General features: G+C 44.7%; 1 long non-coding RNA gene across 3 annotated transcripts; it reads right to left on the bottom strand.

Annotated features, from left to right (window-relative positions):
• Positions 1–4,860: 4,860 nt before the first annotated feature.
• On the bottom strand, positions 4,861–47,921 carry LOC125630825 (uncharacterized). 3 transcript variants are annotated; one of them, XR_007354798.2, is made up of 4 exons: positions 47,778–47,919; positions 16,179–16,321; positions 6,469–6,600; positions 4,861–5,533 (listed from the first exon to the last, which is right to left on the bottom strand). It is a non-coding gene; the product is annotated as an uncharacterized LOC125630825 (long non-coding RNA). The 3 variants fall into 3 exon arrangements; XR_012667292.1 differs by lacking the exon at positions 6,469–6,600 and having other exon boundaries at positions 47,778–47,909; XR_012667293.1 differs by lacking the exons at positions 6,469–6,600; positions 16,179–16,321 and having other exon boundaries at positions 47,778–47,921.
• Between the last annotated feature and the right edge of the window lie 24,168 nt (positions 47,922–72,089).

Below are 72,089 nucleotides of genomic sequence, written 5' to 3' on the forward strand. Positions count from 1 at the left end.
ATAACTCTCATTTCCTTTTCTTAGCTAATAAATCTTTAGTTAGTCTTTTGTTGGTTTCAGAGTAACTGCCGTGTTAGTCTGTATTTGCAAAAAGAAAAGGAGTACTTGTGGCACCTTAGAGACTAACCAATTTATTTGAGCATAAGCTTTTGTGAGCTACAGCTACTTCACATCACATGAAGTGATGCATCTGATGAAGTGAGCTGTAGCTCACGAAAGCTCATGCTCAAATAAATTGGTTAGTCTCTAAGGTGCCACAAGTACTCCTTTTCTTTTTGCGAATACAGACTAACACGGCTGTTCCTCTGAAACCTGAAATTTGTCTGGGTGGTCATTTGGCTGGAGTGCCGAAGAGGACTGCCTGTGGCTCCATGGTGAGACTAATACAGTAATCCAGAAGCGCACATTTATTACTGGCTTGGTGAAATCTAATTATAGAATATAAAAACAGTTGGGGTGTCTGCCCTGTTTTCTGACTGTCTGACCTGAGATTGGCCTCTCAGTGGTGAGCCACATACCAGGCAGGGTGACAAGGTTGTGACAAGTCACAACCATCCCAGCTTGACTAATAGCAAATCTAATCTTGGGAGGGGCTGTGTGCCACCTGCAAGGTACTGGGCTCCCTCAGCACATGCTGGAGTCACACAATAGCAGTACTCAGCTTTTCTATAGTCACCTACTTAAAAATAAATCCTATTTGTATGATCCAAACACTGCACTTCACCTAGGAAAGAGACAGAGGCGAGAGAGGTGGCCAAACAGACACAAACATCTTCAAAGCTGTTCCTCACACAGAATTAGCTACTAGATTTTCAGCTAGAAACATGGTGATAGCAGAATTCCTGATCTGCTTCAGCTAAATAGATTCTATAATATCTCAGTGGAATCCTCACTCCTACTGAAGTACAAAATAATGCAAATTTTCCGTTCTCTTGAGCTACGCAAGCAATTCCATTAGAAGCACATGAAGAGGTATAACTCAAGAGCATTAGCATTAGGGAAATAATGTACAGTATGCTATACACCATAACTCCACTTTTAAAACCTTCTTAGACATTCCCCATTTGCTACTCTTGCTAATCATCCCATCAAAACCAAACAACTATATAGGTTATTTTATGGCCCTGCAAAAATGTAGCAGCCTCACAAGACCTCTGAGTGGCAGAAAAGCTTCATTGGCCCCATTTTACAGATGAGGAAACTGAGGCATGAAGGGTAGTTTTTCAAAATCTCCTAAATGACAGAGAAGCCTTAGACCCATTTTAAATAGTGACTTATGTACTTGGTGGAAGTTAGCACCAAAATACCTTCGAAGATATGGGCCTCAGGTGCCTAATTCACTTAAGCACTTTTGAAAATTTGACTCCAAATGACTTGTCTGATGTCACACTCAAAGTCTGTGATAGAATCAGGAATAGAACACAGATCTGCATTGAAAATAGAACTGAATGATTGCAGAGAGACAGTGTGTCAGAGCAAATTGAGAAAAGGCTGCAAAAAATCCAATCCCCTCCCCTCGAAAAATAAATAGTAAAGCATAGATAAAAGAAACAAATACTTTGTCTTTCTCTTCACAGCAGAATTCCAGGGCGATGTATCGTACAATTAGACACAGTAAAGTAAAGCTGGGCAGAGAAAGGTAATTCCATTTCACAGACAATTTCAATATTCTGACATTTGGTTTTGTTCTGATTATGCATAACACCACAAATGAAGCCCCCACTCTGGGGCAGTCAGCCTGGCAGGCTGCCCAAAAGCTGCAGACCCTGGAAGCCTGGTTTCCCAGGAAGCTTGGCAGGTGATCTGGCAGGAAAGCAGGTGTGTTTCCAAGGTTTCCAGCCTGGGTTCCATCAGAACTTTGGCAAAATCAAACTGTCTCCAAAAAACATTTCCATTTTTATGAAATGCCAAATTCCAACGAAAAAAGTGTTTTGTTGGAATTTTTCCAACCAGTGCTACAGTAAAGTTAAAAGCATCCGCAACCAATATCCCATATCTTTCCCTCCTCTAGCCCCTGACAGTACCTATCTGGCCCTCATCACCATAGTAGCTGAGCACCTCACGTGGTGCTGTGAGGTAAGGAAGTCCTATTATCCCCATTTTACAGATGGGAAACTGAGAGACTTGCACAAGGTTCCATAGGAGGCCTGGGCCAGAGCAGGGAGTTGAACCAGATCTCCTGAGTCCCAGGCTAGCATTTAACCAGTGGGCCACCCTTCTGCTCAGTGGAGTAAGCCTCCACTTGGAGAAACCAGGGTCTAATGTACAGGTGCCAAAGGGACGTTATTCAGCCAACCAGCTGGAAATGCTCTCGCTCTTTCTGTGGCATACCTAGCCCAAGTAACTGGATCCGGCTGAGACTAACTCACCCCACTTTGCACTCTCTGTCCATGTGAGCACAAAAGTGACATGCACAGAAGGTGGGAGGATGGGTGCACACTACATGGGGATGTCTACAGGGCCCCTGTTTTCATCACCTCTCTGCTCCCTCTTCGCTTTTAAAATTACTCCCGCAATCAGCATTCATTTCACAACTTTTGCCTTAGCCTTGTCATTTTACATCTGCCTATTGGCGCGCTGATCAAGCTGCCATACGCTTTGACACACTCCTGTTTAGAGATGTGCTTCACACAAGCGCACTCCACAAAGGCCATTTTTAACTTAGTTACAGACCACTTTTCAATCCAACCGCTCTCCTTCCTTTGTTGTTCTTCTGAGTGGTGCTTTTAACAGTCTTCAATTAGAGCCCCTGCATGGCCCTCTGGAGTCATGTCTCTCCCTTGCCAGGAGACACTGTGCTACTTTAAGTTGTTCCCTATCACCACTTTGTGTCTAGAGGTCATTTGTGTTCACCTTCTGTTCATTTAACTCACCCATGGCATATTTCCATGTGGTTGAGCTGTGGTTGTTGGCCTCTGATATTGGTTTTGATCTGTGTGCTGCCATTTGGGAATAGAGCTCATCAGCACACTAGGACTTGGCACATGTATGCTGATGGTGTCCTGATGGTATCCTCTGAAACTGGCTGTTCCTGAGAGAGCCTCAGGGGTGTCTGACCAACTGTCAGATATTCACAGTTGGATGAGCAACAATTTTCCAGAGGTGAACATAGGACATTGAAGCTATGGGGGTTCCAGGCAGGTTTCAGCTACGTACATTGACTTTTCAACACTACACTGAATTTTGAAGTAAACTTCTTATTTCCAAAAAATCATCTCATTCCTACTTCCAGACTATTGGGTATTTTTCACGTGACTCTGGTCCTGAGGCTCAGCTGGTCAACACCACTGCATTCATAGAATATCAGGGTTGGAAGGGACCTCAGGAGGTCACCTAGTCCAACCCCCTCCTCAAAGCAGGACCAGTCCACAATTTTTGCCCCAGATGGCCCCCTCAAGGATTGAACTCATAACCCCAGGTTTAGCAGGCCAATGCTCAAACCACTGAGCTATCCCTCCCCTCAACAATTTTACTGCTAGCAAATGTGGCCACAACTGTATTGATGTGACATTGCAACTAATTTTTTCATTTTTGGCTCCACACAGTCACACGTTGTGTTTCCTATAAGCCATGGAGCAATGAGAAGAACAGCATTCCAGTGCTGGCAGGCATGCACAGACAAGGCAGAAATGGTCCTTGTGTGCAACACTATTAGGCATATTCACATCTGAGTCACCCAACATTTGTCCTCGTGCATCTGGGTTGTCCTCTATTCTTATGGGTTGATAGCAGAGCTGGTTGAATACTAGCTGCAATTATTTGTTGAATACTCAGCAAATAATCCATTCTTTGACAAGTTAGCTAATGGATATTATTTCATCAGCGATAGATCTGGTCAAATACAGAAATATTTGTCTAATAATTGATTCGACTAACAATAGCATTATTTGTCATATCTGTTATTGGCTCTAAGTATTTCTCTTGGGATTCAGGAGAGCATTTCTGTTGTTACCAGCTTTAATCACTGTTCCCTCATCTCCCACATTTGTAGTTTATTAAAAATATTTCACCACTAAACTTAGTACTTGGCTTACAGACAATCTGTTATGTTCTGGACCTCCAGAAACAGCAAAGGAACGTGATTTTGCAACATTTGGGTCATATTGCCTTTGTCTTGTGTATAATATCCACTCAAAAAGGAAGGAAGTGGTTAAGGCACTAGCATAGGACCTGGGAGAATTGGATTCAGGTCCCTATCTGCCAGACTTCCTGTGTCATCTGAGGCCAGCCATTAGTCTCTCTCTCCCTCAGCATTCCCAATGGGGATAATAACACTTCCCTATTTCCCAGGGGTGTTGTGAGGATAAATACAGTACAGGTTGTACAGTGTTCAGATACGATGGAAAAGGGGACCATGTAAGTACCTTAGATAGTCATTCTTGCTGTAACTGTGCCCACTGTTCATATCAACATGGAATTGATGGGATGAGCGTGTGCAGGTTATGATTCCCATTGTTGGCTCATCTCTTTCCCTTGGACGTATTTATAGTCATATTGGGCCCCTGATCCCTAACTAAAGGTAACATGGACCTCAGACATTACCAAGTGTCAAAGGTGACCTGAAAAGGGGAAGTAAGTCCTTCTTGTGCCCATTAGATACATAGAAGTGTCCTTTCATCAAAAAGTTTCCTTCCCCATAGAAATATCAGGAATATCAAGTTTTCAGTGGTTTTGGTTTTGCTGGAGGATACTTGGGAGGAGTGGAGACCTAGAGGGACATCACAGTAGGTTGAAACTCGAGTAGCAGATTTCCAAACTCTTAGCTGAAAGAAGAGGGAATATTGAAGCAGACCAGAGTTAAACCTGTGTTCTTGTTATATATTGTTTGACTCAACAACAATGAAAATTTTAAACAGAGACTGACTGAATATCCCTTTATTTTAGACAGGGAAAACTGCAACATGCTTTTGTTATTGTTATGGTCATTAGATGGTGCTGTTAGCCCTAGACTTACTCATTCTGAGCATTTTCTTAACATACAAGCAAGTATTTGGTCTTGGAAAAAAATGCTGTCCTGTTGTTGGTTTTCTGATGTAGTGTTTTTTAAGGGCTCCGTGCCAAGCAGAAGGAGAGTTTGCTGTCAATTACTGAGGCAGAGTTGCATCCTGGGATCCAGACATTGGTGTTTGGGCTGAGATCCCTTCAAGAAGACCTGTGGGCCATTTGTGGCCACCTCGGTTCCAGGACTTATGCATATACATGTAAAGAAAACAAACTGCACAGAGTATACCCAGACTCCTTGTCCGTGATTTCTCCTCCGACAGAAAGCTGACTACAAAGCCTGACATCTGCTACCACGCAGCAGAGGGGCAAATAAATAGTCTTATAACAATATTATAACAGAGGCAGATAAGAGGGAGAACAGAGACACACAGAAATGAAGTGACTTGCACAAAGTCATAGCAGTGACCAGAATAGAATGCACATCTCCTGATGCCCATTCCAGTGACCTAGCCACAGAACCAAGGTTTCTGGAGTGCTTCTGTCTATTGTGATGTCTTTGTCCAATTAGTTCTATTATCCTCCAGAGTACCTGCAAGCAAAAAAATGGGAAATCAAGGCTTGATATTTCTGTTAAAAAACAAGCAAAAGGATACACTGAGGCTGTCTTTGTGCATCATAGAGAAGCAATAAAGGGCATATTTGGGTTTCTTTTTTCAGCCTTGCAGTTCACCTTTCAAATGGAAAAGCTCCTGGTAGCATTGGTAGCATCTGACATTCATAATACTGAGATCAGCAGTGCAGTGGCAACTTCTCCAAACACTGTGGCTGCTAAAAAGAAGCCTCATAAAATTGAGAGTAATAATCAAATTCTAATGAGGTTACAAGAGGCTGCAAGAAAGATTGCAATCATCACTAGGGGCTGCACACTTAAAAAGAGTTGCACTGCAATGGTCTTAATACTCAAGGCTGTGTTCCTAAAAAAAGACCTCAGCAGGTAGGATATCTGCTTTATTGATCTACAACTCATCAAATATTTATCATCTGGCAGCTCAGTGAAATGCACTGGGAATTCTAATGTGTGCTTTATTTATGTTTCACAGATCTCAGAAACACCCCTATGTTCTGTTGACCAGCAGGGACTATGACTTCAGCTGTTAGCACTGAGAACGTGTCAGCTGGATAAATTATTAAGAATACACAGGCTGCTAAACAAGCACACACAAATCTGCATTCTGGTGTGTCATCAGACAGCTTCATGGCTTTCCATTCACCTGGTCACCAGCCAGTGTTGTGGCATTGCGCCATCATTCCTACACTGTATCCAAGGACTGGTATGAATACAGCACGCTGGATGGAATTTCTATGCTATGACGCCATATGCCCATCCTGCATCAGCCAAGAGTGGAATGAATGGTGTCATTGGGTCACTCTAACAGTGTAATACTACCCCAGAGCCAGGGGCTTAATGACATTTGGAGGGGCACCTAAGCAGAAATGTAATATGGGACCCATCCTCCTGCCTACCTCTGCACTGTCTCTTTCCCAGAGTTGGTTAACAGAATGGAGGGAAGACACATTTTCTCTCACTTTTTTCCATCAGAGAAAAGAAGGCAGGGAAGTGGAGTTCAGGAAGAAGAGTAGGTGGTTTTCCCCCCACTGAAACGAATGCAATTGTTCAGTTTGAAAATTATTGAAAAACAAAAAGTTCAACCAAAATTTTTTATTTCAAAACAAAAAATTTCATTTTAGTCAAAGGAGCATTTTCTGTTAAAAAATGTAATGGAAAATGTCAACTAGTTCTACTCAAATTATCGCTCCCAGCTCCCTGGCAGCTGCTCCTGTCCTTCCCCTTTCCTCCCAGACAACCATTTTGAGTAGCTCCTCTCCTCACTCTCCCTCATCATCCCACCATGCCTGCTCTACTATTCTTCACCCCAACCTGCTGGCCCCAACTTATTGACTTCCCCCCCGTCTTTGGGAGGCACCGCTCTCTCCACACTTTACGCAGGGCTGACCAGATACATGAGAGCTGCTCTGAGACAGCACCTTGGAGGTACTAATGTCTCCGGCAGGGGAGGAAACAGAGCCATGGTGTCATGCCCCTCTACCACACTGGCCAGAAGATCCAATGGCTGCCAACGGGGGGTTTCCCTCATAATGGGTGGCCACGGCACAGTGGCTGCTGTGAAGCACTGTGCTTCATGAGACACTATGCTTTCTTGAGCGCCCCTGGGGCAGTGCAGCTCCACCGTGCCCCCTAGTCAGTACTGTGCCTTCATGGCACCATCTGATCATAAAATTCCAGGTTATATCCATCCGTGCTGCAACTCCGCCAAAGTCACTGCATGACTTTGGCCCTCTTTGCCAGACCTTGTGCAGGTGTGCAATGGAGAGAGCATACAGAGCCTACCCCTCACCCCCGCCCCCCCCCATGTCCCTTTATACAGCCACTGTAAAGGCCAAAATACCAATCCCTGTGCCCAGAGTCTCCCTCCGTACTCCTCCCATGTGCAGCTGCAACCCAGGGGGCAGGTGTGGCCATGGCTCCCCACATGCAGCAGCCAGCAGAGCTGACCAACCACACGGTGAGGAGTAAGCTGCAGCTCACAAAGGGCTGTTGGAGCAGGTGTGCTACCTCTGTGCTGGAGCATCCCTCTTTACTACAAGCTGCACCTTGTGACCCAATCACTTCCGGAGTTCTTGATCAGTTATCACCTAGGCTGAGGACTGTCAGCTGTAACCCGATGTAATGTCCGAATAAATATTCCAGAGGTTCAGCAGGCACCAATCTCCATTCGCCTCAGCTGCATGTAAAGTCCTTGGCCAGTTTGCTAATAGGAGTTAACTTTAATAGTGCAGGGCAAGAAGCAACAGTGGGGTCACTGTGGTGTTTCAGGTTGTGCCCTTATGGATTCATGACCAGCTTGTCTATCAAAACACATGAATCTCGCAGCTCAGCCTCATCCTACTCCTACTGAAGATAAGAGCAAAACACCCAACACCTTCAGTGGACGCATGCAGGATTGGACCCATAAATCCCCCCCTTTTATTCATCCCAGATTGTCAGTCAGGTTAAGCGGGTTGGGTTTCTCGCTCTGCAGCATCCCCCTAGCATTACTAACCCTAGATAAGATGAAAAGAAGATGTAGTATTTGGACCGTACTGGATTGCTGGAAGAACTCACACCTAGAGTTGCACGAGAAGCTTGACACATGGAAGACCTGGTGCATTATAAAATCTGATGGCAGTCTGACGCTGCAATAAAACACCCATGGCTGGCCCAAGTTAGCTGACATGGGCTCGCGGGGCTATAAAATGGTGGTGTAGACACTGGGGCTTGAGCTGGAGCCCAGAGTCTGGGACCCAGCTGTGCCATGACTCTTTTATCGTAGTGTACATGTACCCAGTGTTGCGAGAGTTCTTACAACTGCTTTACGCAAGAGCTTGCACTGCTTCAGGCTTGCCACAAAACCGTCACAGGAAGAGACAAGCAATAGGTGTTTCATTCAGCTTTTCTTATAGCGCAACCCCAGACTGTACCTCCCTGAAAAGCTGGAAGTGATATATTTGCTGAGCAGCTCACCATCTTTCTACAATTGCTGATTTGCCAGTACTGTAAAGCTATTGCTGGAAATGCCAATTTCTGCAGGCTGTAGATCAAGGAGAGGCTAGGCACCAATGGGTTAATTAATATAGCCACACTATGTGCCACAGGGAGGATGGGATTTTAGACAGCGATCAGTGTTGGCCTAACTCTGTTCCCATTAGACTCAATGAGAGTTTTGTGGTAGCTTTTGAGCTTCACTGCACTGGGAGCTCCCAGGAGGCATTTTGGCTAAATCAGCCAGATTGCCTCCTGGGAGCTCTCAGAGTGCACACAGCAGTGGCAGCTCCATCACTCTTCAAACAGAGGCAGTGTGTGTTATCTCAGCAGGGAGAGGTGTTAGCCTGCTTTCCCTGCTTCTTTCTGGGTACGTGGCACCCAAGAGGATGCGAATGGGAACCGGTGCCTGGTTCCAGCACAGGGACACCGGGAGGAGTGCTCACAGGGCCGGCCGTATCCAGGCTCTTTGTGGGTATCACACATTAGTGGAAACATGCCCATTACTCATCACTCACAGAACAGAAGAAGAGAAAAGCAAAGGGCTCCAGTTTAGGTGTTTAGATATTCAGGACTTATACCTGTGTAACTTGGAGACAAAAATTGGACTAAATTCCTACCCTGAGTTATGTTTTGATGATTTCAATTCTTTGCTGATCAAGCTCTTCAGAGACATCTGCATGCTAAATGTGAAGCAATGACATAGCATAGTGCTACCTGAATTTATAGAAGTGAATAAGTAACCTCTCTGCTCTCATCTGCTGTGGTTTTCATGCTTCCTCCCAAAGGGGAACGTCAGCAGTTAAACAGTGAGTATTAGCAAGCTGATCATCAGAAACGCAAATCTCTCAGAGCACAAAAATGCCAGTTGATTGCAAGGAAACAAACAGTAGCAGCCATATGTGATAGGGGGCTCAGACGTCCGGGTGATTTAATGGTTAGAGCACCCAACATCCAACCCCCTTCTCTTTCTGTCAGGGTGGTAACGGTATCTGTTCCTGACCCTAAGATGGGGATTTTTGGATTCCCCCCTGCATCTGGGCCTCAGCCCTTAAGTTGGTGTGGTAGGGGGACCTGGGCCCTCCCTCTCCAACTGATGCCAGCCCAGGGCCCTATGTGAAGCAATGCTGGCAGGGTCCTCCCTGAAGTAAGTCCAAGTTTGCCTCCCTGGACTACTGCCTACCAATAGGTTCCTTCAGTTCAGGGCATGGCCCCTAGTCCAAACACACAGTCTCACACTCAAGACAGTCCAAAGGAACAGGGCCTTGCGGGACCTGCTGGTTCTCAAAGCGGGGGGGGGGGGGGGGGTGTTGGAGAAGGCACAACCTCTGGGTCTTACCCACTCTGTGGTCCCTTCTCAAGCACAACTTTCTGTCTGGCTTCCTGGAGCTTTCTCCAGCAGCCTGTCCACCACCCTTGCATGCTTGCCTGGGCAGGTGTACCTGGGCCTAGTATTGTCTTTTAACCCCTCCAGGCCCAGTGTGGGGTTTGTATACACTATCACATCATGGAGTAGCCTACTGTAGAAGGATCAGCTAACCACTGGTGCATCCCCTTGTGGCTGGGTGTGATGTAGCAGGCTCTCCTTCTCTAGCTTCCCAGTTGATGGTCATTCCAAGCCTATGGTGGTCTGCATCTTCTCACGACGGGGCCCTCCAGCCAGGTCACATTTTAGGCCCACCCCTTCCAAGTTAACATCAAGGCCATTGAACAAAAGTCCAACAAATAATTCTAAGATCTTGTGTCTGGTCTCAGGCCCCTAACTCTGAGCCCAGTGATCCTTACACCCTTCTCTCAGAGTTTAAAATCATCCTTATCCTCTGTCCTTCACACAGGAGCCTTCACACCTGCTTCCTTGTGCCTGGTAGGGGAACCCAGGCCCATACTCTATACTGGGTTCTAGTCCAGGGACCCTAGGATGAGCAGCCAAGATCTGCTCCATCAGATATCTTGCCACTGCCTCCCTGGACTCCATCCTACCATTAGCCTTGCTTCAGGATTTTCCCTCAGCCCCTTCCTTAGCTGTTTGTACCAAGCAGCACCTCCCAGGGCTTTTCCCCAGAGGTTCAGTTCCTGTCCTTGTGTCAGGGTCAGACTCAGGAGCTTGGTCCAACCCTGTGTCTTCCAGGTATTTTCCCTCCCCCAGCTTCCACCTCACCCTGGAGGAGCCTTTGTGTTCCCCACAGCCTTTCTTTCAAAAAAGAAGCTTACAAGAAGTGGAAGATTGGACAAATGACTGGGGAAGAGTATAAAAATATTACTCGGGCATGCAAGAGTGAAATCAGGAAGGCCAAATCACACCTGGAGTTGCAGCTAGCAAGAGATGTTAAGAGTAACAAGAAGGGTTTCTTCAGGTATGTTAGCAACAAGAAGAAAGTCAAGGAAAGTGTGGGCCCCTTACTGAATGAGGGAGGCAACCTAGTGACAGAGGATGTGGAAAAAGCTAAAGTACTCAATACTTTTTTTGCCTCTGTCTTCACGAACAAGGTCAGTTCCCAGACTATTGCACTGGGCAGCACAGCATGGGGAGGAGGTGACCAGCCCTCTGTGGAGAAAGAAGTGGTTCGGGACTATTTAGAAACGCTGGATGAGCACAAGTCCATGGGGCCGGATGCACTGCATCCGAGAGTGCTAAAGGAGTTGGCGGATGTGATTGCAGAGCCATTGGCCATTATCTTTGAAAACGTATGGCGATCCGGGGAAGTCCCGGTCGACTGGAAAAAGGCTAATGTAGTGCCCATCTTTAAAAAAGGGAAGAAGGAGGATCCTGGGAACTACAGGTGAATCAGCCTCATCTCAGTCCCTGGAAAAATCATGGAGCAGGTCCTCAAGGAATCAATTCTGAAGCACTTAGAGGAGAGGAAAGTGATCAGGAACAGTCAGCATGGATTCACCAAGGGCAAGTCATGCCTGACTAATCTAATTGCCTTCTATGAAGAGATAACTGGCTCTGTGGATGAGGGGAAAGTGGTGGACGTGTTGTTCCTTGACTTTTGACACGGTCTCCCACAGTATTCTTGCCAGCAAGTTAAAGAAGTATGGGCTGGATGAATGGACTATAAGGTGGATAGAAAGTTGGCTAGATTGTCAGGCTCAACGGGTAGTGATCAATGGCTCCATGTCTAGTTGGCAGCTGGTATCAAGTGGAGTGACCCAAGGGTCGGTTCTCAAGCCGGTTTTGTTCAATGTCTTTATTAATGATCTGGAGGATGGTGTGGATTGCACCCTCAGCAAGTTTGCAGATGACACTAAACTGGGAGGAGAGATAGATACACTGGAGGGTAGGGATAGGATACAGAGGGCCCTAGACAAATTGGAGGATTGGGCCAAAAGAAATCTGATGAGGTTCAACAAGGACAAGTGCAGAGTCCTGCACTTAGGACGGAAGAATCCCATGCACCGCTACAGACTAGGGACCGAATGGCTAGGCAGCAGTTCTGCAGAAAAGGACCTAGGGGTGACAGTGGACGAGAAGCTGGATATGAGTCAACAGTGTGCTCTTGTTGCCAAGAAGGCCAATGGCATTTTGGGATGTATAAGTAGGGGCATAGCGAGCAGATCGAGGGACGTGATCGTTCCCCTCTGTTTGACATTGGTGAGGCCTCATCTGGAGTACTGTGTCCAGTTTTGGGCCCCACACTATAAGAAGGATGTGGAAAAATTGGAAAGAGTCCAGCGGAGGGCAACAAAAATGATTAGGGGACTGGAACACATGACTTATGAGGAGAGGCTGAGGGAACTGGGATTGTTTAGTCTGCGGAAGAGAAGAATGAGGGGGGATTTGATAGCTGCTTTCAACTACCTGAAAGGGGGTTCCAAAGAGGATGGATCTAGACTGTTCTTAGTGGTAGCTGATGACAGAACAAGGAGTAATGGTCTCAAGTTGTAGTGGGGGAGGTTTAGGTTGGATATTAGGAAAAACTTTTTCACTAGGAGGGTGGTGAAACACTGGAATGCGTTACCTAGGGAGGTGGTGGAATCTCCTTCCTTAGATATTTTTAAGGTCAGGCTTGACAAAGCCCTGGCTGGGATGATTTAGCTGAGGATTGGTCCTGCTTTGAGCAGGGGGTTGGACTAGATGACCTCCTGAGGTCCCTTCCAAACCTGATATTCTATGATTTTTACTCTCCCTCTTTAGTGCCAAGAGAATGACTGCAGCGTTCTTACCTCTCTTCCTACAGCCCCCTTCTGCTCCAGGCTTCCTCTCTTTGTAACAGCAGAGAGCTCCTACCCAGCTGGTTTTCATCTTTAATTATCCCTGGCCCTCTCTCCAGGTGACACCAGGTGGATTATTTGGCCTTTCAGACCTACATTAACTCTTTCACCATCTGTGTGGGGGTAGACATCTGGCTACATCAATCAACTGTAATGTTCCCTGCTACTGTATTCGTATACAAAGCTGTTCACAGGCTATCAAATGTGCTACCTTTGAGAACAGTAAATCCTTGCGGTTCTGTTCCTTCCAACCTCACAGAAGCAAACACACCAACATCTGGTAACTCACTATTCAGTACTAGTACTAGTTCTCCGCGTGGCTTGTAATATCTGGGATAAAATTCCACCAACCGAGGGGTGGATGCGGCCAAGAGGCAGACCCCTTTTTACACAGGTTCATCAAGTCTGTTCTGATGTTGGAGTCTCAGGCTGTCAAGCCTTCGCGGTTGCACAGGAATGGACCAAATGGCGAACAATTGCTATGGCTAACTGTCTGGCTAAGCGTTGAAGAAGTACTAAAAACCAGAAATCTCTACAGCCTTTGCCTCTGCAGTATTGCTTATCCTCTTCACGACCATGCTTGTTGCCACTGGGCCACCACTTTCAATATGAAGAACAAGAATATACACCAAAAACATGAAGTTAGGCATCTAAAACCCACCTTTAGGTACCTAAACAAATAGTGCCTAACTCGAGGGGCTCTAGTTTGAAAATTTTAGTCATTATAATTTCGACCCTCCCTATACAGTCACAGAAGTGTTCAAAGTCTCCACAGAGTCCAGACATGTTGTGTTTGTACCGTTCCGATGATGACCATGCACCCTTCGATTAGATTAAGCTTTTCCACCAGAAATAAATATGATTTTCACAACTTCAGCCTCTGATCCCTCTACCCTCCTCCTTCCAAAAATACCCTACCCCATGCAGACCTTTCTGTACCCCAATAATAGAGAAGAGAGACTCCATGAAGTCCATTAGGGGCTTAGCTATTGCCAATCTATTTTACATGGAAAGTGCCCAGATACTACAATAGGTGCCAGTACAAAACCCTGAGATAGACAGATAGAGAGCCCATCTTTGAATTCAGCAGAAAGGTGGTAGCTCCAACAGATTATGCATTTGTATTTCAGGATTAATATATTTTATCCTCTTTTCATGTGTTGCTACTACACAGAACACCAACCCTTCTATTGCCATTGGGATTTTGGGTGCTTCTGGCTGGAGGACAAGCTCTCAGAAGAAGCACTTCCAATGTCATTTTCCAAAGGATGCAATGTAATCCGGGATGAAAATTACTTCCTCAGTTTTATTATGAAGGAAAAATAGATTTTGTTGACCGGTTTGCAAGCAGAATGGTGTCCTTGATTTTGCTGCCTGCTTAAAGAATTGCTGGTATCTATTTATTAAATCTAGCTTTGCTTGACCTACCTACACCATGGACAGAGATCTAGCAAACCCAAGAATTGAACACAGATCAAAGATAAGCATAAACAGAGCAGTCCTGATCCTAATCTTACCTATGTCTGTGTGTAGGAACTGGACAATACTGTGTAAATCTGAAACAATTCCACTGTAGTCAGTGGAGTTCCTCTAAATTCACTCTGATGAAACTGAGATCAGCCTCTGGCCCTATAGCTATCACCTTGGCAGGGAGGGCTAGCATTACAGATGAGTATCTGAGAAGAGCTTTTTCTTCTTGAAATTACTGATCCACCAAACTAGGGCCTGACCCTGCACGACATTTCCTGTCCTTCATAAACACTGCATTTCTGCAGTGCAAGTGGAATTTTAAGGCTCCCGGGTGGAGATCCTCTTCTGGTGAAAACTGTTGTAGCTCAATTGACTTCCACGGAACTAGGATAATTGCATCAGGTGAGAAGCTGTCCCCAGGATGCTGCTGCTGTATAATATCATTAGAGATAATCCAGAGCCTCCAAATTTGGACACACATCTCTGCATTTTGAACAACCCAAAGTTCACAGATTCTGGGATCTGGATTTCTATTTAACACAATACGAAGAAATGAACATTGTGTGAAATCTGAATTTGGGTTTGGATTTTTGAACACCCCCAAAGTACAGGTGTGTCCTAGGGTAGGGCTTCTGGTCAGAGCCATTTCTGCATTGCCAGAGTGAGACAGTGTGATCCAGGGGAAAGAAGCACTGATTTGGAGACAGGAGAGCTGGGTGCTATTTGCATCTCTGCCAATAACTTGGGCAAGCCAGTCTTTGGGCTTCAGTTCCCCCATCTATAATGGGGAAAATAATGATTCCCTGCCTTCATAAACAATAGTGTGATCTGTAGCTGAAAGATGCTATATAAAGTGCTAAGTATTATTATGAAATACTATGTAGTAGTATATGGCAAGTCTTTCTTTTCAACTAACAGCATTGTATAAAAAAATGGACACTAGCACTTCACTAAAACCCTTTCTGACATTTCTCCTCCTCGTGCATGCCAGACCTTTGAATGGTTATTTACTTTGAATCCAGGCTCCCTAACAATTGATCAATATTTAATCTTGTGCCCACATGTTTATTCATCTAAGCAGCAACTCCACTTCAGTGTAAATAAAAAGCCCCAGACAACAGTTCAAAACCCTCAAAAAGGGTGGAAAAGAAAAAAAGATGGATAATAAAGAAAAGAGCATCTTGTGGAGTAAAAATAAAGGTAATAGAGAAGAGTATATCACATATTTGTAAGGAAAGAGGACTGTAGCTAGTCAACTGTGCAACTCCATTGTCTTCAAATTATGCACTCAGTTACACCTGTTGAAATCCTATAGTCCTCCTGAAGGCGACTGGGATTGCTCAGTTATAGCTGATGGCATAGTTTGACCCGAAGAACTTTTATTACTGGAAATGATGCATGAAAAAAAAACTTTCCAGCTTGACTTTCAGAGTTAAGGTTGTTTATAGGGCTCACGTTTTTTACTTGCAAGCCAAACGAAGTTGATAAGAAAGCCTGTGAACATGGAACCAGACACCATTTTGTAGTCACTTTTCAAAGCACAACTACACTTTAAACAGTCTAGTCCAGGGGTTGGCAACCTGGAGGTCACAACCTCGAGGGGGTTCCAACCAGATCTCATGAGATCTCACCCACTCTTTCTTTCTCTATGGCTAGATGGGAGCAAGGTCTGGAAACATTTTGCTTTCATAACATGGAGTAATGGGATGGGTATTGACTCTTGTAGGGTCAGGTTTTGGCCTGTACATGCATGTAACCATGGGCAGAACTTATCTTTTGGTGGGTTTTTTAAATGGGATATAAACTGAGCCTGTTTTGTGAAGAGAGTTAAACATTTGTCCTTTTACAATCAAAGAATTGGTCCAAATTGATCTGGTAGGAAGCTGATCACTTCTAAAGGCCTTGGATTCCCAGGGGCAAAAATAATTAAATTTTCCAAAATACTTACCATAATTATATTTTGCTCAGAGATTAGTTGAGTTATCCTGGTGGGATCAATTATGACTCATCTTAAAGCCAGAAGCAACTGATTTTCAGTAAATCCTTTTGGAATGTATATCAGCTGCTCAACCCAATAAAGTCGCTTTTTCCCTGTAATGTAATGTGTTATGGAAGTTATTAAAATGTTGCTCTTGGTCATTTTTCAGCATTCTGCATAAATTGTTTCAAGGTCATTATGCCTGAAAAAGAGAGAGCAATATATGCAGGAACAGCTCTTGAGGTGCTGCTAACCAGGTGCAGAGCATTTTTAATAACATTGTATGGTTTGCCTCAGAGGAATTAACGGTTCTACACTTTTTGATTAAATGGTGGCAAGCAACAGGTTATGTGGTTAGTAGAGAACAGAAGCCAAATTCAAAGGGCCAAATTCTGACTTGCTCAGCACCTCCAACTTTCATTAACTTTATAGGAAACTGCAGGTTCTTACTAAGGTTCCAATCCTGCTCATATCAAAGTCAATGAGGAGTTTGCTATTGACTTCAACATAAACAGGACTGGAGCCTGATTCTTTATTATTGTGTGTAAAATAAGCTATTATCAGCAGGACAGTGGGGTGGGAGGAGGTATTGTTTCATGGTCTCTGTGTGTATATAATGTCTTCTGCAGGTTCCACGGTATGCATCCGATGAAGTGAGCTGTAGCTCATGAAAGCTCATGCTCAAATAAATTGGTTAGTCTCTAAGGTGCCACAAGTACTCCTTTTCTTTTTGTGTGTAAACTTGTATATCTGTGCAAAGCAAGTGCAGCATGGGAGTTAAACACTATCAAACCAGAACTGGAGCATTTCATATGCACTAACATTTAATGTAGTGCTTGTGATGGGTGCCAAACTGGCAGTAGTGCAAGTAGGGTAGTACTCTCCAGTGTGCAGTACCGGCAAGTGATTTTTAGCGGGTACGGGGTACCGGAAAGACTTGGGGCTAGCCCCCACCCCCTTCGGGAGTGTGTGTGTGTGTGGCCTGGCTAGGGAGGGCATTCATTCTTTGTATGGCTTTAACAGCACAATGCATATGCTAACAAACAAACAAAGGCTTTGTTTAAGTTTGTTAGCTTATGTATTGTGCTGTTAAATTGGTCAGGAGTCCTCAAGAGGAGAGGGGTGGGGGAAGGTGTTTAAACAGTGGTTTTTATTCTGTTTCTCCCCATTAGTCTAAATTATCCATGACATCCATACTGTATCACATCAAGTCCAAATCATTAGAGGAAAGCCTCTGCTGGCACTGACCAGAGGATGTTTGGATTCTGATGTCAGCCCAGTTCTGCAGCCTAACAGGTATCAGGTGTTGTCCCCAATGTACATAGAATTTTTCTTTGCAGCCAAACTAGTCTAACATGCATTTTGCTAACTGGAACTGGAACAGCAAAACAAAGAAAACAAATGCCTCATTTTTCGTCTCTGTGGGTGAGAGAACTATAAGTGAAGATTATAATGCCGGACACTGACAACCTTAAACCAGCTGCCTCAGGAATCTGCCAAGAACTTTGCTGAAAATATGTTCCTCATCCTAGCAACAGAGCTAAGACTTATCACACATCTGCCCACCTTTATTTGAATGACGCTCCTTCTGATCTGACAGCTCAGGCATTGTCAGTTTTATCTAGAACAATTTACAAACTTGGAACCTAATACTGTAAACCTTTAATCATTTGATCAATCCCATTGAAGACAATGGGACTATTTGCATGTCTATGAACCACTTTTGTGGTAAGAGTTTCAGGAGTCTGTTCTGTTCCTATAAAGGAAGTTGAATTTCCCATTGAAATGCAATGTTTGGTGTGATACAGCATGGCCAGAAGGCAGCCGGAGAGTGATATAGGAGAGATATGTAAATCCCAGGATGAGGAGAAGCCTTATTCCCTGTAGAGGGAAGAAAAGTTTCTATAGATTAATTAAAAGCACCTGAAGCCAATTAGAGCACCTGAAACTATCACCTGATAAAACCCCCCTGCTTCAATCAGCCAGGGGAAGGAGTTGGAGTAAAGAGCAGTTTAGAGGAGTTGAAATAGAGGAGAGTTTGGAAAAGTGCTGTGGCTGGCTAGAAGACCAAGACCCTAGGTAAAGAGACACCTGGCTTGTGCAGAGAGAGAGGTCAGGAAGCCCCACAAGCTGAAGAGCAGGAGAGGGATTTAGCCCAGGGGAAGGAAGCACTAGTTCAAGTGGTTTACCACTATCCCTAGGGCCCCTGGGCTGGGACCCAGAGTAGAGAGCGGGCCCGGATCCCTCCCTCTCCACTACCCTTCTCTGGGTTACCAGTGGGACAGTAAATACACTAGTTCAGGAGCAGGAAACTGTGCCCTGAACCCCCCCCTCCCCCTCCCCCCCAAGAAGAGGAACTGTGGGACTCATCATAATCATTCTGGCAATTTGCCACATTGGGTACAATAGCATAATGCAGTTTAGGATACAGTTCTACTTAAAATTTGTCTTTTAATAAGTCATACATATGCTGAAATGGCTCCTCACCCAACTCCCATATTCTGTATAAATAGACTGAAATACTACATATTTGGGGGAAAGTGTTGGGGGTTTAAGCATGTTGATGTTTGTATATATAAACACCCATTTAATCACTGTACTGGAAAATATAGCTGAACTTAATTTTCTATGGAATTTGAAGAAAGTTTAACAGCCCCAGTTGTTTTCTGTGTTAATCAGTGTGAACCTGAAAAAATTACTTGCTTTCTAAGAAAAAAGAATCAGTCCACACTTACTGGAAAAAAAAAATTCCTTCTAACTGGTATTCAGAAGAGTGCTCCAAGACACATACATAACCTCATGAGCAGGGGGCGGAGAGGATACCTTCCACATTCTGACCAGCAGAAATAATAATAATAATAATACTAACAATAAATCTCAAAGAGGCAGAGGTTCACAGAATTGCTAATCTAAAAAAAACTGTTATGCTTGAAACCACCTCAGCACATACCAGGTTTTTGGATATTAAAAAGTTAACTGCAAAGGAACACTGAATGTGTGTCAGCCAGTGTGCCCTCACTGGCTAAAGGAGCAGTCACACCTGGAAAGTTAAAAATTTACCTTGCCCTTTAAAGCTAAATGGAGTCATGTCACTGGCTCCATCTCTGTTGTTACATAGCAGATAACAAAACCCCAGTGGGGCATGGTGGTGGTACATAGGCTCTCAGATACGTGGTGTGATTTTTCAGAATCTCTTTCGGGAATAGTCATGTAGGTGAAATAGCTAGTACTTATAATTCTGCTATTTCTATGCATGTATATTCATCTTGGTATCTGAGTTATGAGCTTGATATCTGAGCTATATTTACTACGTTTGCTCCTGTGGTAACACCCACAAGGTATTTAGCCAGCACATGAAGGGACAAGTCAAGTTGAATGGCCCATTAAGGAACATTTAGCTCACAATGGACCCTGGAAAACACCTGTCTACACTTAATGGACTTTTTGTGAATGTTCTAACTAGAATATGGGTGGAGGTGATGGATGTGTAACTTGCCCATGTGACTCCAAACACCATCTTTCACAGTTAGAACAGATTTCCCTTTACTTGGCAGAAGCTAAAAGGCCCTGGCCTGGAAACATCTCCATTCTGCCTCTTTCCTACTCTGGCCTCTTTCCTGCTCCAGCCTCTGGACTATGAACATATACTAATGGGAGCATTCTAATCAAGGGACTGAGGACTTTAAGGTAATCTGGAACCTTCATATTTCCTTGATCCTTTGCAGATGGACTTATGACTTGGATATGGTACAGAGACTGTTCTAGCCTCACTGATTGCTGATTTTTCCCTTGCAATGGACAAAGATCAGATATCTGATGACTTTCTCACATGAGTCAGCAACCTTTGATTCCTGTGATATAAGCAACATAGCCCTTGCTTGAGTGGTTTTGTTCTTTCCTCTCCAAATGTCAAAGCCTGTTCCCATTGAACTCAATAGCAAAACTCCTTTTGATCTCAATAGGAACAGGATTTGGCCCCAAGAGATCAGAGAATGTGATTTTGATCAATTGCTTATCTGTCCAGGGACAATTCTGATGCATGTTCTGCCAGGCTGATTTTGATTGCCCCTCCTATATGTCACGCTGATGAAAATAATAAAACAACGTGGGCTGTAGTTCTATCAAGATGCACATGACACACACAGTCCTATGCCTCTTTTCCATCAAACCCAGATGGTGCAGCATCTTTGCTTTCCTAGTGCTTGGTGGAGAGCAATACTTAGATACAGGCAAGCTGGCAGAAGCTGAGTTTGGACATAAGGGAGGCACTGATAGTGTGTTAAGGGAAAGTGGGGTGATTGTCCTTCCTATCCTTCTTTCATTTAAGAAGTTTTCAATTTGGGATGCTGCTGGATCCTCAATGACACCTGGAAGTACAGATGGCACCAGGGGCCCAAAGCATCATTTTACAACTGCATCTGTTTGACAGATGCAGTTCTAAAATTTTAGACAGGTAAAGGGGATGTTGGGGGGGTGAGTGTGGGGGCCCCAGGCTGGGTGGGGAAAAGTCACATGGAGGGTCACGTGGGGAGGTCACGTACCCTCTCTTGTGTCCCTCCCATGAGTGCAGTCCTGGCAAGAAATGATTTCTACTTGCACCACTGCAAACTGGCAGCATTAGAGGGTGAAGTCCTGTGCTTATCCATGGAACTGTATGACAGTGGCAGTATATGTATTACTCAGTCTCTTGCTGGCTGAACCCCTCTAGTGGGGCTGGGCCACGTAGAGTGGTCATGAGCTTACTATAGCCTCAGCTAACAGAAGTAAGCTTTTTTTTTAGTTCAGGCAGTAGATGCTCATGCTTTAAAATCCAGAGGTCCCAGGTTCAGTTCCTCACTGCTAACAACACACCTAGGGGCATACGGTTACACAAGCTTACCTGCACTACCCTACAATCCTTTCCTGGTGAAGCCTTTGCTAGAGGCAAGAAGGTATTTAAATCTCCTTCACCTTCAGTGCTTGGTCTTTCTGCTGAGACTGCCAGCAATAACATCATTTACAGCCAATTGTGATCTCGATGCAATTAGTGACTGGACTGAGACCATCAACTAATTTCACACACAAGTGAAAAAACGTCACCACCTTTACTAACCCTTGGACCATCACTCATTGACCATAAGTGGTATTATGAATGTAACAATTCCAGAAGGCTGTTTTTATTTACAATAGAAAGATTGATATTAGGACACTGATTCCTTATCTCTTGAAAAGGAGTACTTGTGGCACCTTAGAGACTAACCAATTTATTTGAGCATGAGCTTTCATGAGCTACAGCTCACTTCATCGGATGCATACCGTGGAAACTGCAGCAGACTTTATATACACACAGAGAATATGAAACAATACCTCCTCCCACCCCACTGTCCTGCTGGTAATAGCTTATCTAAAGTGATCATCAGGTTGGGCCATTTCCAGCACAAATCCAGGTTTTCTCACCCTCCACCCCCCCACACAAATTCACTCTCCTGCTGGTGATAGCCCATCCAAAGTGACAACTCTTTACACAATGTGCATGATAATCAAGTTGGGCCATTTCCTGCACAAATCCAGGTTCTCTCACCCCCTCACCCCCCTCCCAAAAACCACACACACAAACTCACTATCCTGCTGGTAATAGCTCATCCAAAGTGACCATTCTCCCTACAATGTGCATGATAATCAAGGTGGGCCATTTCCAGCACAAATCCAGGTTTTCTCATACACACACAAACTCACTCTCCTGCTGGTAATAGCTCATCCAAACTGACCACTCTCCAAGTTTAAATCCAAGTTAAACCAGAACATCTGGGGGGGGGAGGGGGTAGGAAAAAACAAGAGGAAATAGGCTAGCTTGCATAATGAGTTAGCCACTCCCAGTCTCTATTTAAGCCTAAATTAATAGTATCCAATTTGCAAATGAATTCCAATTCAGCAGTTTCTCGCTGGAGTCTGGATTTGAAGTTTTTTTGTTGTAAGATAGCGACCTTCATGTCTGTGATTGCGTGACCAGAGAGATTGAAGTGTTCTCCGACTGGTTTATGAATGTTATAATTCTTGACATCTGATTTGTGTCCATTTATTCTTTTACGTAGAGACTGTCCAGTTTGACCAATGTACATGGCAGAGGGGCATTGCTGGCACATGATGGCATATATCACATTGGTGGATGTGCAGGTGAACGAGCCTCTGATAGTGTGGCTGATGTTATTAGGCCCTGTGATGGTGTCCCCTGAATAGATATGTGGGCACAATTGGCAACGGGCTTTGTTGCAAGGATAAGTTCCTGGGTTAGTGGTTCTGTTGTGTGGTATGTGGTTGTTGGTGAGTATTTGCTTCAGGTTGCGGGGCTGTCTGTAGGCAAGGACTGGCCTGTCTCCCAAGATTTGTGAGAGTGTTGGGTCATCCTTTAGGATAGGTTGTAGATCCTTAATAATGCGTTGGAGGGGTTTTAGTTGGGGGCTGAAGGTGACGGCTAGTGGCGGTCTGTTATTTTCTTTGTTAGGCCTGTCCTGTAGTAGGTAGCTTCTGGGAACTCTTCTGGCTCTATCAATCTGTTTCTTTACTTCTGCAGGTGGGTATTGTAGTTGTAAGAAAGCTTGACAGAGATCTTGTAGGTGTTTGTCTCTGGTGTGTAATCTGTAAGAGTGTTTCAGGACTATGGGTTTTATCTGTAGGAAACATTTTTTTCTTGAACAAAAGAAACCAAGGAGCTTTGTAATTCTCAAGAGTTAGTTTTGACTGTTGCAAAACATGCTTCCGAACTTAAGTTACCATGGCTTTTTATTCATTGTGCCAAGCTTATTTATTCATAGCAATAGAAACCCTTTAGCAATGGAAAAGATTTTGGTGGTCAATTTTTTGTTGTTGACCTTTTGGACTGACAAAGGGTTTGTCTATCAACTCTATTTGAAAATACCATTAGTCAATCAGCAATAAAGGTAAATCATTGGCATGAACCAAACAGATCAATAATAGATGGGACAATTAATTTAGCTCAAAAGATTTTGCAGGATATTATTTGCCTAATAAGCAGCAAACAAGCATGAGTGACATCAATAACTCTTCAGGGTTAAGATGACCTATTATGAGAGCTAATTGGAAGTAATTATAAATATTAGATTTTGGAGTTACAAAGATTGAAGCAGAAAAGAGATTGATTACTCCTGTGAAAAGTCATTTCTCAACCAACCAAGGAGTACTATAAGCATGAATGAGAAATATCTTATTTCAATTACTCTGGATTCAAGCATGAATGTTTAGGGAGATGGTGTTTAGCATATATATGTTATCAGTTTTCCAACAACAAAGGAGTGTCACATAATCATAACATTCAAATACTTAATTTAAGTATTTATCTATCTAGCTAAAGTTTCTTTTGAGCAGCCGGCATCATAGTATCTCAGGCCCTAGCCCCACAACTGGCTCTGGGTGGGCAGATTCCCAGACCTCCCTGGGAACCCGTTTAATTTCAGTGGGGCTCCACATGGGTGAAAGGGTTTGCTCACCCAAAATCAGTTGCTGTATCAGGGTCTATGTGGCAATGGGTGTTGTCTTTACAGCCAATGATGTGCCTGACTGAAATATTAACCCCCAAATCCCCATACTTATATATTTACAATTGCTGTACAATAAAGCACTCGTATAAACACATCAACATTTATTGTTCAAGAGAAAGGGCATCTTGTGAAACTGTCTGCCCACCTCAATAGACAGGTATCAGTTGATCTATCTGCCTACCTACCTGCCTACATCAGCATTTCTAAAGGGCCTGTCCTATCACAATTGGTGTAGGGCACCAATCCTACAGCTTACTCCACACAGGGAGGCCTGTGTGCTCCAGTGACTTTATGCCCCATTGTGCATATATTAAAGCACACTGTACGCTAGTTAAGATGGATATGTCAAGTTAAATGAACGTTGGAAGTAACCCCAGCAGCCCTTAACTATTCAGGACACTCCTACCCCAGCAGGACATCCCTCATCTAAATTTCCCCCCTTTCCCCACCACACACGCACCTTTAAGATGACATCACAGCTGGCATCAATCCTTTCCTAAACACTATGACTAGCTGCTTAATTCCAAGCATAAATGCTGAGTTCATGTTGTTACTGTGGGCTGGTCTACACTAACTCTGGAAGTCAATCTAAATTAGCTAGTTCAGTTACGTAAATTACATAACTAAAGTCGACATAATTTAGGCCGACTTACAGCAATGTTTACAGTGCGCTATGTCGACGGAAGACACTCTCCTGTCAACACAGCTTCCATCTCTAGGAACACAGATGTCAACAGAAAGGGCTCTCCCATTGACTTAGCGTGTCTTCACCAGATCTGCTAAATTGACACTGCTGTATCGATCGCAGCAGTGCCATTTTTGCCAGTAGTGTAGACGTGGCCTGAGATAATAACGTAACAATGCACTGCCCAAAATTAGTTTAGAGCTTCTGAGAAAGAAACTATAATATCTCCCCAGAAACAACAACCGCAGAGCATTCCAAATCCCTCTTGTCCTACATGGAAGGCTTTTTACAAGGGGCCTGATTTTGATCGTGCTTATACTGGTTTTACACTGGTGTAATTCTATTGGTGACTGTGGAGTTTCTCCTGATCTACATTGGGGCAGGCTAGAGAAGGAGCAGGACAGTAGGAATTTCCAGGCTCTGGGACTGTACCCGTGCTGACAAAAAGGATGTCTCTGTAGGAAGTTCAGGAACAATGTAGTGGAACAGAAAGGGGATAATAAGGAATAGTAGGGGGCTATCATATCTAGTGGAGCATTCACACTAAGCTAAAAAAGACTGATGTCCCTCCTTGTATATGTCACTGAGTTAGTTAAGAAATGGCTCCACAAACAGGCAAAGAGAAGGACTGTCATGAGGCTGTCTGGGGCAGAATGCAGATCACTGACAATGAGAAACCAAAAGAAAATACAAAGAAGGAAAGCTTATTAAAGCATCACAGGAAGTTGAAAAGAGAAATTAGCCAGGCCTCTGATAACATCCCATTAGAGAGAAATTTGGTTTTAACAACCAATACTTACAGTCATCATATGGCCTTAATGAACATTTTATCTTTGCCAAAGCCTGCTCCATAATACAAGCCACCATGTTTGATGTCCTTTTAATGGTCCATGGATTTCATTTGTAACAATCCAATTAACAGTTGGGCTATGGTAGCTCTAATCATCATCTCCTGTTAATATTGTTTCTGTAGCACTGAGTATTTCACAGTTTGTTAAACTGCATTTTGAACAAGAGAGATTTTGAAATCAAAGAATTGCTCAGCTTGTTAAGCTTGTGTGGGGGAATGAGCTGGAGAGAAGGGGAAGGAGAATACAGATTCAGAACTGGCAAGGTCAATGAGCTACCGCAGCGATGATCACTCCTTTTAAACCCAATTGTTTCTTGCAAAGGGCATGTTATGTTTACAGTCCATATGCGACAGAGCACGCCTAGGGTTTTAAGATTCGTTTTTAGTGCCACAATGAAAAGGAGAGGCACTGAAATCCTGGAGATGATCTATGCTGAAAGGTGGAATGACAACACAGCAGGCCTGACTTCTGTTTTCATGCTGGTGTAAATCAGGAGTAAATTAATGGGATTGTACCAGCATGAGAGGAGAATCAGGCCCGCTATGCACTGTAATTATTGACAGGTTTCAGAGCGGTAGCCGTGTTAGTGTCTGTGTCAGCAAAAAGAACGAGGAGGACTTGTGGCACCTTAGAGACTAGCAAATTTATTTGAGCATAAGCTTTCGGGGGCTAAAAACCACTTCACTGGATGCATGCAGTGGAAAATACAATAGGAAGATATATACCCAGAGAACATGAAAAAATGGGTGTTGCCATACCAACTGTAAGGAGAGTAATCAGTTAAGGTGAGCTATTATCAGCCAGAGAAAACAAAAACCCTTTTGTAGTTATAATCAGAATGGCCAATTTCCAACAGTTGACAAGGAGGTATGAGTAACAGTAGGGGGAAAATAATCATGGGGAAATAGTTTAGTTTGTGTAATGACCCATCCACTTCCAGTCTTTATTCAAGCCTAATTTAATGGTGTCCAGTTTGCAAATTAATTCCAATTCAGCAGTTTCTCATTGGAGTCCGTTTTTGAAGTTTTTTTGTTGTAGTATTGCACCTTTTAGATCTGTAATCAAGTGACCCGCGAGATTGAAGTGTTCTCTGACTGGTTTTTGAATGTTATAATTCTTGACGTCTGATTTGTGTCCATTTATTCTTTTACCTAGAGACTGTCCAGCAATGCCCCTCTGCCATGTACATTGGCCAAACCGGACATTCTCTATGTAAAGTCTCCACACCGCTCCCGGAAGCAGCCAGCACCACATCCCTGCAGCCCCTGGCAGGGGGGAGGGGAGGGAGGGCAGAGGGCTCTGTGCTCAGCTGCAGGCATTGCCCCCCACAGTTCCCATTGGCTTGCTCCACCCTACCCCCAGGAGCCACTGCTGGACATGCTGGCCACTTCAAGTGGCGCGGGGCCAAGGCAGGCAGGGAGCCTGCCTTAGCCCCGCTGTGTGCCACTGCCACTCAGGAGCCGCTCGAGGTAAGCGGTGCTGGGCTGGAGCCCACAGCCCGAACCCCTCCTACATTCTGCACCCCAACCCCTTGCCCTGAGCCCCCTAACTCCCTGCCTTGATCCCCTTGCTGCACCCCTCCTGCACCCTGACCCCCTGCTCTGAGCACCCTCCCACACTCCATAACCCCTGCCCTGAGCCCCCAACCCCCTGCCCTGAGCCCCCTCCTGCACCCTGCACCCCTCCTGCACCCCATCTCCCTGCCCTGAGTCCCCTCCTGCACCCCTCCTACACCTCAACGCCTTGCCCTGAGCCCCTTCCTGTACACCTCATCCCTCCCACACCCCGCACTCCCTCCTGCACCCCAACCCCCTGCACCAGCCCTACATTCATGGCCCTGCATACAATTTCCCCACCCAGATGTGGCCCTCAGGCCAAAAAGTTTCCCACCCCTGCCCTAAAGACTCCAGCTGATATCAGGGCTTGTGAAGAGGATCACTCACCACAGGTGCTACCCAATGGTCACGCAGGGCAGGGCAGGTCTTCTTCTTTCCTGATACCCTGTTGAGAGCCACTGTGATCCTGCATTGATCTGACCCTTCCATGACTCAGCCCTTGAGCTAGGTCCCACATTCCAGTACACCTCTTTCAGGGTACACAAAAGAAAATCCAAGAAGTATGGGCTGGATGAATGGATGATAAGGTGGATAGAAAGCTGGCTAGACTGTCGGGCTCAACGGGTAGTGATCAATGGCTCCATGTCTAGTTGGCAGCTGGTATCAAGTGGAGTGACCCAAGGGTCGGTTCTCAAGCCGGTTTTGTTCAATGTCTTTATTAATGATCTGGAGGATGGTGTGGATTGCACCCTCAGCAAGTTTGCAGATGACACTAAACTGGGAGGAGAGGTAGATATGCTGGGGGGTAGGGATAGGATACAAAGGGCCCTAAACAAATTAGAGGATTGGGCCAAAAGAAATCTGATGAGGTTCAACAAGGACAAGTGCAGAGTCCTGCACTTAGGACGGAAGATCCCATGCACCACTACAGACTAGGGACCGAATGGCTCAGCAGCAGTTCTGCAGAAAAGGACCTAGGGGTTACAGTGGATGAGAAGCTGGATATGAATCAACAGTGTGCCCTTGTTGCCAAGAAGGCTAAGGGCATTTTGGGATGTATAAGTAGGGGCATTGCCAGCAGATCGAGGGACGTGATCGTTCCCCTCTATTCGACACTGGTGAGGCCTCATCTGGAGTAGTGTGTCCAGTTTTGAGCCCCACACTACAAGAAGGATGTGGAAAAATTGGAAAAAGTCCAGAGGAGGGCAACAAAAATGATTAGGGGACTGGAACACATGACTTATGAGGAGAGGCTGAGGGAACTGGGATTGTTTAGTCTGCGGAAGAGAAGAATGAGGCGGGATTTGATAGCTGCTTTCAACTACCTGAAAGGGGGTTCCAAAGAGGACGGATCTAGACTGTTCTCAGTGGTAGCAGATGACAGAACGAGGAGTAATGGTCTCAAGTTGCAGTGTGGGAGGTTTAGGTTGGATATTAGGAAAAACTTTTTTACTAGGAGGGTGGTGAAACGCTGGAATGCGTTACCTAGGGAGGTGGTGGAATCTCCTTCCTTAGAAGTTTTTAAGGTCAGGCTTAACAAAGTCCTGGCTGGGATGATTTAGTTGGGGATTGGTCCTGCTTTGAGCAGGGGGTTGGACTAGATGACCTCCTGAGGTCCCTTCCACCCCTGATATTCTATGAATGGGGAAGTCTTCAGATTTCTGCTGTGGACTTGGACTCTGCACCCTTGTGCATTCAGGCCTTTCCCAACTAGGTTTCTCACCAAGGGATAGGCTCCTATCTCTTCCCCCTCTTTAGAGACTTGAAGGAAGCCCAAGCCGACTCTCTCCACTGGGAGCTAGTCTAGGGACCAGGGATGGGCCCCTAAGTCCTGCACCTTGGGATGATATGCAGCTGCCCCCAGGATCACTTCCTACAGACTCCATTTTTTCCCCAGAGGGTAGATTAAAGAATTGAGCACTAAGCCACGTTTCTGACCTTCAAGGACAATCACGAGTCCCTCCAGTGTAGGCTTGGTTAGGTCAGTATTGCCAGGCCTCAGGCAACAAGCGCTCCTGTGGGGCTCCTTCCCAAGAGCTCAGAGCACATGTTGGCCCCCTTCCACTGTTTGCCTAAAGGAACCTAGCCTGCTCTCTTGTTGAGGTCCTCCTCCAAGCTATGCATGCTTTGCAGGTGTGGTGGGGTGAGGGTCCCTGGGCCCAGAGCAATTGCTTAACCCCTTCCTTACTGGTGTGGTGTTTGTATACCTCACCACAGGGCTCGATAGTGTTAAGTGCAATACAGACTCATAGAAAGAGAGAGTTTCTTCTACAAGACCTTGCACTATAACTAGAGAAGACAAAGAGTGGGAGGGAACACAGGCATAGAGAAAATAAATGATTTGCTGAACATCAGAGTATTATTCTGTCCCCTTTGGCTTCATGGGCAGTCTATTTGAAAATGATTAACATGGCTCTAATGTGGTCTATAATGTCATATTTGACATTTAGATTATGAAAGTTCATTATTTCATCATGCTTTAACATGCTTCCCCCGTGAACTGTAAAATAGCAAATACACATGTACAAATATAATTTCAGCATATGGCTTAGCTCAAGGTAGAGTTTGGGAGATTTTTAAATGCAGGTGTAGGGAGGCTTGTAGGTTTTGCGTTTTTGTTAGATGCATTTTATAGCACTTGGTATTTATTTTTTTCCAGATGCTGAAAGTTGAATCTATTGCACTGAAAAATGAAAACCATAAAAACCCTTTAAATTGTGGCCATAATGTGTGATGTTCGCATCACGTGACTGAGGCAAATGACACACCTATGTCTGGAAGGCAACTCGGGATACCTAGCTATATGTTGAGGAGCTACGGACTCGATCCTGGGAGGTGCTGAGGGCTCTAAACTCAGTGGGGGTTGAGTGGTATTTTAGGGCCTCAACACCTGGCAGAAAGTGCTCAGAACATTCTAGAAACAAGCCCTGCACAAGGGAATCTGTAAGCAATGGAATCTGGATCTGACCTCTTAATCCTTTGGTAATTTTTGGAAACTGCAGCTTTCTTCGTCAATGCACATGCGTCAATTGCTTTTATTACATAATCTGCTCTCATTTTCCTCAGATCAAATGGTCTAGCTTTGTCAGATCTCTGTGGCGCTGTAAAGAGGAACTAGTGGCAATCTGTAATGTCTGATTATAGATACTAAAGCAAGAATGAGTCTGCAAAATTGTCCTTTTTTTCACTACATTATCCCTATTGAACCATTGCATTATTGGTTTTAGTTTTCTGCCTATATTGGCATTATGTATTGCTGTATTATGCAGTGCTAGGTTAGTTTATTGGCTGAAAACCAATAAAATATATTCTATTTTCCTAAACACAAAGAACAAATATTGTGTTTTTCCATCCCAGGTTACTTTTATTTTCAGAGAAAGGAAAAGAGCAAAGAAAGAAGGAACAAATGTAAGGTCTCCAAGACAAACAAAGAAAGGGAGAGAACAGTGACTCACTCAGCAACATTCTGCATGTGAACTGAAATACAAAATGGAAGCTATCTCACAGCTGCCCCCTGTATCTGCACAGGAAACTCATCTATGTTTAAAAGCACAACACACAAAAACACGACATCACATTTTATATACATAGCTACATCAGCAAAGTAGCAAACCCTCTGAACAATCTTACAGCTTATTCCACGTCTGGAGCTAGAGAGTGGTGAATCTCAGATCACTTACAAAGAGACTGCTCAAACCCAGCCAAAACAACCTGATCCACTATTGAAGATTTCTGTGGTTCAAATTGTGAGCCTGCCCCATTCATCTATGCTGCTGGGATATAGGTAGCATTTTCCTCTTATTCAACTAATAATACACAAGGTGGCTCCTCAAAAGTGACATCATTTGGCCCTAACTATGCCATATATTTGCTGAGAGAGACTAAGTGCAGCATTTAGACAATATTAAACAATCCACTAAAACTAAATATCTTTGCAAGATCAAATCTCCCGCCTCCCCCCGCCAAAAAAACCCAAACCTGTACTTGATACAGGCAATAAAATTATTTTAGCCAATACAATTTTACTTAGATACATAATTCTCAAAGCAGATAAAAACTAATTCTGCACATGGTAGTTAAAAATTACTGAGGTAGCCTTTTTTAATAAAATAAAAGCAGTTAAATTCAACTCATTATAAATTACAGTATGTTCATCTAATTAACAGGTTCTATAATGGATTCCATCAGAATGGCACATAGAGAGGGGCCCACTGTTGCCAGGTGCTGAGCAGCCCCTGCTCTCATTGATTAGACAATAGATACTACACTGATGAGGGTGATAGATAAATTATAACTCAGGAACTAAGGCTCCGTTGTTAGTAGCACTACACACACGGGATCAGGATGGTCTCTGCCCCAAGATCTCACTCTTTTTCTTTTTTTTCTTCGGGTCAGTCAATCAGCCTTGGTCTACACTGCGGGGAGAGGAGAATCGATCTAAGTTACGCAACTTCGGCTACGTGAATAATGTAGCTGAAGTCGACATACTTAGATCTACTTACCGTGGTGTCTTCACTGTGGTAAGTCGACAGCTGACACTCCCCCATCGACTCCACCTGTGCCTCTCGCTCTGATGGGGTACCGGAGTTGACGGGAGAGCATTTGGCGGTCGATTTATAGCGTCTAGACTAGATGTGATAAATCAACCTCTGCTGGATCGATCGCTGCCCATCGATCCAGTGGGTAATGTAGACAAACCCTCAGTCACAAGCTTTTAGTATGTTCCCTGATCAGGTCCATAGTCTTTAATACACCAAAATGTAGTTAATGTGATAATTATGATGTATTCCATATATGCCATTTACATTTCCTTTCTTTTGTCTTCATTTCCGATCTGCAACGGTTATTTAGGGGGTGACGCACACCGTAGTATGTTTGGTTAGTCAAATTCAAACAAAACAGAAGCATCTGTTTGAGTGGCTCTCTGTAGAGTGGAGCATTTCACTGCAGGACATTCATACAACCACAACATATGTCTCCCAGTATTGTGTGGGTCACAGTTAGGCTGAACCATTCGGCAAGCAGGACGCTAACGTTAAAATTGCGCACACTGGAGATATTTTGGAGAAGGACCTAATCTTGTAGCCCTTGCTTCCATGAGTAGTTCCCACTGAGACAACAAAGTGCCCAATGGGATCACTCACATGAGTAAAGGCTGCAGCATTGGGCCCAAAGTTTTGATGGGAACATTTTGGTCACTGTGATGAGTCAGGAGGAAGCAGTGCCAGGGGACTGGACTTTCTCTGCCTGGGTTGACTGGCTGCTTGTTCCAACTCTCCCCTCCCTTTCATTCACAGTCCCTTCACTTCAGCTTCATTCCATATCTGCCCCTCCTACCCTCTCCTCCCTTGCCCCCCTTCCCTTCCCTTTCTTTCCATTTTAGCTGATCTCCTCCTAACCAAATCCCACAAAAAATATCATGGACTCTACCTTCTCTTTAATATCTGTCCTAGCTATTTAGAGTATAACCTCTTTGGGGCAGGAACAGCCTTTTGTTCAGTTTGTAAAGCACAATGGTATCTTGGCCCATGACTGGGGCTCCTGGACATGTACTGTAATACAAATAAATAATCACAATAAATTCCCTTTCCAACCCTGCAGGGAACTTGAAGTGAAAGACAATGCTGACCACAATATCCAACATTGACTCCCCACTGGCACACAAGTATTCCTCAGAGAAGGAGGTAACTTTGGGGCAGCAGCTACCACTGCGGCCACAGAAGCGTGTCTTCTGACGGACCCTTGCTATCATGGGTGTAGAAGAAGGGATCATGGAGTCGTACATGGGTACTAGTCTGCTGTAGAAATACCCCAGCTCTCTGCAGATGGCCCGTGATACATGTGACTTGTGAGATCTATGGGAAAATAACAAGTTAGGTAGGCCACTACTTTCCCATTCTGTGTGTGGGGTTTGGGGAGGACTCTCCAACTGCATCCAATGGGACAGTTTGGAGGAAGTTGCATGTGTTGAAGATTGCAGTATTCCTGGCCCACACATGAGCTCTTCCTGCACGAGGAGTGATATTGTAAGACCCTGTGAGGTTCTGGGCCACAGACACAACAGCATCACCCCCGGAAGCGTAGGCTGGGTTTCCGCTGGAGGCCTCTGTGAAGCTAGGCTCTGCAGGAAGTATTGGCCAGCAGGTCTGAGTGGTGGCCCCTCACAACCCATTGATTGGCTGGCTGACGCTAGCATTTAAACCAGGAAGCCGTCGTAGGGAGCTACCTGAGCAACAATGGAGACTGCCTGACAGCTTCTGCTCCAGACCCTGCTTGGTGGAGATCCTGGACTCTGGCTTCTGACCCTGGTTTGTCCTTGACTTTTCTATTTGCTTGCTGTCCATAGCCTGTCGCCTGACCCTGACTTCCTCATATTCTGACCCGGATGGATTCTGACTCTGCTATTCACCACCTGCCTGCAACTTGATGCCTGACTCTGACTTCCTGGCATTCTGACCCAGCTCGCTCCTGACTACACAACTCATCACCTGACACTGACTTAGCAGCTGACCGATGCACACAGGCTGCCCACGGCCCGGCCCTGACTGTTGTAGTCTTTTGTCTCTTGCAGGATTTCCCAATTAAATTAATTACAATCTGAGTTTTAAACCCCAATAGGGTGCCTGGGGATTGCTCATTTGCTGTAATTCATACTGGTGTCAGGCATTCGGGTGGAGCCGGAAACAAGCTATTTGGGGCCTGATTCCAAGGCTCCCTGAAGTCATTGGGTGGCTTTCCACTAACTTTAAAGGGCTCTGGATCATCTTGAAAAGCTGAAACTTGCCCACACCATGTCATTGATATTAGGAGACTTGTTCTCCTGTAAAGGAAAATACCTGATTTATTATAGTTTCCCCTTATGTACTGAGCTGACATTGGAATAGCGGCCTGATGATTCTCCTATGGAGAACAACAAACTATCATGGAGCTTAGGGGTGTCAGTATTGTTGTGTATTTACCTTAAAATAGAGTTTGCTCCCAGCCTTATGGAAGACAGAGCTGTCCATGGTGTACTGCTCTGTCTATGGGAGATACTTAGCTTCCTGGTATGTTTTACTGCCTCTTGTGCCTCTGTCATATGTTAATAGCCACCTCTGTAAATAGTGGTTTGTTGAAATAAAGAGTCTACTGAGCACGTTTACTGATTTAGACCTTGTTTATACTGGAGAGTTGTCCTGATTTAATCCATCTACTGCTGTAGCTGCTCTAATAGAAAGCCCTACAGCTAGGATCAAATGCTATAAATCACAATTTCCAGCAGGGGTCATTTCCACTGGTTGCACTAGGAGTTTGCAATGGTACAGCTATGTCAATGGCTGGATTTGCGGTAATCCGCAGCATAGGAGCATGTGTATTTAATGTAGAGTTTAATTTAGTTGTTAATGGAGAATTAGCCACAGGGAGGCAAGCAATTAGTCCCTTGCACTATAAAATTAACCTCAAAAGGCTGCAGCCTTGTTCATTCAAGCATGTGGCCACCAGCCCTGGTCATGAGGTAATTAAACCAGGCCTCAGAATACAAAGCGTGTTTTGCTCTGTCCAATATCTGAGTGGTGGGTGTGTTATCAGTAATATTTGCCTGTTCTCACAGGCCCTGATCCTTGAAGTCCAAGGGAATCTTTCCATTGTCTTTGCTTTTATTGGGCCGATTAACTAACTTGACAGCAATCACATTATCTACTGTATTTATTTAAGCCATTTATGTTGAAATTCAGCTTGGTGTGGCAGGTGCAATGCTGTCGATCATGTGTGGTAGCTGTGCAGAGAGGTGCTCAGCACTGGATTCTAAAAGGCCAGGGCAAGAGATGGATGGGAGCTGCCAGGTACAGGAGGACCATGGGATCCATGACTGTGCAAATCCACTGACCTAAAATCCTGCCTGGAAGGGGGTATAATGCATCATGGCTGCTATTCCAGCTCCTAGGCCTGCCTGCATGTTGAGCAGTCAAAATCAAGACCGGGTGTGGCTAAATTTCACATGTACTTATTATGCTGTATGTTCTCTCCATTACTATAACAAGATCACTGACTGAAACAGCTTAGGAAATAACTAGGGCAAAGGAGAAGACAGCCCCTGAGGAAACATAGAAAAGTAAAGAGCTAAAGACAAACCTAAAACAAATAAGTGCTGATTATTGCAAGAGAAAGTGCTGCAATACAAAGTGTTCACCAGAAATATGGCAGCAAAGCTATCAAAAGCACAGCAGAAGGAATAACCTACATAGAAGCAGGGATGACTTTAGGATTTTGGCTCCTTTCTTTGAGATTGTTCTTAGGAACACCGATCTCCCTCCTTCACTCCACCAATCACCTCAGTCTCTCCATCCCCAATTAACCTGCCACAGAATACATTCAAGTTGATCCCACAAAATGGTGTATCTACCCCCACCCCGTTACCAGTTTTAGAGGTCTCAAAAACCAGCTGGTACACAGGATATGTGTACTTAAGGATCTCCTCTCCATATACATGCACAGTTCTCATTAGCAAAACATGCATATAGAGCATGATCCAAAACCCATTAAAGTCAATGGAAAGACTCACATTGACTTCAGTAAGCATTGGATCAGATTTACTGAGAGAATAAGAGCACTTTAATCAGAGGAGGAAGTGAAAGTGTAATAATACATTGGCTTAGTGTGTAAACATATCTTCCTCCAACAGCTAAGCACGGTGACTATAAAAGTCTGCTACTTTCTCACAGATAAAGAAGCTATTCTTTTAGCTCATATAATAAGGGTTTGTGCTTTCGGTATTGAAGGTCATGAATTCAATTCCTGATAATAGCCATGGTGTCCGGATGTAAGCAGCCATGTTTTGTTACAAAATGGCACCCCAGATATGATCTGAATTCCTCACATGGAGCTTAGATGTGCTTGTCTAAAAAGAGGGGTATGTAATACACTGACAGTCTATGTGATCATGTCTCCTAATGGTGGCCTCAACAACCAACAGATGCTTGTCTCTTATTTACAGAGACTAGAGCTGCTCCGTCAGCTCTGCAGGTAGACATTTTGTTTTAGATGCTGACATTTGTGGTGTATAAATATATGATACAGCTTTGCTTTGTTACACAAGGTCCAAGCTATCTCCCAACATCCTTGTCCAACAAAGGTTCCAGGGGAAGATAGACTCCTTGTGTGTTGTAGCTGCTTTGTAAGTCTGCTGTAAGTGAGAAGGGTGCATTTTGAATTGTCAGAAATCTACAGGTTCTGAACTGGCGTGAAGAGTATTGTAACTATATGTCTGAATTGTCTGCATTATTAGAACTAGCCTGCTGATTGTTAAGACCAAAGGATTGACTGCAGGCAACAATGCTGTGCGAGAAACCAGAAAATGAAACCTTATTGAGTAATCTGCCATTAAGAGTTACTCTTCCTGACCTAATAGTGCAGGAACCTTTGCATCAGAATAGTGACCAGCTAGACTGTGACAGGTAAAGACCAATTTGTTACTGATTCAGCCCTTTGTGACATTTTCTTGGTGTGACAGAACACTGTTTCCATGGGTAACTGTAACTGACTTTCATCTAGATGGAATATTATTAGGTTCAGAAAGATAGATACAGAGAAAAAGAAGACAGATGGAAAAGGTAATGGTCATCTTGCAGTTCTGATCATTCCCTTTGCCTTTCTGATTTAACAGAGTGTCACCAGTAGGGTGAGAGACCAGCAATAATATTATCGAGACTTAAAGTCAGACAAGGAAAATGTCGATCTTGGTGCAGGTTAAGTGGACAGATCTAGCTCCAGCTAACCAAAATTGACAGTCCTATATCACATATTGCATACAACTTGTGCTCTTTTGAAAAGTCATTTATGTGAAAAATAAGCAGGCGTGATGGGAGTTTAAGAAAATAAATGTTCTCCAGTGCACTTATATTTTGCAGATTACATAACATATAGGTTTGAATTGTTGGCATGAAAGGTGGGAGCAAATTCCTAATCCATCATCACTTTCACCCTCTCCTCTTTGAAGTCTCACCTCAAAACACAGTTCCAGGCCTACAAAACCTAACCCTCCACTCCCTTCCCGGGACCTAGGCTAATGCACAGATCTACCTGAAAGTAGAAGTAATGAAAGTCTAATAATAAACCAACCCCCAAGATGTGTGCCACCAATACTGTCAACAACCACACTCTTATCACCATAGTCCTCATCCTCCTGCTCCTTCATCACTCTATTGATCATTAATGTGTCTAGTTTCTGCTTGTATTGTAAGTTTCTAAGGGCAGGGTCACCATCCTTTCTTGTTTTTAGAGTGCCTGTGATGGGACAAGCATTTGTGCACGTTCCCCCCCTTCATGGGTGTAGGGAAAACAACCAACAAAGTCTTCTGTCCACTGATGTTCTGCAGTGGGGGATGTCTCTAGGCCTTCTTTCGTTGGGCAGGAGGACTCTTTTTCTAAACTAGTATTTCCCACTTGGCAATGCAATGTATGGGTTTCCAGTTTCATAGCAAACACTTTTACAGCTATAGAGCAAACAAATATTACTGTATAACACAGGATACAGATATTATAAGTGAGATTAATGCATGCAGCAATTCACAAGCGTTTCATAAAGTCCAAACGTTAAACATATCTCTATAAATCTAACACACAGGTGAGCCAGACTGGTTTCCAGCTATGCATTTGTCAGTGTTCAGGGAGGCCTAGGGACCTTCACATGAGCTGGCACCTGGTCTCGCAGGGTCACAACCATATTATCTTTTTATAATTAGAATAGGAAATAGTTGAGCTACCTTAGATAGAACTAAGGGGAAACAGCATGTCCATGCTCATTTTTAATGATGAATGCAGTGATTAAAGGTGGTCAATATGGAAAGTACAGCCTTCTTTTTAATAGTTGGCAAATAAGCCATAATGTCAGATCAGGTCTATAGTAAGAACTCTTCTACATTTTCTGGCCTAAGACATATATTGGAATCTCCTCATTCAGTAGAGACATGAGAAATACAGGATCACAATTATGTTGGTTTATCTCTTACAGTTTTGAGCAGTATCACACCATGCACCTGATTCAGGATTGTGTTACTTTGGTTTTACACCATTTTAATGCCATTGAAACCATGTTTATACCAGACCTGAACAAAGTCCTCTCAATAGTCTCACAAAGTGTGTCTCAAAAACTGAGCTGTTGAAAAGAAGCTTTCCTTTCATTCGAGACACTAGACCACATCTGAAACATGGTTCAAGAGACTCAAAATGTCGAAGAGACCTAACAAAAATCCCATCCATCACACAAGGCTGCTTTCACCTCTTGAGTGGCTGTTCTCTGGTGCAAAAAACCTTTAAGTACAAGATGTTGAGGATGATCTGGTTAATAGTACCAATATTGTGTGTGTGGTGGGGGGGTTTCCTCAAAGTAAACCAGACTGCACAGAATTAGCAAATCCTACTGGTTTAATTTCTGAAGAAAAATATACAAAAAACTGATTAATATAAAGAATTAAATTTTTATAATGTTTCTGGCAACTGAAAATACTGGTTTCTCTTTGAAAATGTTGCCCCAGAATAGAGGAGTTTGTTATCCCAGAATTTGATCAAGCTAATTGCAACCATATTGTGTGCATTCAGCCACCATGAATTAATAAAATATAACACAACCTAGTGACAGGTTAATTTAGACAACAGGGTTTCTGGAGGCAAGGTCAAATGCTAGCTGCAGGCTTGCAGTTTCTGCTAATCAGAATGGGAGGAGGGGAGAAAAGCGTCAACAACCTGAGACTGAAAGAAAATAAGTGGATGGAGAACTTGATTTTCGGTGCCTTTGATATAGAAGCTTATTATGATTAAGAGTGTTAGGAATGTTTTCTTGATAAGTAGTTTACTGAAGTTAGGAGAGGTGATAACCCAGTAGGGCTCACTATGAGCTGTGTGTTTTATAAAAGTTAGTTATAAAAAGACAAGATAATAGAGTGTAATTTGGAGCAGTTCTCTGAAGCTATCCTGGGAGACTTCTTCCTGATACCATATTCCCCGGTGGGGAAGCAACAGGCCATTGCTGCCCTGCTGCTAATTACTCAATACCATCTCCAATTCTAGGTAATTATTTGGGATGTTCTAAACCTATTGCTTATGTCTGTGTGTGCTTAAATCTAATAAATTGTAGTTTTAGATAAGAGCACGCTTACTTGCAATCAATTGTTCATCAGCCTGAAGCGCTGTGTTCCCACGGATTTATTCCTGACACCACCAGGAGTGAAACGGTTATATTATGACTGCTTTGGGTTCTAAAAACCCTGGGTAACAGAGAAATGGAATTGTTTAAATCACAGTTTACAGAAATAACTCACCTCGTTAAGGTAGACAATAAAACACAAACAAGGCCATCAGTGAATAACTGTTTGGTACATTTAATCAAACAAGTTTCTGTCATTCATGTAAGTACTGCAGACAATGGAACACCATTCAACCTTCCCCTGTTCCCTGCTCAACAAAGAGGTATTTCAATATCCAGTCAATGCTTCCAAAATCAGGGCCCAAATCTGTGGGAGACTGAATGTTGACTGCCCTTTATACCTGTGGAGGTCAATCATAGCTGGGGTTACTTTGTCCATCACGGGACTGGGACTTTATTTTAGTTGTATTTTAATCTAAGTACTTCCGAAATTTAACTCAGAACATTTTTTTCTTTTTGCTGTAAAGAGCAAGATACATTGGTACACTCCTACTGATTTATGCTGATCCTATGATGCAAAGCAGAAATATGCTTGACTGAATTGAAGTGATACCAATGGATCTGCCCCCACCCTCACCTGTGACAGGTGCCTTTGGCAAAGGTTTGCTGTTCTGTAATGGTAACTCTTAGCAGGCCTAACAAACTCACTGCACCCAACACTTTGCTTTCAGAGTCTTTATCTGAAGAGAGTAAAATGAGTTGTCCAATAAAAGCTTGTGTCAGACTGACCCTCATAATCATTGTGCTATATATGTACAGATGACATTTAAGGAGCTGTGTATATATACTAGAAAATATGTTTGACAATCTGAATCAAAGCAGGGATAACAAGCAGGTTTTGATGTGGCAAAAAGTGTGTATTCACCTGTCTGCCTTGGTTCACACAGAAAATAAGCATTGCAAGCCAATATAATGGCAGTTTGTTTGTATATAACATCAACATGAGGATGTGAAGGCAACTTGGAGCCAGCACATCAGGGAATAAACCACAAGGGTCATCCTGGCTCTGGGGACAAAACAATGAATTTGGGGAATATTAAGAGAAGGCAAAAAGACATCTTTTCATCCTTCCCTGAGGAACCAAACAGGACCATGCTTTTTCTGTTCATGAAAGGGGAATCTACGTCATCTTGATGGAGACATTGGGAGATTTCCTTAGGTGAGATAAACTATCATAGAATCATAGAATCATAGAATATCAGGGTTGGAAGGGACCCCTGAAGGTCATCTAGTCCAACCCCCTGCTCGAAGCAGGACCAATTCCCAGTTAAATCATCCCAGCCAGGGCTTTGTCAAGCCTGACCTTAAAACCCTCTAAGGAAGGAGATTCTACCACCTCCCTAGGTAACGCATTCCAGTGTTTCACCACCCTCTTAGTGAAAAAGTTTTTCCTAATATCCAATCTAAACCTCCCCCACTGCAACTTGAGACCATTACTCCTCGTTCTGTCATCTGCTACCATTGAGAACAGTCTAGAGCCATCCTCTTTGGAACCCCCTTTCAGGTAGTTGAAAGCAGCTATCAAATCCCCCCTCATTCTTCTCTTCTGCAGGCTAAACAATCCCAGCTCCCTCAGCCTCTCCTCATAAGTCATGTGTTCTAGACCCCTAATCATTTTTGTTGCCCTTCGCTGGACTCTCTCCAATTTATCCACATCCTTCTTGTAGTGTGGGGCCCAAAACTGGACACAGTACTTCAGATGAGGCCTCACCAATGTCGAATAGAGGGGAACGATCACGTCCCTCGATCTGCTCGCTATGCCCCTACTTATACATCCCAAAATGCCATTGGCCTTCTTGGCAACAAGGGCACACTGCTGACTCATATCCAGCTTCTCGTCCACTGTCACCCCTAGGTCCTTTTCCGCAGAACTGCTGCCTAGCCATTCGGTCCCTAGTCTGTAGCGGTGCATTGGGTTCTTCCGTCCTAAGTGCAGGACCCTGCACTTATCCTTATTGAACCTCATCAGATTTCTTTTGGCCCAATCCTCCAATTTGTCTAGGTCCTTCTGTATCCTATCCCTCCCCTCCAGCGTATCTACCACTCCTCCCAGTTTAGTATCATCCGCAAATTTGCTGAGAGTGCAATCCACACCATCCTCCAGATCATTTATGAAGATATTGAACAAAACCGGCCCCAGGGCCGACCCTTGGGGCACTCCACTTGATACCGGCTGCCAACTAGACATGGAGCCATTGACAAAGGTCTAAAGACATTAGACAAAGGTCTTTTAGCCTGTTAAAGTTAAGTTTAGACTCTAGGAATCATGTTATACTTTTGGTTTATATGTAAACATTTCTGTTTCCACCATTATCATTGAGACTAACCAATTTATTTGAGCATGAGCTTTCGTGAGCTACAGCTCACTTCATCGGATGCATACCGTGGAAACTGCAGAAGACATTATATACACACAGAGACCATGAAACAATACCTCCTCCCGCCCCACTGTCCTGCTGGTAATAGCTTATCTAAAGTGATCATCAAGTTGGGCCATTTCCAGCACAAATCCAGGTTTTCTCACTCCCTCACCCCCCTCCAAAAAACACACACACAAACTCACTCTCCTGCTGGTAATAGCTTATCCAAAGTGACCACTCTCCCTACAATGTGCATGATAATCAAGGTGGGCCATTTCCAGCACAAATCCAGGTTTTCTCACCCCCATACACACACAAACTCACTCTCCTGCTGGTAATAGCTCATCCAAAGTGACCACTCTCCCTACAATGTGCATGGTAATCAAGGTGGGCCATTTCCAGCACAAATCCAGGCTTTCTAACCCCAACCCCCCCCTCCCCCCCGGGAACACACACACACACACACACACAAACTCACTCTCCTGCTGGCAAAAGCTCATCCAAACTGACCACTCTCCAAGTTTAAATCCAAGTTTAACCAGAACGTCTGGGGGGGGGGGGGGGGTTAGGGAAAAACCAGGGGAAATAGGCTACCTTGCATAATGACTTAGCCACTCCCAGTCTCTGTTTAAGCCTAAATTAATAGTATCCAATTTGCAAATGAATTCCAATTCAGCAGTTTCTCGCTGGAGTCTGGATTTGAAGTTTTTTTGTTGTAAGATAGCGACCTTCATGTCTGTAACTGCGTGACCAGAGAGATTGACGTGTTCTCCGAGTGGTTCATGAATGCTATAATTCTTGACATCTGATTTGTGTCCATTTATTCTTTTACGTAGAGACTGTCCAGTTTGACCAATGTACATGGCAGAGGGGCATTGCTGGCACATGATGGCATATATCACATTGGTGGATGTGCAGGTGAACGAGCCTCTGATAGTGTGGCTGATGTTATTAGGCCCTGTGATGGTGTCCCCTGAATAGATATGTGGGCACAGTTGGCAACGGGCTTTGTTGCAAGGATAAGTTCCTGGGTTAGTGGTTCTGTTGTGTGGTATGTGGTTGTTGGTGAGTATTTGCTTCAGGTTGCGGGGCTGTCTGTAGGCAAGGACTGGCCTGTCTCCCAAGATTTGTGAGAGTGTTGGGTCATCCTTCAGGATAGGTTGTAAATCCTTAATAATGCGTTGGAGGGGTTTTAGTTGGGGGCTGAAGGTGACGGCTAGTGGCGTTCTGTTATTTTCTTTGTTAGGCCTGTCCTGTAGTAGGTGACTTCTGGGAACTCTTCTGGCTCTATCAATCTGTTTCTTCACTTCCGCAGGTGGGTATTGTAGTTGTAAGAAAGCTTGACAGAGATCTTGTAGGTGTTTGTCTCTGTCTGAGGGGTTGGAGCAAATGCGGTTGTATCGCAGAGCTTGGCTGTAGACGATGGATCGTGTGGTGGACACTACAGTGCTAATAAACAATGGTCACATAAACACCACCCTATACCGGAAACCGACTGACCGCTATTCCTACCTACATGCCTCCCAGCTTTCACCCTGACCACACCACACGATCCATCGTCTACAGCCAAGGGAGAGTGGTCACTTTGGATGAGCTATTACCAGCAGGAGAGTGAGTTTGTGTGTGTATGGGGGTGGAGGGGTGAGAAAACCTGGATTTGTGCAGGAAATGGCCCACCTTAATTATCATGCACATTGTAGGGAGAGTGGTCACTTTGGATAAGCTATTACCAGCAGGAGAGTGAGTTTGTGTGTGTGGTTTTTGGAGGGGGGTGAGGGAGTGTGAGAACCTGGATTTGTGCAGGAAATGGCCCACCTTGATTATCATACACATTGTGAAGAGAGTGGTCACTTTGGATGGGCTATTACCAGCAGGAGAGTGAGTTTGTGTGTGTGTGGGGGGGGCAGAGGGTGAGAAAACCTGGATTTGTGCTGGAAATGGCCCAACTTGATGATCATTTTAGATAAGCTATTACCAGCAGGACAGTGGGGCGGGAGGAGGTATTGTTTCATGGTCTCTGTGTGTATATAATGTCTTCTGCAGTTTCCACGGTATGCATCTGATGAAGTGAGCTGTAGCTCACGAAAGCTCATTCTCAAATAAATTGGTTAGTCTCTAAGGTGCCACAAGTACTCCTTTTCTTTTTGCGAATACAGACTAACACGGCTGTTACTCTGAAACCTACCATTATCATTATTCACTATCTCTTGAATCTTAGTCTTTCATAATATATGTATGATTGTTTTCACTATCAATATATCTCAGAGTTGTGATGTTACATTGCAGCTGGTCCTCGATTGAACCAAACAAGCTAGTGGGTGCACTGTTCAGTTGGGGACAACTTCTCCGGTAATTTCTGAGTGTCCAGCAGCTAAAGGCTGGACACTGCAGGGGAACATGTCAAGGGTGCTTGGGGTGCACCTATAGTTAACCTGCAAGGCAAACTAAGGGCTGGCAGAGGCAAACCCAAAGGAGGTTGTTTGTTTGGGTAGCTAAGGGTATGTTTACACTGCAATGAAATACCCTTGGCTGACCCATGTCAGCTGACTTGGGCTCTGGCTATGGGGCTATAAAACTGCAGTGTACATATTTGGGATTGGGCTGGAGCCTAAGCCCTGGGATCCTGTGATGGGGACCCAGCTTAAACCCAAACATTTACACTGCAATTTTATAGTACCTCAGCCGGAGCCCCATGAACCTCAGTCAGCTGACACGGACCAGCCACAGGTGTTTTATTGCAGTGTAGACATGCCCTTTCAGAGTAGTCATATCAGGAAGCTGCCACCCAGTTATATATGAGTACATCTTCTTCTCACTGGATTCAGAGGGGCTCACAGTACTGGGCATCCCGAGAAAGTGTCACAGCCCCAAGTATTTTTGTTCTAAGATGATGGATCTTACAGTGCATTGAGCAAGAAATACTTTGAACATTTGTCTTTTTGCACTGTAAATCAGATTGGGTTCCCCGCACCCTATCATTGCTTAAGTACCATGGACAGCTCAAAGTTGAGGAAATGGGACGAAAGCATGATAAACCTTAAAAATGAACATCGCAAGAATATCTTTTGATTTATTGAATGAATTGAATGTACAGCTGCTACAAGATCCCTTTTGAATACATTAAGTATGTTTTTCTAATATTAACTTATTTGATACTATTGTAATAAAATGAAAATTTTGCGATCTACTAAACAAAAGATATGAAACCCACTGGATGTTAAACAAGAATGTTAATTAACTCTGACTGAGTTAATTATGACAAGGGAAGCTTTTTTATGACCAAAGGGCCACATGGATTTAGCTATAACATTTTAAAAAGAACTTCTCTAGTGTCATAAGCAAAAGGTCAAACAAGTGAATCCCATAATCAATGCACAATAACAAGGCAAGTAGAAGAGGAGGATGAATGCTTTTGAAACACAAAGAAATTAATGTTTAATTATTTAGTAAAATGACTTTAAATACACAAATGCAATGCCACCATCATTAATGTTTACATTAACCAGAAACATTTCTTTGTCTGGATTATGTTAATTAGTACTAAGGGGTTTTTATTGTCTGAATGTTACTCCACAGACTAGACAGTATTTACAAGCACAAGGTCAGATCAGACTCTGGGAGAAAAATCGGTGGGAGGAAAACTTAGTTTTCTGTGAATCATCCCAGTGAGTCAGGGCGTGAGCTTTGCTCCGGCAGAGCTGGTAGGGGACACAGACATCTGAATGCACAGTTATCCCAAGATCCACAGGGCATCCTAGCAACTTCCTGCTTCCTTGTGCAGTCATTCACAGGTATCAAATGTGGATCTGGCAGTGTGTTACACCCACTTTGCCCAGGTGTGAACGGCTGCACAAGTGCATGGCAATGGAGAATTTGGTCCTGAATTTTTGTAAGCATTCTGGCTGGATTCTGAGCTTCACCTCTGGGAGGCACAGCAAAGAAAGATGCAGCCCCGGGTGGGAGGGTGGCTTTAAGCATCCCCAGGACTCTGGGTTTTTGAGAAGGCCAGTCTGTCCCCCACCATAGCAGCCTCCTGAGAGCTACCTAGGGACTACTCATAGCAACTCAGAATCACCATAGTAACCTACAGTATAGGGATTCCTGGCCCTGACACATCCCTTCTTGATCTCAGTCATGGCATGCCCCCCTAACACCTAATTCTCTGCTCCAAGGGGATTCTCCTCCAAATGGCTGTAATCTCCTGCAGCAGCATGGAGCAGCTGTTGAAGAGTGGAGAATTCCACATTCTAAACTTATTTTCCCCCTTGATTATACTAATGGTATAGCATGGGATTTATTTGATGTAATTTGAAGAAGGGGTGGGATGGAGTTTAGAGCTTGCTGAAGGCTCTGACAGAACCTGCAATCTAGTTCACCTCAGAGGGAAAATGTTTGCTCTTCAGAAAGATTTTTCTGAGCCCCATGGATAAGTCATGTAATGGACCCTCAGCTTGGTTTAGTAGGAAAAGGGCTGTGAATCATTTTATGGACCACAAGATGGATAAGGATTCTGTTAAATGCAGATGGAGCTTCTCATTCAAGAACCAGATTTCCCTGCTTATAGTATTTGACTATCCATTCTCTACATGTACTGCAGAAACCAACAGAATTATTCTCCCTCTTCTCTCATGTGTTTAAGTAGCTTGCTTGGATTTGATCTAGACTCACTTTTAAAAGGATACTAATCACAAAGTGAGGGTCCTTTCTGCAAACGTGCGATGCATACACCTACACCAAGCTCCAGAAAAAAAGGAAATCATCGGTGTTCTTCAAAGCAGTTTGAACAAGCAGGTGAAAACTACCCTTCCCACAGTCTTAATCAGTTAAGACATTGTGTCTGAATCATGAAATGCCAACCACAGAAAAATCTTTGGGATAAAGCTGATAAAAAAAAAATATTTCTCCAAGCAAACCATATCTCTGTGGATTCTGATAACATTCAGTGTCAATTTATTATGTACTCAAGGCATGAATCAATTGTCACAAGTAGGAGTACAAACTACTTTACATTGTTATTTGATAGGAAAGATTTTTTTCTTAAGAAAGTAGATGAGCGTACAGCAGTGACTGTCTTCTTTATGCTTGTTTACCTGTCATTTGTAATCTATATTTGATTTTGTAGTTTTTAATCTGTCATCTTTGTAGCTCATCTGCCACCTTGTGGTCCTTTTGCAAATGTTTTAGGGCATAAAAAAAACAAAGTATTTGATAGGTTTCAGAGTAGCAGCCGTGTTAGTCTGTATTCGCAAAAAGAAAAGGAGTACTTGTGGCACCTTAGAGACTAACAAATTTATTTGAGCATAAGCTTTCATGAGCTACAGCTCACTTCATCGAAGCTTATGCTCAAATAAATGTGTTAGTCTCTAAGGTGCCACAAGTACATTTATTTGAGCATAAGCTTCGATAAAGTGAGCTGTAGCTCATGAAAGCTTATGCTCAAATAAATTTGTTAGTCTCTAAGGTGCCACAAATACTCCTTTTCTTTTTAAAGTATTTGATGTTTAGCAAGATATTTGAGGCTGCACTACGTTCATGCTAACTAGGCATTCCATATTATCATGGACATTCAAGGCACAATAGCACTTCATTTTTCTTCAATTAACCACTGCTGATATGGACAAATAATTGATAGTTATGGTAAAAATATCTGGGTCAAAATTTCCGTAAGTGACTAATGATTTCGGGTACCCAGTTGAAAACTCCTTTAATGAGGCTTGAGCTTCTGAATGCTGACCACCCACTTGTTTCCAAGATCCACTCTTTGTAAAATATCTCAAGCTGGGCACTGAAAACTGAGGCACCCAAAATGACTAGTCACTTTTGAAAATGTAGCCTCTGATATTTATTGATAAACTAAACTGATATTTTCATCTCTCCCTGATAACACCTTTAATTAAAGCCTATGTTATTCCATCTGTTATTTGAACCTAGCTACCCAGTACCTTCCAGATTTTCACAGTTACTGCCAAAACAAATTATCACTCGTTTTTAGCTACTTCAGCGAAGTTGGTATTTTAGCACAGTCTGAAAACCAACCTGCCATTCCAGCAGCTGCGGCAGGATGTGTTTATAAGATGGAAGTACACCTGCTACACGCTAAAACACCAACTGTACTGCAGTGTGAGATTAGTGCTTAGAGAAAGACTGTCACACATCAACGAGATGTGATACGCCTGTTACCCGGGGTTCTTTCAACCAAAAACTCTTGGTTACTTTTACTCTGTGCGAGGTGGTGTCAGGAAATAAATCAGAGGAGACACAGCCGTCCAACCGATAGATGGCTGGTACAACCAGGACAACAGAAGAGGGCTTTCACTTAAAGCTAAACTTTACTTAGTCTCAAGCACCTATACACACATCTGCAACAGGTTAGTAAAACACCCCCAACCCTTGATAATTACCAAAGCTGAGTGTGGCTCTCGAGTGGCACAGCGTCAGCTTGTCTGCCGGTGGGAAACACAAGATGCATCCAGAGAGAGAGTCCAGTCCTGAAGAATCCCACTACCTCAAACTTTTTCCCCTTATTTATACATTAGTAACAGAATGACATGTCCCTTAAAGTAAACTTGTTAAGTAAGCAGTTTCAATGGTCAAGCGAGAGGTTCCTTCTGATTATCAATTAACCAGGTGTGGGTTCTTCCAGAGTTTGCAGCCTTGAGGCCCCAATAGACATTCCTGGGGCACATCCTGCTCTTCTAAGATGCATGTATCAGCAACTTCAACACAATTCTTATCAGGAAGGACGCGGGGTCAAGCTGCCCTCTCTGTGGCACCCAAAAACCCCCCTCCCCTCTTGCCTTGGTTAAACTGAGACTGCTGAATGGCCAATTTACAGCCTGCTGACTTGGCTGCTTTTAGCAATAAGCCATAGTGGTTTTAGGCACTTTACTGGTTTGCCAAAGTCTCCCCGTACACGCCCACCCTAGATGTTTACAGAATGCTAAGCACTGTAGTATCTTGGGCCCTAATTTGGCCAGGTGGCTAACGTTAAGCCATGGCTTAAACACATGGCTAACGTTAAGCATGTAAGTAGTCCCATTGCTGTGCTATCCTGCTCTCTACCTCACTCCCTGAGACAAGCACCCATATAATGGTTTCTGACAGTACCACTGTGACCCCAATTGTCTATTTTTCCAGGCTCCTTAGCCAGCACCTAAATAACTGAGTTTTAGTTGTGTATAAAATGGGATCCAACGTACAGTTTCCTTGGTTAAAAGGAAGAAGGGAAAAGCTACACAGAAGGATATACAGTTTAATAGGATGCAGTATTTTAAAGCCCTGTTAAGCCTGTGCTTTTCATAGATTTCAAGGCCAGAAGGCACCACTATTGAAGCTCTTGTTCACTCACCAAGAGAAAGGCTTTGTTTGCCTCTTGCAAATATGAGGATGAACCCATATTCAATTTCCTTTGTCCTGTAAAGATCAGATGAGGCTCTATGGTGGGATCTTTGAAGTTGCCTTGGGGATTTGGACACCCCATTCCCAGTAACTTCCCTAAGGCAGCTGTGAAAATCCCAACCTCTTTCACTTATAAATAGGGAGTAATCCCACTGCAGCTAATGGTACAAAACAGTCAGGCCTAGGATGTTTATTATTAACCATTAAGGCTTAGTCAGTGGCTGTGCTATTTAGGCCTCAGAATTAATCGTAGCAGGAAGTGTGTTTATTTAACAGCTCTCAGCGTTTCAAGTAGGGTGTCTAGGTGTCTGGCCAATGGGAGCTGCAGAGGCGGCGCTTGGGGCGGGGGCAGTGTGCGGAGCCCCCTGGCTGTCCCTATGCATAGGAGCCAGAGAGGGGGACATGCTGTTGCTTCTGGGAACTGCTTGAGGTAAGCGCCACCTCTGGGCCCCAACCCCCTGCCCCAGCTCCCACCCTGATCCCCCTCCTGCCCTCTGAACCACTCAATCCCAACCTAGTGCATCCTCCTGCACCCCAAACTCCTCATCCCCAGCCCAACCACAGAGTTTGCATCCCCAGCCAGAGCCCTCACACCCTCCAACCCCCTTCCCCAGCCCTGAGCCCCCTCCTGTATCCCAAATCGCTCATCTCTCGCCCCACATCAGAGCCTGCACCCCCAGCCAGGGCCCTCACTGCTCCCCCACATCCCAAGCCCATGCCCCAGCTAAAAGCCCCCTCCCGCATCCTGAACCCCTCATTTCTGGCCCCACCCCAGAACCTACACCCCAAGCCCAGAGCCCGTACCACCTCCCACACCCCAACCCCCTGCCTCAGCCCAGAGCCCCCTCCCATACTCCGAACCCCTCGGCTCCACCTCCCAGCCTGGAGCCCCCTCCCACACCCCAAACCCCTCATCCCTGGCCCCACCACAGAGCCTGCACCCCCAGCCGGAGCCGGAGCCCCCTCTCACATCCCAACGCACTGCCTCAGCCTGGAGTCCCCTCCCACACTCTGAACCCCTCATTTCTGGCCCCACCCAGAGCCCTCACCCCCTCCTCCACCAGAGTCCCCTGAGCCAGCCCAGTGAAAATGAGCAAGTGAGTGAGGATGGGGAGAGCGAGCGACAGAGGGAGGGAGGATGGAGTGAGTGGGGGAGGGGCCTCAGAGAAGGGACGGGGCATGGGTAGGGCCTCAGAGGAGGGGTGGGGCAGAGACAGGGCAAGGTTATTCGGTTTTGTGTGAGTGAAAAGTTGGCAACCCTAGTTTCAAGTAATCTGTTTTCACATTGGTTGCCCATTTTGCCATATGCGCTAGCAATTCACTATGGGCAACTTTGTGGTTGGCCCTTATGTGGCTGTGCAGTAGTGGTGGAGCGGGGTAAGGAGTCTCAAGTACACCCTCCCCATAATCACATGCTGTGCCTCTCTGTCCCCCTCTAGTGGTGGCTGAGCCACATATAGAGGTTGGTAAGCCTGCTACATACTTGGATAACAAAGCTGGGTCTTTTAGCACGGGCAGTATTATTTATTATTAATTATTATTGTTATTATTATTATTATTTGTATTACTGTAGCATCTAGTAGTCCTAGTCATGCACAGGGGCTTCACTGAGCTAGACACTGTACAAACACAGAACAAAAGGACAGTCCCTGCCCCCAAAGAGCTTATACTCTAAGTGAATAGAGGCTTGTGCTTGTAGAACCAAATATTCCGAGATGGTGATGACCATCTTCTGTGCATTGCCCAGCAGACCTGGCTCACTATGCAGCATGGTTAGCAGAGAAAAACCTTGAACCTTTTAACTGAAGCAGAACACCACCGGGTATTGTGGCTCTGCACCACTCCCAGTGTACGGCTAAGTGCCATAATTTAGCCACATGTTGTAATTTTCTGTTTTGTACACATGTACATACTGTGCAAAATGACAGGCCTGCTTTGAAGATTATGCGAATTACCTGAGAGAGGGCACTGATCAGCTAAACTCCAAGTGTGAGAAGAAATTTCAGATTGCTTGCTATACCCCTGGTCAGAGGAAGATCTTGCTATGAGATCCAGGCTGAGCCACATTAACGCCTGAAACCATAAGTTGGGCTCCCTGGCACAAATCCCATGACCGGCTATGGAACAGGCTGCTGGTGCAAACGGGATGGAAATAGAGAGGTTTATAACCCTGTGCCAAATTTTTGCAGACTCTTTAGGGCTATATTCTGCCTCTCACTGTCAGGTTGTTTAGCACCTTACTCCATAAATTGTCCCACTGATGTCACTGAGCCAACTAACAGAGTAAGATACGATTCAGCCTGAGGGTGAGTGGCAGAATCAAGTCCCTAGTGTTGCTTTACCTAATGTTCCATCAACTCAGTGCTTAAAGAGTGCAGAAAAATGAGGGGGTTCACCTGTAATTCTGCAGTCCAGTAACGGGGGTAATTTTAGCATTGTTATGAGCTCGGTAAAACTTTGGCTATGGGTTGAAGTAAAACCCCATTGAGATTAATAGGTGTGAACTCATCCTTCAATTAGCATAACTGTAAGCATAACCCTCCACCTAAGACAAAAGCAGTGTGTGAGCCCACCTAGGAGCTTTGGGCTGAATATTGCTTTTGGTCGGGGTGTGTCTGTATGTGTGGGAAGTCAGAAGAGACAAAAGACTGAAAAAGACAAGAATGGACAGTGGCCGAGGCAAAAAAGCAAGAAAGCCAAGCAGTTGTCTATGAACACAGTGTGACCCTGGAAAGAGCTAGAGAGAGCGCTTGAGGGCCTGTTGGCTAAGGAGGCGTTAGGTGGTAAGCTAAGAAACTGCTCCTTTTGTTCTTTGTTCCTCTTACATCTGGAGAAGTAGGACTTTGTACATTGTTTGTAAATAAACAACATTGCATCAAAGAAAATACCAGACTCCATCAAGTTCTACTTCCAACACCATAGAGCCCTGAACTTCAACTAGATGCTTAGGTCAAAAAGCGGCACCTGTATAGTACAAGTCAGCATTGAATAGCAGGGCCTCTCAGATGTTTTAGTTACTGCCTTTCCCACTGTCTTTGCAGTCTCCTGTGTAGCCGCACTATGCTGGCAGGAGAGAGCTCTCCTGCCGGCATAATTAAACCACCTCCCAACAAGCGGTGGTAGCTGTCAGCAGGAGACTATCTCCCACTGACATAGTGCTGTCCACACCAGCACTTTTATCTGAGAAAGTTGTCAGTCAGGGGTGTGTTTTTCATACCTCTGAGTGACAGAAGTTTTACTGACAAAAGTGGTGGTGTAGACATGGCCTAAGAGAGACAAGGTGGGTGAGGTAATATCTTGTATTTGACCAACTTCTGTTGGTGAGAGAGACAAGTTTTCCAGCTATCCAGAGCTCTTCTTCAGGTCTGGTAAAGGTACTCAGAATGACACATCTAAATAATGACAGGTTTCAGAGTTCAGAGGAACAGCCGTGTTAGTCTGTATTCACAAAAAGAAAAGGAGTACTTGTGGCACCTTAGAGACTAACCAATTTATTTGAGCATGAGCTTTCGTGAGCCACAGCTCACTTCATCAGATGTGTACCGTGGAAACTGCAGCAGACTTTATATACACACAGAGAATATGAAACAATACCTCCTCCCACCCCACTGTCCTGCTGGTAATAGATTATCTAAAGTGATCAGCAGGTGGGCCATTTCCAGCACAAATCCAGGTTTTCTCACCCTCCACCCCCCCACACAAATTCACTCTCCTGCTGGTGCTAACCCATCCAAAGTGACAACTCTTTACATAATCAAGTCGGGCTATTTCCTGCATAGATCCAGGTTTTCTCACTTCCCCCCCACCCCCAAACACACACAAACTCACTCTCCTGCTGGTAATAGCTCATCCAAACTGACCACTCTCCAAGTTTAAAATCAAGTTAAACCAGAATATCTGGGGGGGGGGGGGTAGGAGAAAACAAGAGGAAACAGGCTACCTTGCATAATGACTTAGCCACTCCCAGTCTCTATTTAAGCCTAAATTAATAGTATTCAATTTGCAAATGAATTCCAATTCAGCAGTTTCTCGCTGGAGTCTGGATTTGAAGTTTTTTTGTTTTAAGATAGCGACCTTCATGTCTGTGATTGCGTGACCAGAGAGATTGAAGTGTTCTCCGACTGGTTTATGAATGTTATAATTCTTGACATCTGATTTGTGTCCATTTATTCTTTTACGTAGAGACTGTCCAGTTTGACCAATGTACATGGCAGAGTAGCAGCCTTATTAGTCTGTATTTGCAAAAAGAAAAGGAGTACTAGTGGCACCTTAGAGACTAACCAATTTATTTGAGCATAAGCTTTCGTGAGCTACAGCTCACTTCATCGGATGCTGTAGCTCATGAAAGCTTATGCTCAAATAAATTTGTTAGTCTCTAAGGTGCCACTAGTACTCCTTTTCTTTTTACAGCTAAATAAATACAAGATCAAACAGATAGTCTAGCATAAGTAGTTAGCACATATTCTAAGGGACAATTCAAAGTTAACTGGGGTGTTAATGGGCCACTTCTCCTTGAATGGCCCCGTAGAATATATGCCCAACTACTTATGCTAAACTAGGGGTTCGCAAACTGGGGGTCGGGACCCCTCAGGGGGTCATGAGGTTATTACATGGGGGGTCGCGAGCTGTCAGCCTCCACACCAAACCCCACTTTGCCTCCAGCATTTTTAATGGTGTTAAATATATAAAAACGTGTTTTTAACTTAATGGGGGGGTCGCATTCAGAGGCTTGCTATGTGAAAGGGGTCACCAGTCCAGAAGTTTGAGAACCACTGTGCTAAACTTTAGCTCTGACTCTCTGAGTCTCTTACCCAGACCTGAAGAAGAGCTCTGTGTAGCCTGAAAGCTTCTCTCTCTCACCAACAGAAGTTGGTCCCATACTCACCCACCTTGTCTCTCTAATATCCTGGGATCAACACAGCTACACCACCACTGCATACAGCAAAGGAAAGCAACAGAGTTTCTTGCTTTGAAGAACCAATGGTGTATTGGATTTGGCCATGTCTGGGAAAAAAGTAATGCATGCCAGCTCCATTGAGTTCCCACATACCAGTGGTATTATAGCAACCAAAATGGCCTATAAAAAGTCACCACTCTTTCCTGACATTTTTGCTCACTGTTTTATATGCAGACACCCAACTGTTTCTACTGTTCATCACTCCACAGTTCATTATTTAGGGCTGTTTGCTGGGGTGTAGGAGACAAGCACATGACACTAAACACTGTCTAAGCCACTGGCCGGTAGGGCTGTACAAAGAGGCTGCAGACAAAGCATCAATTCAAAAGGTTTCTTCCCCTTTCCCCCCAAAAAGAGAGGCAGAGGGGACCTTCATGCCAGCTTCATACGGGCCAGCCTGCAGGGGAGACCAGGGATGGAGACTGATCTGCCAGGTGGACTGCAACGCCTATTAGTACCCATGTGCTAGAAGAGCTGCCCACAGAAAGTCTGTTTCCCAACAGTAGATGAAACAAAGTGATAGGGATACAGTTGGAGTGGGAAGAAAGGCAGGTGACTCCCGCATGGCCATTTTGGACAGACTTAAGGTTGATGAGCTGAGAGCAGTGAAGCCAGACTGGAGAAGGTTACAGTGCAATCGAGGTGAGTAATGACCAAGGTCTTTGCAGGAAGGTTCATGGGGACAAGGAAGAGAGAGGAAAAATGAGGAAGGGGAGGACAGGATGGAGAAAGTGCCAGTGTGGGAGAGCTAGGGGAGGTGTGGATGAGAATAAGAACATAACATAAGAACGGCCATACTGGGTCAGACCAATGGTCAACCTAGCCCAGTAGCCTGTCTTTTGACAGTGACCAATGCCCAGTACTTCAAAGGGAAAGAACAGAACCGGGCAATGATCAAGTGATCCATCCACTGTTGTCCAGTCCCAGTATCTGGCAATCAGAGGCTTAAGACACCCAAAGCATGGAGTTGCATCCTGATCATCTTGGCTAATAGCCATTGATGGACCTATGTTCCATCAACTTATCTAATTATTTTTTGATCTCAGTTATATTTTTGGCCTTCACAGCATCCTCTGGCAATGAGTTCCACAGGTTGACTATGTGTTGTGTGAGGAAGCAATTTCCTTTTGAATGCAACTGGGGCAATGCTGGGCTGAAAGCAGGAAATAAATTTCTTGCACCTGTCCACCGAAAATCAGGGAGATTAGAGAAGAGAATGGTACCAAAGGAGGGAAAAGGTTTGCCAGACCCTGTGGAAGTGAAGGGAAGAAATATTAGACTTTACATCCTGGCGGGCACCCCTGCAGAGTGTCTGATGAGATTTCCAGAACTCACAGGAGATGAAGAGATGGGGCACATGTGTCACTGCCTTTTCAAGCTTCCTAGTTACTTATTTATATAAGGCTACCCACGTAACCTATTTTCTATTTCAAAACTAGCTGAAAGAGCGTACTTGAATAATACATTTTGATCTATACCAATATTTTAAATCAAAGTGGTTCTGCATTATTCGTTCCAATCTGTCTGCATTTTAAATTATGCCACAGCAGAGTGTTTCAACATGAATTGCACTTGAAATATAAATTTGTTTAGGCTGCTTTTTTCCTTTTCCTTTTCCAAACAATCTGATACAGCAGTTGTAATGGATTTTTAAACACACTTATCACAGAATCATTTTGGAGAAGAAAAGCCAGAAAGTGGAACACAAATAGGGTCCTCCTTATAGCATTTCCCAAGGGCTTTGTGGAGAAGTACAGTACAAAATATTATGCCAAAACCGATTTGACCTTCTAATGAGGTACTCTTTATACATATAATGGATTAAATCTGAAGCTTAAAAAAATGCTCATGTGCTTTCATATATCAAAGCAATGTTAAATCAGAGGAAGAATCGCTTCACTTCCTTGCCTTTCCCATAAGGCCCTTCCTTTCTAGAAGCCAGCTGGGTAGAATATCCTGTGAGATGCTGAGCACCCCACCTAGGTGCTGTTCACAGTCAGTTCCCAACACAAGACTTGAGGATATTCAGAACTTGGAAGATTGAGACCTAGTAGAAGCAAATGTCACTGTGCAAACCCCTTAAGAATTTCAATATCTTTTAATCCTCAGACTGTCAGGTACAGATGAATTATCTGTCCAGCTAGTACAAATAGAACGCATATTAATATTAATTTGGCATGAATCAGTAGATGGTGCTGTTATGAATATTCTTATAAGTTTAGTGTGTGAGCGGGCTACAGTCGTTGAAGAAAGGCTGTGTTGTTGTTAAGTTTGTGATGTAGATTCTTTTGGGAGAATCATTGTAAATAGCAAGACAGTTTGCTTTATGCATTCATCTATCTCTCTGGAGTCAAATCTGATGCAATGTTTCTTCCTGAGAACCCAGCTGTTCTGTGCTGTTTGGGCTCTTGAGATTTCACAAAGAGGATTGCCTGTCCACTCTTTGTGACCACCTCTGTTCAATGACTGATGTGCATAGTCTAAATAAACAAGTTTTTCTAAGAAAATACCAAGACTACATGTCACTGATTTCTCCTCTGGCAGGAAACCAGCCTGTAGGGCCCCAGCATTTGCTACCAGTAGAAGAGTGACAATACCAAATTGGTCATTGTCCTCTTCTAGAGGCTGGACCATGTAAAGTGATTTATATGTCTGCTGTTGCCTTCAAGCTCAAGCAGGAGCCGCTCATGTTTTTTTAGCTCCAGAGGCCCTGGGTTCAATCCTGTAGACAATCCATCCAGGGGCACTGTTATACAAATACAAATAAACAGTTGGTAGATATGTCTTTGTTACTACTTGTAAGGTTGAAATTGATACAGTACAAACAACTACATGTCATACCTAACAATTATTATGATTAATGAAAGGATGACTTTGGGACAGTCGACAGCATCACAAACATCAGCCACAAATCATAGTTAGGCATATGTTCATGTTAGTGGGTTTTGGCCATTAACAACAAGCAGTTGAGGAGGGTTTGCCGTGGACAGAGAGCTGTAGATCTTGTTGGAAACTGGGGAACAGGAGGGAGTCTAGTGGGACGTCAGTCACCAAGGAAAGGAAATAGTGGCTGGGTTCTTTTACGTGGAGTTGTCTCTTGTAGTTAATGGAATTAATAAAGGCTTTAAAAATAGGCAAGAGGGATGGAATAATTTAATTAGTGATGAATGCAATCTGTGATGACATGGTCCCATTCTAAACACACTAAAGGCCTCCATCGGATACATGCACATAGTTGACCTCCAAAGACTTCAGCCACCCCTCCTTGGGCAATTCTGAGGGCATACTTTGGGTCTAAGCCTTAATGACACAACACATTCTGTTGTGTCCTGCAAACATCAAAACTCAAGAATGTTCTCCACAAGACAGTAAAGACTATGCCAACATTAAGCCCTGTTTCTACTGAGGAAACCCTAAGAACTGGCGAATCTCTGGGGTCACAAGGTCTTCAGAAGCCCAGAGCGGGCACGGCTCCACACTGCTTTATATGAGATTTCTTCCTTCATTTGAACTTCATCACTTCTCTGTTACATGATTTGCTGTAAGGGACCGTGTGGCAGATAGGATCATGTTTTATTCACCTACCTGATTCACAAGTATCATAGGATACCAGTCCAGTCTGTCCCTTAGGGATCAAGTTGAGTTATTCATGTGTTCTTTAGAGATGTTATACTCCAAAAGCCAAAATGTGATCTCACATGCATGCAACCACGTTAAAATCAATGGGATAACCAAAGCCCAGCCCAGGGATAACCAAAGGCAAAATTTGACCCCCTTATCCCAATTACTGGGAATAAAAGACACTGGACCAAATCCTGGATCTTTGTTCAGTCCTTACTATCATTTTCTTTCCAGTAGGGCCCACAATGTTTCAAGGGACTGTTCACATGGAAGATACTGTGGAGTGTTATTAATAATACCCAGGTTTTGTATGGCATTTTTCACCAGAAAAATCTGTATGAAGGAGATCAGCATCATTAGCTCCATTTTACCAATAGGGAAACCAAGACAGAGAGATGAAGTGACTTGCCCAAGGTCTCCTGAGTCCCAGTCCACTGCTTTAATCACTGGGCAACACTGCTGCATTATCAGGATTTCGTCCATTGTAATTATTCCTGTTCAATTAATAATTTTTAATTTACGTAGATTCACAGAGCTTGCGGTCAAAAGGGACTATTTGATCATCTGCTCTGACCTCCTGTATAACATAGGGCCTTAAATTTCACCCAGTTACCTCTCTATTGAGCCCAATAACTTGTGTTTGACTGAAGCATATCTCCCAGAAAGACATCCAGTCTTGATCTGAAGACAAGATAGAGAATCCACCACTCACATAAAAAAATGGTTAAAAAGAGATTTAAGATTGCCACCAATATGAGCATAACTCAAATAAGGTATTTTGTATAAAAAGATCATCTTTATCATAAACACTACTTGCTTGTTCCACCCAAAATAAAAACATTAATTGAAAAAAATTACATACACAAAAAGGCCATGTATAAGTAACATAAAATGGAAAGATGAAAATGAACAAATTTATTATAAGGGTGAAGTTAGAGGGAGACAGTTTCCTAAAATCTCTTTTTCTGCAGTCACATCTATATGAAAGGTGTAGACAAAAGCCCAGTGTGTTTTCTCAGAAAACAACTGATATCTTCCTAGGGTAGTAAATCATGTTTACCATTACATTTAAAAACCTTAAAAGGGAGAGAGAAGATACCTGAGACTTCAGTATATAGCTTCCCACTGGGTTGGACATTATGATCCAAATCTTTTGTATTGGACTGTTAAACACCTGCTGACTTAATGTGCCATACAGTGCTAACCCTTCTTGCTGAATTTGGCCAAAATATCTTCAAAAACACTGGTGCAATAAAATTATTCTCAGTATACATAGTGTTTCCCTCAACTGGTATTATTTGTGCCTGCAGCACTGGAATATGTTAGTAAGGTAAGCACATCAGTCAGTGATTGGCTTAGATATCCACGTGGCAATAAAATATAGTCATCTATCTAATACATTGTGATTTCAAATTTCATGTGGACTTGGTGTCAGGCCAAATAGTTACAAGAACTGAATTAATGTTAAAGATATACAGTTAAAATCTCTAGAATATATATAGTTGGAGAAAGTAATATAAAAACTGCAGCCCTATCAAAATGCGAACTAGTCCTGGGTGATTGTGGGTACCATTTACACGTCAGACTATGGCTACTGACTCCGTACAAAGGCTAACATAATACAGTCTCTGCTCTGGAGTTACAGCTGCTCTTTCAGGTGTGGCAACATGGTGTAGGGTGACGTTTGCTGTATTCGTGGAATGACAGTACATGGAAAGTGGCCACTTCCACAGTCAGACCACTGTAAAGGGGTATTCCACTGAGATATTCCTACCTCAGACAACAAGGCAGGTGTACAGAGATTTTAAAAAATCCACAGTACAATCTGTAGAGCTACCATTTACTGTGTGGTTTGTATAGGTAACAAATTGCCTTGTCTCTACATCTGTTATTAATAGTCTGACTTGCGAACTATCACAAAGGTATTTACTCCTGGTGCAATGTCCGGCAATTCTGACATCACACTAATGTAGTAAAAATTGCTCTATGCCGAGTTTGGGGGACTGGTTGTGTGAGTCAGGGCTACTCAGCCTGAGCTAGGTTGCAGAAGCAGTCTCTCAGGGATATGCCTCTGTTGGTTACTTCTTTTTTCCATCCCATATGAAAGAGCAACATTATTCTCATCCAAAGAATTATAATAATTGCTATAGGAACAACAATAATTATAAACCTCTCTCACTGGCGGTTTTATTCGGCTTCACTCCATTATTATTCTGATGCATTTTGATTATTTTAGATATAGACATTACAGTTGTTATTGTTACAACACATTTCCACACTGCTCTTAACTTGCACTGTGCTTTGTACTTGCAGGCAAAGGAAGTGCCCTGCGCCGATAAGTTCACACTCTAAATAAGACAGGACAAAACACCACAAGACAAAATGCAGGACAATAAAGCAATAGAGGGAGGGCCTGGGGGTTGCTAATGGTGAAGAAAGGGAGGAGGCATTTTGGAGAGAAGAGAAAGGGCGCTGAGGGAAGAATCCAGGCAGTGACAGTATGATAGGAGGAAGGAAGCAGAGAGGATGGAAAGGAGATACAAAGAGTGGTAATGTAAGAGGAATGAGAATCGTGGGGGAGGGAGACAGGAGGTGGAAGTGAGAGAAGATGTAGAAGCAAGATTGTGGGGGCAAATTCTCTTCCCCAATTTGTGCCAATCAGATGGTACAAAGGAAGTGGAAACCTTCCTCGGCTCCTACTGGAAATACCCCCATCATGAAAGAGTCTTCAGCAGGCATGCAGTGTATGAAACTGGCTCTTACACCTCCCTCCCTGCAACTGGGGGCCCAATTCTGCCACTCTTAGCCGTGTGAGTAAACCCTCCTCATGCAAGCAGTCCCATGGAAGTCAAAGGATGACTTATGTCAGTGAGGGTTGCCAGATCGGGTCTACTGACTGTTCACAAAACTCAGGCTCTGGCTACACTACAGAGCTTGCAGCGGTGCTGTAGTGCAGACACTTCAAGCCGATGGGAGTGAGATCTCCATCAACTTAATTACTCCAGCCCCTGTGAGCTGCGGTAGCTATGTCAGTGGGAGAAGTTCTCCCGCCAACATAGTGCTGTCCACACTGGTGCTTGGGTCGGTGCTTGGCTTATTCACACCCCTGAGCGACACAGCTTATACCGACGTAAGTGTACATAGCCTCAGTCATGCCGGAGGCTCAAATTACATTTGGAAAGGCTCCTTTGTTCTCCAAGAATCACCCCCGTCTCTGGTCTCTGACTTAGCAGCACAAGCATAAACAGTATCATGTTAACTCAGCCCTGCCAGATGCTCAGATATCCCTGCCACGTGAGTGAAGTGCAACAAAACTGGAATAATTGTTAGGAGACATATTACTCTTACATGGCTGCATATATTGGGTTGTCTCAAACTAAGGAAGCAAGGGTTGTCAGACACAAAGATACACTGAATTATTGATAACATGCATTTTTAGAGTCATGTTGATGTTATATAAAAAAATGGTGAAGTTTTAAGTCTTATGAATTGTTAAATATGTTTCAGGGCAAAATCAGCAGTAATGTCCATCAATTACTTAAGTGTATTTCACACCTTCACCTTGGGCCATTTTATGATACTTAAAATCAAAGAATCAAAGACATTAAAAAGACAAATAAAGAGGTGTGTCTGGTCACTTGTGCACAGGAGGGAGGCATATGGGCCAGTGAGTTCTAATAGTCAGAGGAATAACCAAGGAAGTGATGGAAGAGCACAAACCACTGGTGAATGTATTGCAATGGGGGAAGGGTTGTGTGTTGGATTTTATGATCTATATGGCTTTTTAATCTCTAACTCCTATGAGTCCATGTGTTTTTTTTTTATATTGTGGCTCAAAGTTCACCCACATCCAAGACAATCTCGCTAATCTCCTTGAGCAGCAAACCAAGCTGAGGACTAGGGATGCAAAAATCCCTAAGAATTCAGCCCACTCACACAAAGAGAGGTAGCAGAAGTACTGGCAGCATTCAGAGCTACCACCTGTGGCTCTGACCCTGAAGCGAGCCAGAAATCGTCTCCAACACCAGCTTTCTGCTGCCAAGTTTCTGGACCCCTCTCAATCTGGCTTCAGGCCTGGGAATAGGACTGAACCAGCACTGACCGCCAGTCAATAGAGGAATGAAGTATGTCCATATAAATCCTGCCAGAACTGTCTGCAGCATTTGATGGAATGGTACAATGCCCCACAATTCTGACATCACATTCACATCAGACCCCCTATAATGGCTCAGGTCTTTCCTCTTATATCAAAGGGTCATCATGAGCAACTGCTCCTCCACCTCCAGGAATCTCTCCTGTGGGGACTCCGTTCCCTCCCCCATCCTGAGCAATGGCTACATGAAGCCATTGGGGGATCTAGTGAGACAGCATGAACTGATGTGTCCAAGCAGTACGAGGTAAACATCCAGCTCTACATCTCCTTTATGACAACAGAAAACAGCATCATCTCCAAGGTCTCTGAGATCAACAGCTGGATGAACAGCAGCTGGTTGCAGCTGAACCTGGAAAAGACTGAGGTGATGGCAGTGGAAAGAGGCAAACTCCCTGATAAACTTCTGTCCTCCAAAGCAATCACATCCCTGGATGGCCTCTGCCCTCTGCCCATCAAATCGCTGCACAGCCCCCTGGCAGCCTCTCGAGCCTTTGGAAGCTCGAATAGTAGCAACAGCCCCCTGTTTCCATGTGCAGCTGGCCAGACGATTGTGCCCGATCCTACCAAGTGAAGACCTGGCCATGGGAATCTGTGCTTTTGTGACAGCTTTTGTGGCTGGCCTATTGCAATTCATTGTATCATTCATTTTATCTCAGAATGAGTCCCCATGCCCTCAAGCAGCTCACCTGCTCAGCAACGGAAATTGTTGGGAACACACTGAATACAGAGCTCAGCCCAAGGCCACTCTCCTGATACGCAGAGCCCCATTGGAACTGACCCTGGCTGCCCGGGAGACCTCTCTCTCTTCCTCCTTCACTACAACCTCCTACAACAACTACAGTCTACTGGAACAACTGTCAACCAATACCGATAGCCTTGTGACCATGGAAGCCAGAACTTTCACAACAGTTGGAATAATTCATTATGGGTGTGATCCTGCAAACACTGTATACAGGTCAAAGGCCTTAACTGTGGATGTACACAGGGAATTAGATGTCTAAGTTACATTGTACCCGGTGGCACAGCAATTGTTCGATACTGAGCTTCATGCTTTCTCCCCACTTACCAGTCTGTGTGTGGCAGAAGGTACAAACAAGGTAAAAAAATGGTATAATCAGAGGTAGCGTGTTTCCCGAAGGAAAATTAAACACTCATATGAATGGTACAACATGGAGCTGAGATGCTGTGACTATATTTTGAGATGCCATTTCAGCATTCGCAGAGACCCGGTTAGTTTACCTAACATGCGCTTCTTGCTCTAATAAGTTTTAATGGAAAAAACACTCTGTGTAATCACTTTGCTGCAACATCTGATTCTATTTTTTAGGGCTCAGACCACAGTGAAATTATATTACGAAAGAAGCTTGGGGAAAGGAGATTAATTAGAACATATGGAGCTAGCTACACACAGCTGCACACTCTCCGTTCCATTGGAGCCCGCTGGGGTGGGGCATACTTCAGAGGTGCTCAGAACCTTGCAGGATTGGGCCCCAAAACAACTGAAAATTTACATGGAAAATTACTAGAGTGGAAGGATGAAGTGACTTGCTCCAAGCTCATGCAGCGGAGCTAGGAATAGACCAGGGGTCGGCAACCTATGGCATGGGTGCCAAAGACGGCATGTGAGCCAATTTTTAACAGTATGCTGCTGTCTGCTGGGGACCTCAGCAGACAGCAGTGTGCCACTAAAAATCCTGCCCGGCCCGGCCCGCTCTTCTCGGCCCCCCCTGCCCACCACTCTCTCCTTGCAGGGCAGGCAAGCTTCCCCCTCCCCCCACCTCTTCCCCCAGTGTGCTGGGTTCCTGACCCTCCTTCTCTCCCTCTCTGCGACCTATCAGCTGACGGCCCTTGCTAGGGAGGGGGATGGGGAGAGGGAAAAGCAGAGCGCTCTCTGCTCCGGGGACCTTGGGGAAAGGAGTGGAATTGGCATATCCCCTCCAGCCCCGTGCCGTGAGCTGGGAGCACCCCCACAACCCCAGCCCCACACCTCCAGCCCTCTGCCCTGACCCCTGCACCCCCTCACACACCCCCAGCCCTGTGCCCTCACCCTTGCACCCCCCACACACCCTAGCCCCGTGCCCTGACCCCTGCACCCCCCCACAACCCCAGCCCTGACTCTGGCACCCTCCACAAATACCCAGCCCCCCCCACACCCCATGCCCTGACTCTTGTACCCCCCACATCCCCACCCCTCACACACACACACCCACATTCCCACCTGCACCCCTCACACCAAATGGGAGCTGCCCACGTAAGTGCTCCACACCCAAACCTCCTGCCCCAACCCTGAGCCACCTCCCCCATTCTAGCTCCTGGCCAGACCCTGCACCCCAACCCCCAGCCTGCTCCTTCACCCCCAGCCCTGTATTCAGCACTCTCCCACCCTCATCTCAGTGCAGAGAGAGGAAGAGAATGGCTGGAACCAGGGAAAAGGTAGGTACCTACTCTATGTGGACAGGGCTGGGATCCCAGACCGGCAGCAGGGCTGAGCGGGGCCAGCAGCCGGGATCCTGGGTGGCAGGAGCCAGCGGACGGACCCCCAGACCAGCAGCGGGCTGAACGGCTGCGGGCTGAGCCACTCAGCCCACTGCTGGTCTGGGGTCCCGGCTGCTGGCCCCGCTCAGCCCGCTGCTGGTCTGGAGTTTTGGCTGCCGGCCCCTTGCCAGAGGGGGTCCCAGCCGCAGGCCCCGCTCAGCCCGCTGCCGGCCTAAGTGAACGGAACCCCAGGCCGGCAGCGGGCTGAGCTGGCCAGCGGTGTAAGATCAGCATTTTAATTTAATTTTAAATGAAGCTTCTTAAACATTTTGAAAACCTTGTTTACATACAATAGTTTAGTTATATAATATATAGACTTATAGCGAGAGATCTTCTAAAAAACGTTAAAATGTAGTATTGGCACGCGAAACCTTAAATTAAAGTGAATAAATGAAGACGCGGCACACCACTTCTGAAAGGTTGCCGACCCCTGGAATAGACCCAAACTTTCCTGACTCCTAGGTCAGTGCCCTGCCCACTAGATGACACCTGCCTCTCACTGAAGTCCACGTAGAAAGCATTTGGTGTCGCAGGTGCTGAGCAATGCTCAGGATCTGTCTCTGACTCTGTAGCTTAAGTCATGAAAATGGGGCACATAAACACAGAAGGCCAAGACTATCACAGGGTTCAAAAAAAGAATTAGATAAGTTCATGGAGGATAGGTCCATCAATAGCTACTAACCAGGATGGAAAACCGTGCTCTATAGTGTCCCTAACCTCGGTTTGCCAGAAGCTGGGAATGGGTGACTGGGGATGGATCACTGGATGATTACCTGTTCTGTTCAGTCCCTCTGAAGCACCTCTCTGAGTAGTCTTCTGAGCAGGCCACTGTCAGAAGACAGGACACTGGGCTAGATGGACCATTGGTCTGACCCAGTATGGCTGGTTTTATGATCAGACTTAACTTAATAGATTTACACCAATTTACACCAGCTTAGGATTTGGCCCTGAGGGCCAAACTCTGCACCCAATTTCCCCAGAGTAAATCTGGAGTAATGATGGATTTCAATGACCGCAGACTTTAGAGTGAAGTGAGCCAGAATAGTTTGACATATGTTAAGCTAACATCATCCACGTTTTTAGAAATACCATTTGTGCTTCATGAATAAATTATTTCAATTATGTAATATATTTACTAAAGTTATATAAAAAATAAAATCTAATTCAACATTATCACAAAGAACTGGTGCACACTGCCGCGTTAGGTGCAATCACTTACTGTGCATCCCTAATGGGTGCGTATAGCAGTGTGGTCCAGTGGCTACAGCGATGTATTGGGAGCCAAGAGATCTGGCTTCTGTTTCCAGCTCTATCACTGACCTGCTGTGTGATCTTGCATGAGTCATTTCTCTCTGTTCCTTTGTTTTGACTATTCCGATTGTAAGCGCTTTGGGGCAAGGACTGTCCTTTTGTGTTTGTGCCTAACACAGCAGTCACCTGATCTTGGCTGGACCCCATCAATATTATTGCATGTCTTACAGTAGTGTCATTGCACCTCCTGCATATTGCTGGTTTATGTGCAGTCAGTTATTGTGTGGCCATACCTGGTGTCTATTGCTGTCTTTGATAGCTGTGCATCTGTAGCTGACTATAGATGGTTCACTGTATATCCAAGACCAGAAATGAACCCGCATTGCCACAGCTAAAACATTCTCAAATCAAATGCTGTGCTATTTGCCAAGTACACGCATGCACACATTTCTAAAGTACTCATCTCCCCCAGTCCAAAGAATATTATTCCAATGAGAGCCTTTAAACACATTATTTCACCCTACTTACCAGCCTGTGTGTGGCAGGATGAACAAACAAAGTAAACAATCATATAATCAGAGATAGTGTGTTTCTTAAAGGAAAATTAAAAATGCAAATAAATTATACAACACAGCGCTAAATTGCTGTAAATATATTTTGAGCATCCACCTGACTGACAGGCACCCAAGCTGGAATTGCACTGTAACTGCCCGAATATGAAAGATCCTAGAGTTCAGAACAGTATTTTAAATCCATGCCTAAAAATGTTGTAAAAATGTTGCAGATGTATTTTTGAAAGGCAGTGACGTGAGCTAGCCATTCAGTAATGACATGGTTGTATTCATAATGGCTTAGCCGGATGCTGCACCGTGGCCATGAAAGATCACTTCGTCCAGAGGAGTTAAATGAAGCAGTTGCCTTGTGTGTCTGTTTAGAGCTGCTTTCCGAAACACTACGCATCTTGTGCATTAAGTTGGGCTACAGGATAACACAGAGAGATCTAGAAAAACTGGCTGTTTTCATGTGCTTGAAAAGCAGCGCTGATGCAGTTAAAATCATACAGCAGAGTGTATATCAACTGCAATTCACCCCAGTGCCAAGGCCTACACACTACACAATTTCTTTGTGGAAGGGTTAAGTGGAACTCAGATATTGCATTGGCCTTGTGCTGGCCCTCTGTACGGGGGTGAATTTCATGCACAATGCTTTAATGCTGGTCTCTGATACAGTCAGAGTTAAATGAGGTGAAGAGGTCAGAATCCCTCCATTTGGGGTGTGGAGTTGCAGCAGAAGTCACTCCACAACCTCTATTGCAACATTTAATTGCAGAAGCCCATCGCAACTCCTCTGCAGTCCTGACTGGCTTGGCCAGTTCATCTATCCAGTCGTGGGTCTGCTGGCCCTACCATCACTCATCCAACAAACCCCTCTTCATTCTGGGGCACAGGGAACTCCCTGCATCCTATCCTGCCCGCTTCTATGCAATAGAATGACAACAGTTCGGTGGGCTTCAGGCAGCAGTGCTAGGGACCCCAATCAGGGATCATCGGGGTCCCACTGATACATGCACATAACACAGAGAAGGCCCCTGCCCCAAAGGGTTTACAGTCCAAGTAACTAATCTGGGACTTCTATGAATGAGAGATGCACAGGGTGATATTCACCCCGGCACACAGGGGCCAGTACAAAGCCTAGGCAGCACTAAGGTTGCACTAGAGGCAGGGGTCAAAGTAAAATGCAGATCTTACTGGACGGGGCCGCTCTGGACCTCCCGGAAGGGGCATGGCCTCGGGCGGAAGGGGTGGGGCTGGGGGTCAGCATCCCCCAGCCAGTCCATCTGCGCTCCCTGGCCTGCGCTGCCCGAGGCTCCAGCGGCGATATAAAGGGCCCGGGGCAGCTACTTCTTTTGTCGTCCCCCCCCCGCATCAGCGGCCGGGGGGGCAAAAGGGGCAGCAATATTAAAGCGCTGCCCTTTTTGCACCCCCCATCAGTGGCCCTGCCGGGTCATTGCTGCTCCTTTTGTGCCCCTCCCCCCCCCCCGCCGTTGGCAACCCTGCTGGTAGGGACCTAGTAGGGCCACCAATCAGGGGCGCAAAAGGGGCAGCGACGTTAACGGGCTTCTGCAGCAGTGCTTTAAAGTCAGCGGTACGGGCCGGTACTGGCGGCTACCTTTTACTGGTACGGCGTACTGGCCCGTACCCCCTTACTTTCACCCCTGACTAGAGGCCTCAGAATAGGATTTAAGATGCTGTTCAGGCCTAGGGTTGAAGGATACATTTTGCCCTTTGTGACTGCAAGGAAGCAGAATGATACCATTTGCCCTTTAATGAAATCTCAGAGACCATTAACACTCTTTAATGCAGAGAATACAGCCAACAGAAAATAGAGCAGTGCTTAATTAACGAAGACAATTACTTTGAATTGCAAAGCTCATATATTTTTCAGAAGAAGAGATATCATTCTGCCTTAATTGCTAGGTATGTTGAATAGGCAATTAAAAACACATTAAAATAGGACCCATAGATAACAAGAAGCAAATCTCTGTCCTATGCAGATTAGGGAAGAAATTCTGGCTGTGGCTCGATTTCTACTTGAAAACCAGTAAGGAGGTTTCCCGTGCATGTTTTATTGTTCTTCCATTTCGGCATCGTGGATAAGATACCAGCATTTCCATTTCAAACACCGGATTTTCAGCGGAATTGTTGGACAAATGTTCCTGTGGGCAAAACTCAGCCCAGGAGACTAATTTTTGTTTTGTTTAAAATACAAAAGCAAACATTAGATTGACTGATTGATTAAACAGGTGATTACTGCTCAATGTGCCCAGTTCATGGGGAAAATCATGAGCTATTGAACAGGTGTAGCAAAGAGATCATTTTGATGTGCTGATGTTCTAATGAATGGTAATGAATCATCTGATGGAAACCACTTTATTCCCGTAATAAGAGGCGGAGGCTTTTTTCATGCTCCCCACAACTGTAGTGCATTCATGCAAAGGCCAGTCAAGATCTAGCTCTCTCATGGCTTGTCTTTTGGGAATGTCTTGCATAATGCCAGGGGTGCCTGCTGAGTCCCATTCTTGCCTGCAGCCAATGGGATACTGCCTGAGAGAAGACTGCAGAATCTAACCACCTGTCAGTCGCATCCACTAGGTCAGGGGTCAGCAACCTTTCAAAGTGATGTTCTGAGTCTTCATTTATTCACTCTAATTTAAGGTTTTGTGTGCCAGTAATACATGTTAACGTTTTTAGAAGGTCTCTTTCTATAAGTCCATAATATATAACAAAACTATTGTTGTATGTAAAGTAAATAAGGTTTTTAAAATGTTTAAGAAGCTTAATTTAAAATTAAATTGAAATGCAGAGCCCCCCAGACTGGTGGCCAGGACCCGGGCAGCGTGAGTGCCACTGAAAATGAGCTGCGTGCCACAGGTTGCCTACCCCTGCACTAGATCATACAGTGATTTGGGGGGCTACATTGTAGCTTGCAATTGCCACCCATATCTGAGAGGCGCATGGAGGGAGTTAGTGATCTGTGGCTGGGTGAAGGGTGGCTGGGTAAAGGGTAAACATAAGAGGAAGGGCCAGGGCTGGTAGGATGTACATCCTCCCCCACAAGTCCTGAGGAAGATTTGGTGGGGAGCTAATGCAGCTGGGGGGCTCATGCAGCAGTAAAGGGAGGTTCCTGGGGCAGCAGTGGTTGGAGGAAGTTCTGGCAACAGTGTTCCACGGGCGCGGCTCTTTCAAGAAGCCAGAGAGAGTCACAGAGGACTCTGGAATGGACAAAGACACAAGGCACTGCTGAGGGATGATGGCTGGACTAGGGGTTTGGGAACTAGCCTAGGACTTGGGAGACCAAACTTCAGTTCCCTGCTCTGCCACAGAGTGTTGTGACCTGGGGCGAGTCACTGAAGGCTAGATTTTCAAAGGTATTTAAGCACCAAATGGACTGTATAGGAATGAGGCACCAAGGTGCTTTTGAAAATCCAAGTAAGCACCTATCTGCAACTCTAGGCAGCCAAATACCCTCGAACAGCTGGCCCTTCGTCTCTTTGTGCCACAGTTCCCATCTGTAAACTGGCACACTGGGGTGTTGTGAGGGCAAATGCAGTAAAGATTGTGAGGTGCTCAGATACAGCAGTCAGATAGGTACCATAGACACACAGGACTCTGATCTCCTTCGAGTTTCTTCAGTACCACTGCTCAATTCTTGGGGGAGGGATTCAAACCCTGGTGGGGGTCATAGGCACTGACTTCCTCAGTTCCTGGCAGGTGCTTGACCCCCCACTCCACCCCAGGCCCAATCCCCACTCCACCCCTTCCCCCAAATCTCCACCCCTTCCTGCCGTGCCCATGCCCCACCTCTTCCTGCCCAGTTCCACTCCTTCCCCCACCTCTTCCTGCCCCCATGCCTCCCCCTCCTCTCCAGCACCTCTTGCATGCCACTGAACAGCTGACCACAGTGGGCAGGAGGCACTGGGAGGGAGGAGCTGATCCATGGGGCTGCTGGTGGGTGATGAGCACCCACAATTTTTTTTCCATGGGTGCTCCAGCCCCAGAGCACCCACAGAGTCGGCGCTAATGGTGGGGTTTTCTGCCTGCCAGATTCCCTGTCTGCCGCAGAGGATCATCTGAGCCCACATAAAGATTTCTGCCTGTCGCAAGAACCCAGGCTGGTATTTAAAGGGAAAGGTTTCAGGCAGCTCTACTTCACTGTTTCCTGCTGCACAGTTACAAATAGTAAAGCACGTTTGTTGAGAGTGCGCTGCTGAGACACACAATGCACTACATTGGTTTGCCTGGGCTTTTGATAACATCTTCTAAGTAGGGCACAGCTGGTCTACTTGCTTCATCAGGAGAGTAATAACTGGACGGTAACAGCTCTGCGGTAGGTAGTTTTTTTTATGCTCCTCTTCAAACACAAAGAAATCCTTGGTGAGAACACAGATTCAGAGCCTGTTGTTTTTACAATAGAGAGCTGATGGGTTTTGTGTTCCTTTAAGTTATTACAAAGCTCTTACACTCCTTTTTGCTCTCCTCATTGCGAGCTCTTCAGAAGCCTTTTGGGAACCATCATCTCTCAGGCTTTCTGCAGAGCTGCCTCTGAGCTGCCCAGAGAAATAGGACACAGCACAAAGTCAGAATCTTTATGGGGACAGATATCATGCTGCCTTCGAGCAAGTGAATTTTTCCTCTTTACAACTCTGTTCTGGGCCACTACTAAGTGCGGATTTGGGTGTTTTTATTTCAATCAAGGTTCGGCACTGAGAGCTCACTGGTGCCATCTGAACCCCACTGTTTGAGAAATCTGCCAAGCAACATTTTCCTTCTGCTTTAGGCTTTCATTGGGGCTGATACTGTACTGCAGTTTCTGAAGTTAAAGTGCTTCGTGGAGGGGTTTAGGATCACGGTGTCATGTAATAAGCACTCAGAACTGCTCAGCTCGCTATTGCTAGACCACTTCAGGTTGAACTTTGTTCATATTACACTTGTTTACTCGTGAATTCAGAATTATTCCTTTGTTTGCTTCATCTCTCCATCAGACATGTGCGTGCTTTGAAAACCAGACTGCAGGTGAAAGGCAATTCTCAAAGTGCTGTTTAAAGCGCTGAAACCTTATGTTCAGTGCAGGCATTAAAACGATATTCCAGACAATCTCAGCAGGGCAAGTAAAGGCAACTAGAATCATTTGTCTTATAATGAACATGAGAGTTTACAAATATTAAAGCTGTTCAGTCCTGTAGATAAGAGAAAACTCATCCTCAACATGACAGGTTTCAGAGTAACAGCCGTGTTAGTCTGTATTCGCAAGAAGAAAAGGAGTACTTGTGGCACCTTAGAGACTAACCAATTTATCTGAGCATAAGCTTTCATGAGCTACAGCTCACTTCATCGGATGCATACTGTGGAAAGTTTAGAAGATCTTATTATATACACACAAAGCATGAAAAAATACTTCCTCCCACCCCACTCTCCTGCTGGTAATAGCTTATCTAAAGTGATCACTCTCCTTACAAAAAGAAAAGGAGTACTTGTGGCACCTTAGAGACTAACGAATTTATTTGAGCATGAGCTTTCGTGAGCTACAGCTCACTTCATCAGATGTTTACCGTGGAATGTTCCACGGTAAACATCTGATGAAGTGAGCTGTAGCTCACGAAAGCTCATGCTCAAATAAATTCGTTAGTCTCTAAGGTGCCACAAGTACTCCTTTTCTTTTTGCGAATACAGACTAACACGGCTGTTCCTCTGAAACTCTCCTTACAATGTGTATGATAATCAAGTTGGGCCATTCCCAGTACAAATCCAGGTTTTCTCACCCTCCACCCCCGCCACACACAAACTCACTCTCCTGCTGGTAATAGCTTATCTAAAGTGACCACTCTCCTTACAACAATCCTCAACATGGAACGCTTTGCTAGTGCGTTACGTAAGTGTATTCTGTCTGTTACAATGTGTGAGCACTTCAGCTGGACAATAATTTGTGTATTGGGAATAGCTGGGCTAAGAATGGTCCAGGCAGAATTATCAGCTGGAGAATTCAAATCATAGAACAGTCGGACGGCTGAGCCCTTGGTCCTGCAATGAGCTCCCTGTGGGTAGGCCCACCTACGTCCGTGCAGGGTCCATTGAATACAGCTCAGCATGGGGAGCTTTTCCAAAGGGCCTGCCCATGCAGGGCTCATGGTTCTTAGAAATTAGACTGGGGCCTTAGTAGTTTGAGGAAAGGGAGAAATGTGGATTTTGATGGAAACCCAAACAAAGAAAACACTCATCAAAACTGTAACCTTATAAAACC

Source organism: Caretta caretta, chromosome 2 (assembly GCF_965140235.1).
Source record: "Caretta caretta isolate rCarCar2 chromosome 2, rCarCar1.hap1, whole genome shotgun sequence".
NCBI classification, from domain to species: domain Eukaryota; kingdom Metazoa; phylum Chordata; order Testudines; family Cheloniidae; genus Caretta; species Caretta caretta.